The 72,089-nt window shown below is 34.3% G+C and overlaps 2 protein-coding genes and 1 long non-coding RNA gene across 3 annotated transcripts; 2 read left to right on the top strand and 1 right to left on the bottom strand.

Annotated features, from left to right (window-relative positions):
* Positions 1-18,072: 18,072 nt before the first annotated feature.
* On the top strand, positions 18,073-22,829 carry LOC128546592 (uncharacterized). The gene is made up of 2 exons (XR_008366052.1): positions 18,073-18,609; positions 20,582-22,829. It is a non-coding gene; the product is annotated as an uncharacterized LOC128546592 (long non-coding RNA).
* A 9,274-nt stretch (positions 22,830-32,103) lies between these two features.
* LOC123560196 (uncharacterized) lies at positions 32,104-41,500 on the top strand. Its single transcript, XM_053517484.1, has 6 exons — positions 32,104-32,251; positions 36,827-36,994; positions 37,702-37,831; positions 39,533-39,592; positions 39,736-39,795; positions 40,172-41,500. The coding sequence occupies exons 1-6, from the start codon at positions 32,182-32,184 to the stop codon at positions 40,281-40,283; spliced, it is 600 nt and encodes a 199-aa protein (XP_053373459.1). The 5' UTR covers positions 32,104-32,181; the 3' UTR covers positions 40,284-41,500.
* Positions 41,501-43,510: 2,010 nt separating this feature from the next.
* LOC123538272 (putative nuclease HARBI1) lies at positions 43,511-47,846 on the bottom strand. The gene is made up of 4 exons (XM_053517485.1): positions 47,312-47,846; positions 46,548-46,777; positions 45,563-45,670; positions 43,511-43,771 (listed from the first exon to the last, which is right to left on the bottom strand). The coding sequence occupies exons 1-4, from the start codon at positions 47,801-47,803 to the stop codon at positions 43,606-43,608; spliced, it is 996 nt and encodes a 331-aa protein (XP_053373460.1). The 5' UTR covers positions 47,804-47,846; the 3' UTR covers positions 43,511-43,605.
* Positions 47,847-72,089: the final 24,243 nt, after the last annotated feature.

Raw genomic sequence — 72,089 nt, forward strand, 5'->3', positions numbered from 1 at the left:
ATGTAAGTGCAACAGATATTAAATGTCTTGCCATCATGAATTAAAGTGATCACATCTGGATATTATCAAATATGGCCACTTTGATTCTGGATGGACCTAATTGAACTTAATACTGTCGCACGTTCTCTTATACCTAAAACAAATGTATTTAAGAAAACGCTTTATGTAGGTATCTTTTCAAATCCTTCGTCTACTGTGTCTAATAAATCTGAAATAAAAGCATTCGTCTACGATTTCTGATAAGGGTTTCCCAGTTTATAAAAAACGGGATTCCATTGAAGCGAGCACCTGTCAGTGAGAAAAAATACAGTACCTAACCTTCATAAGACTTTTCCAGATTGAAAATCTTCAAAGTTTAAGATCAAGGAAAAACTTGTAACTACAATGTACGTCTTTTTGATACAAAACTAGTTCAAATCATTGCAAGACTTCTGACATACCTGATTTACGAAAACATGGTCAGAATGTTTGTCTCTATGATATCTAGACCAGCTTAGATACCATGTTATCTTGGGTTAGAATTAGGTCAGGTTAGCGATATATTGCCACATAACGCTCAAGTTACAAAAGTGCCTTATTACCAGTAGTATCCATTAGCAACACAATTATTGCGCCTTTTTTTCACGGGGCTGACAAAGTCTAATGAGTAAGTTCAATTATTTTTAATATATTCTGGAGTTTGCAATTTGTGGGTGATTATTTCAATTAATCCTGTCAATAGATAGTCTTGACTCTTGCATACTAAACAGCAATGCTTTAAATAATTTAATCAGTTCTTAGATTGTTTCTGTCGTAGCATTTTGCTCGATCTATTCAGCTGTCATAATTACGCGCCTTTTTCAGAAAAATCGTCCTTTATATATCTAAAAGCTGGACAGCCATTCTTTGATGTCCTGTATATTGATGTCTTGTATTTTTCAGTATGAATCCATTGATATGTTAATATATCAAGCAAGACATGTTTATTAAAAAAACATCAAAGACGTTCCATTCTTTAAAATAGGATATCAAAATTCATGGACTCTTAAACCTATCAGTTTAAAACACTCAGTTTTCTCATTATTGAATAAAAATGTGACATAAGAAGTCACATCAATTCCATGTTTACAGCAATCAGAGTGAATTTCAAATGTTTGAACGAAAAAAGGATTTAAAAATGTATTGGAACCCGCAATCACCATTTCAAAACAAATACGATTTGATTATGCTATAACAATGAATACGGAATATTGCATGCCATCTGTTGAAGAATTCTATGATATTTAAAAGCACTAGGGACAAATGTTCTTTCGTTTTTAATCGTACATTTGTTTTCATTTTGGCATTCTAACTTCCAAGACAACAAGGGTTATCTACTGACCTCAAGCAATCATGCTTGAAATTTGACTATAGACCAAAAGCCTTTTTTACTAGGATTCTTTCACTTTGATCCTTGGTCTACTCTACTGAACCCTTTCAACAAAGTAAAAACAACTGTTCTCATCTAATGAACAAGGAAATTATGCTTTTAGGTTTAGCATTCTCTAATTATTAATTGGAAACGAAATGTTGTACCGACCGGCTGACCAGCAGTCACACCGACCCCGAGCAAATTTTAAAGACACTTCTGCGACAAGGTATACCAAAACCTTTTATGTTAAGGACATGATGCCGGGTCCTTTGTTGTGTTAAGGTTTGCTCCGTATATACAATTAACGAGCATTCTACATATCGTGCATTTTGTTATCATTGCATGTGCTGGAGAATCATCTGACAGGAATAGGTTGTTATCATTGCGTGTGCTGGGGAATCATCTGACAGGAATAGGTTGTTATCATTGCGTGTGCTGGGGAATCATCTGACGGGAATAGGTTGTTATCACTGCGTGTGCTGGAGAATTATCTGACGGGAATAGGGTTATCATTGCGTGTGCTGGAGAATCATCTGACAGGAATAGGTTGTTATTATTGCGTGTGCTGGAGAATCATCTGACAGGAATAGGTTGTTATCATTGCGTGTGCTGGGGAATCATCTGACAGGAATAGGTTGTTACCATTGCGTGTGCTGGGAAATCATCTGACAGGAATAGGTTGTTACCATTGCGTGTGCTGGGGAATCATCTGACTAGAATAGGCTGTTATCATTGCGTGTGCTGGAGAATCATCTGACAGGAATAGGTTGTTATTATTGCGTGTGCTGGGGAATCATCTGACAGGAATAGGTTGTTATCATTGCGTGTGCTGGGGAATTATCTGACAGGAACAGGTTGTTATCATTGCGTGTGCTTGGGAATCATCTGACAGGAATAGGTTACAATCTCTTGTGATTTTGGAATATGTTGGGGATCAAAGGTTAGGCAAAATAAATGCAATATATCAATAATGTATATCGATTTTTTGCGATAATATTTTGATTTCTCGCGAAAATATATCGATACTTGCGTTTCCCAACACGACATTGCGAGGCCCATACGTTTCCGTATTTCTGCCCTGAGATAGTTTGATAACCTTGCGCGATAATTCGATTTTTTCTTGATAAAATAATCTTTTTCGTGATAATTCTAAATCTTTTCGCGAAAAATCCTTCATTTAAGATCGTAGTAATTATCATGATAGTGCCTAAAACTGCCGTCCTATATTGTGATGTTGTTTTTTTTTTTTTAATTAAAAATAACCTTCCCCGCGAAAGCTAACTTTACGCTTGCGCATAAATCATATTCATACAAAATGTAAACTGCCCTAGTTAGTTCTAAACAAAAGTGAAAATTGAATTGGGAATTTTAATTGAGAATGAATTCAAAATATTCAGCAAACAAATGTTGTACATGTATATAAATAAGAACAAACCTATCCCGATCGTAAAAATCTATCTCGCACTGAATATTTTTGCAATTGTTTTGTGGAAACATGGGTCAAGTACGAGAAGAAACGTACTATTTATCGCTACAATATATATCATGCTTGCTTTTGCCCAGTTTTCAAAAAAGATAATAGTAACTTATTGTGCTAGTAACTCCAGCTACCTACGGAAAGAAATACGCCACCATATCAGTATTTAAAAGTAATGTCGTTCACTATTACTTTAGTGATTTCGATTTTGTTATATATTATTCATTTAGTATCGACAAAGGCGGTAAGAAAATGCAAATAAAGTTGGAAAATGTCTTATTTATCTTGCAATTTTTATTACTTTTGTCATACATTACTTGCGTTTTGTCAGCGGTGTACTCTGTTTACGTCCATGCGTGCATTCTCTTTGAGTTACGTCACTAGCTAATTTGCATTTCTTTGGATGTGAAATCAAACTGTAGTAACGCAACAATAGTTTCAATTTCAGATAATAACTTGTTTCTGAACCAATTTTTACCGGTGTCCAATTTTGAACACGATAAAAACAAAATCTGAACGACTGTTCAAATCTCTGCTTTCTCTCTATAGTATATAAATTGTTTTTATCTATAGACATTAACTTCAAGGTATATTTTATTTGGTTCATAAATGAGCTTAGGTCAGACATTCATTACAATATCTAGTACTGTAAAAGTAAATGTAAATCATTAGCTGAATGTGGCGGAAAAGGACTCTGTGCTCGCTGGTTAATTAAGCATATGCTCTCTATCCTCTGAGAAATAATTATGCCATAAGAGACATCAGCGGATCGACAGATTTTTCTGAATCGTTTAAGCTAAACCTATTAATATATCTGATGTTCTCATTGAGAAGATTAGAAATTAACGCTTGACCTTATATCGGGAGAAAAAATATTAAAAAAACACCAAATCATAGAAAGAAATGTTTGTTTCACCTGAAAATTGAACATCATATAAGACATGTATATTACTCTACAAAACAATTCTACGCTTTTAAAAACCTCACCATATTTAATGAACTGTCACATATCTTCGTTTTGATGCACTTGCAATAACGTGCCAGTGCTGAAATTTCACATACATGCTAGGTGGAACATGGTTTTCAGCAATTGTTTATTTTTATTTTTTCACAAATAATATTCATGTTTAAAGGGGGACAACCTTTTCAGAATATTTTATGTATCCATCGTACTATAGTCCAGTAGAATAACAGAGAAAAGGGACTGAACCTTGCAGTAGGGTATATAAAAGGTTTTATTGCAGTTTCCTGTCATTTAGGATATATTGATCAAGAAACTGCCGGATGACAACTTGTCATCATTGGGAAATGTTTTCTCAGTAAATCTAGAACCCCGTGTAAAAGTGCTAATTTTCGTTAAAGAAAGAACAAAACGAATACCTTCTTTATCTTATATATGTTCTAAACAAACATGTAACATAACTATGAAATTTCGAACATTTAGCTGACAGTAAAAGTATAAGGAATGTATGGTTATATTTCTTTAGAACTCTTTATTTGATGATAAATTACCTTTAATAATAAGGTACCTGTAGAATTTACATCACGATAGTTTCAAAATAATTTTCCTTGCAATACTTTAATTATAAAGACGTTCCATCTGACACATAATGTTTCAATCATAATCTGATCTAAACATATAAATGTTTCTAAGTTTAAAACTCTTTCTACTACATTTAGTTGTGTTCCATTTATGTGAAAACCTTGAAAATACGTTATAAACACAATCTTTTGAAAATTTAAATTACATTTCAAGATAATATATCATGATGTAAAATGATAAAAATGTGAGCACTATGTGATATTTTCTAAATTTCATGAAAGTATGCGTTTTACTGTTTTAATTAGATTGAAAATGTCAAAGTTTTTCGTAATAATTGGCCATGTGACATACATAATACGATTTGTTACCCTTTCTCTTCCTTTTAAAATAACTTTGGCAAGAGGCAAGTTACAGAACGTTTTTTTTTTTTGTTTTTTTTTTTGTTCTTTTTTTAATTAAAACGTGATGACAGTTATACATGTTAACAAAACGTTTAGTTAAACTATTGAAATGATATAAAGATCATTACTTTGTTTTGAAAATGACCCCAAAACCTTACCAATTATGTATTTGTTACATGTTAGTTGAGTGTGTCCGCTTTTAATAGGTATGATTTCTCTTATATATATTTATAAGAGACTTTTCTTTTTCAGAAAAGCGTTTCTTTAAGTCAATATCATCGAGTTTCATGTCCTTTAAAAATGTTTCATACGTAACGGTAACGTAATATTTTTTACCAGAATTGTACTATGACATACCCTTTACATGTATGGTTTCTTATAACTTGCACACTATTAAGTCTGAAAACATGAATATATTGTGCATTAAAACAACTTTAAAGACTAATTTTAGTAATGTGAAATAAGCATGAATAATATTACATGACAGAAACTGGTAGAGTACTTCAAGGATATAATTTCTATAACAGTTTAAATGTACGATGCTGAGTTGAAATTAATAGTCGTTGCTACGGTGTCGTCTTCTGTTAACTTGTGAATAACAGCTGATGTCAGCATGTTGCTCCTTTAGGGCAGGGGAATGTATGGAATTGAATAGTCAATCTTTGATTAAATTGATTAAAATGAGGAGATATGAGTATAGGTCAAAGGTAACTTATATTACCATCATACACAATGTACACACAATTAACTTCCAGTACGTTTGTACATCAAATGATCATATGCAAACGATACAAAGGTGAATTAATAACTGTTTTACTTCAAGATGATAACCTCAAAGATGAACTTGAAATAAGATAGCTTACCCCGGTAACTTGAGATATACACCTTTATGCTTAAAATGCAAGGACTCCATTTTAGTCTGAATTCAACAATTATGGTCCATAACATGATACAGAGCTATTTGTTGTTTTCCACTTACAAATTTAATGTTTGGCAGCAAAATATTTACCAACCCCAGACCCATGCAATACTATATGATGTAAAAATGTCTTACAAATTACTTAAAATATTTTCTGCATTTCAGTAAATATATGTAATCTAGTAAACTTTATGTTTTGCTCCTTCCATGATCTAATTTCCTTTGTTCTAAATTTACGTAATAGAATTTAAACAAAGTAATGTAGTTTTGGGAGTTTTAAAGAAATTTACAAAATATAAATATTTCTTATTGTGTATCTTACCGAAAATAACTGTGTAACTTTCAATTAAGGTCACAGCATTATTTATTTTTGCGGTAGTTTCTTTCCATCGAACTAGCATTTTTCAAAATTAACTGAGAGTAGAAGTGACTTGATCGGCGTAAATTGAAAATAACAATATCTTATGTTTACAATATGCTTTTAGTTTTGTCATCATTGTCCACATATCATTGATAATACTATGTTTATCTTATATGCACAAACGGTATCTAATGTATATGATAGTACGGTCCAGTTGATGTTACCCATGGATGCCACAAACGAAAAATAAAGTGAATATAGCAAAAAGTCAACCTGCTTTTCATAATTCAGTGTTAGTTTTCATAGAAATGTTTCTTGAAACATAAATCTATGACATAACTCTTTCAAACATCAATCACATGTGGTACTCGGAAATAATCGTAACTGATGACATTATGAAAGCGCAAGTATTATGGCAGTTAACAGAAGCCATTTTGAATTCTATAAATAGAAAATTGCCAAAGGATCTCGCGAAAGTCATGAGATACTATGTGCGCTCCATTTAATGAACAACATAAAGCATTATAACCTTAAATAAACCCCGCTACAAAAGTTTCTCATTATTTTTTTTCAAGAAGAACAACATTGAAATTCGACGATGGCGGCCATTTTGAATTTTCTTCAATAAAAAATGTTCCCCAAAGATGACAAGATGTCATCCGGTGGATTCTCATTTACTGGAGTCTAAAGAACAGGAAACTCTAAAAATACCTTGTATATACCCCGATTGCAAGGTTCAGTCCAAGTTCTACTGGACTACTAGATGGAACATGGTTTTCACCTACTAGGTGGAACATGGTTTTCAGCAATTGTTTGTTTTTTATTTCTTTACAAATGACATTCATTTTTAGAAGGGGACAACCTTTTCAGAATATTCTAAGTATCCATGGTACGGGACAGTGCGGCAGAGCATGTAATGGGACACTTTTCTTCACACCATTTTTCGTCTGGTCACATGCTTTAAAAATATACATACTTTTTAAGGCCAGTCATTTGCAAATAATACGGTACAGGTCGCGCAAGGTGTGCATTTTGGGCCAATTTCGCCTCAAAATTTAGTATCCTGAAACCGGATTTTTACTCGTTTTTATCATAGAAACAACGGAATCGGCAGGCTGAAAATGTCACATAATGAAGTGCTAAGTATGTACAATATATCCGTTCAACAATGCCCTGGAATTTCTCAAAATCGGATTTTTTATGATTTATTTCGCACTAGTATCAGCAGATTGGTAGAATTTTCAAATACTGTCCCTTGCCACCTATGGTATTATGTGGCATATAAGGATGCGGCAGTTTTATGCCAAGTTTACCTAAGTTTAATTGCTTATTGTATTGAGAAAAGATCTTGACCACTTTCATCGTGAATTTGCAGGTTTTAGTTTTATTCATTGAGAAAATGAATAATACAGATTTAATTGTTTATATGAAATAAAGAAGGAACTGAAAAAGTATAAAATAACCTAAATACAGAACATTTTTCGTCACATCCTGTATTCAATTTTCACTGAAATCATGTAGAAATTGGAAACATATTGAACGTTACTTTAACATTTCGTACAAAATTTGTGATGTCTTCATCAGAAAATAAAGTAGCCATGTCGACAGACTGCAAAACATAATTATAAACATGGTCCGAGAGCTCACGGACGTTTATTGCAACAATTGAGGCCAAAAGAAGTTTATACATTTTTGGAAACAATATTTCATATCCTCAATGAAAACCCATTTCTTAAGTGTCAAAGCCGTCCCTATCTATATCTTGTTCACTTATGTTTGTGATAGGGGAGGTAAAACTCACTTGTAAAAATATTAGGTGGTAGGGTAAAGTTTACGTCTACCAGTTTTTTCACTGTTTAATTACAGTAACTGTTTGATTGTCAGTAAATGTATATATGTCAAACAATGACAGAAATAAGAAATTCATCAAAATGGAATGAAGGGCAAACTTGATATTCAAGGTAAAAGGTCAAATTTATGTGAAAATCACAAAAATTGGCATGTTTGAAATTTATTTCTATTCTTAGAAAATAGTTTGTTATCATAAGTCACTCATCTTTATCTATGTAATGTGTATATATCAGCAAAAATCAGAAATACAAATATTATTACAAAAAGTCAAGGTCAGCCCTGATAAAGAAGGTCAAAGTTCATTTTCATGCGAAAATGTGAAAACTGTTTACCTTTACTTTTTCTAATCTGTTTAATATGTCTTCACATTATTAGTCGCTGAAGTTAATTCGTTTTAATGCTTGTATGTCAGGCAAAGTCAGCAGTGCAGATGTAACCCCAAAACCGCCAAGGGTAAAGCTAATATCAAAGGTCAATGGTCAAATTTGTGTGAAAAATTGCATAAATAGCTTCCTGTTTGAAAAATAACAGATAACTTTTTTCATTATAAGTAATTGCTCGGGATTTAGTTAGATGTATATATGTCCCACAATGTCAGTTATAAAATATAGTCCGGAATGAGTCAAGTTCAAATGTAATGTCAAGGGTTAAAGGTCATTTTTAAGTAAAATAATGAAAAAATAGCTCTTTAACTTTTCTCTTTGTTGATAATATCTTGTCGATACTAGTCAATGATTTCAGTCCATTTTCATGTATAAATGTTAGGCAATGTCTGGTATGCACATACAATTGCAAAACATTCGAGGTCAACCATAATATCAAAGGTCAAAGGTAAAAAAAGTGAGTAAAATACTGCAATAGTATCACCTGTTTGTAATAATTATTATTGTTTAAAGGTATTTATTTTGTCATTTTAGCAACTGATCGTTGTTCATTTTACTGTATATATGTCAGGCAATGTCATGGAAGAGAAAATATGTCAAGATCATACCTGGTATTGAAGGTTAGGGGTCATTTTTGTATAAAATGCACAAAATGCAGCATTTTTTTGCCCAAAAATAGCTTGTTGTTATTATTCATTGTTACCAATTTACTTTAATGTATACATGTCAAGCAAGGTCAGCAATGTAGGTCTTATCCCAATAAGTCAGGGGCAAACCTATTATTAAAGGTCAAAGGTCAAATCTGTGTAAAAAATTCGCAAACAGCAGCATTTTGTCATAGTAAAACTGATCATTATTCATTTTAAAATATCTATAACAGACAATATCACTGTTGAAATAATAATGAAAAATTAGTCAAAGTGAAACCTGACATTAAAGGTCAAAGGTTGTTTTCATGTAAAAAATTCAAAATACAGCAGATTTATTGTTATATCAAAGGTAAAAGGTCAAATTTGTGTGAAAGATCGCAAAAATAGCATTTTTGCAATAATTTTCATTGTTTAAAGGTATTTTGTCATTAATATATATATTAATATATATATATATGGGTCAATGCCAACAATGAAGATATCATCAGACATGCGTCTATAGACATTGATAGATCAGCCCTGATGTTAAAGGCTAAAATTCATGATCGGGTAAAAATTCAAAAGTTAAGACTTTTATTTCTTTGTTAAAAAATATCTTGTCGTTATAACTTTATTTATTTTAATGTTAACCTTTACTTACTTACTTACTTACTTACTTACTGCGTTTCATCTTCTTATGGCCGTTTTATATTTTAAGATCAGATGTGGCAATTAAATGCACCGTATTCTGCAGGTCGCTGGCATTTCCCCACAGCTTGGTCTCAAATGAAATATCTGTGGGCCAAACTTTCTGGCGTGCTTCTTCCAGATAGGAACAGCTCTGCAGCATGTGGAATGGTGTTTGTTCCTCTAATCCGCACTGACATTTGGCTGTCTCTGCAACACCCAGCTTCTTCATATGTTTTCTCAGGCCACAGTGTCCAGTGCGCTGACGGAGGATAGTTGTTTGGCTGTGCTTGATTAGCTTGTGTAGACTGTCATGACTGGGCAGGTAGACTCCATTTATGTTCTTTCGGACTGACACAAATCTGTTCTTCAGTAAAGTCTGAGCTTCTCTGTATGAAGTTGGAGGTAAGGGCTGTATTTGCTTGGTTGCTTCCTTTGCAAGTTTGTCTGAAGCTTTATGCCCGGCTATACCCACATGTGCAGGAATCCATTGAAATGCTACATTGTTGCTCTCAGACAGGAGATTGATGTTTTAAGCAGCTGTCTCGTTAAGATGTCTGATGGACCTGCTGAGAAAGTCTGAAGAGTTGACTTGGAATCTGTTAAGAAAACAATATTCTGTCCCTTTTCTCCTCGCTCATACAGTTGGAGTGTGGCCGATGTGAGGGCTTGCATCTCGGCGTTGAAGTTTGAGCATCTCTTGCCGACTGGATAAGAGAGTGTGAGAGTGGAGCTGTCTGGAAATTTGATGTAGGCATCACTCCCAGCATTCTTGGGATCCAAGAGTGTGCTGAATAGCGGTCATTGATCATTTCTAGCGTTCGAGATTGTTGGTGAGCCTGATGCTGTTTTCCCTTTTCTTCTACTCCTGGCACCTCCAGTCTTATCTTCGAAGCACAATGTCTAGGAACCCATTGATCGGGTACAAGCTGCTCTGCCTCTGCGTCCAGTGTTGTTGCTTTCCTTTTTTGCAGTTCTTTGACGATATGGTTGAGACTCTGTCGTTTCAATCCATTCTTGGTTCTGCTCTCGAGTTTTGAGTGGAGTGGATGTGATGGTAGTCTCTTTGCCTTCTCTGCCTGCACAAGGGCTTTTGTACTGTCGTCTTGTCTCTAATGGATCAAGGTTGGCTGTCTTTTCCATTTCTTTTATTGGAGTTGTTTTCGTTGCTCAGAGAATTATCCTCAGGCCTGAATTTTGAACCTGTTTATCTTTACTGGTTTAGGACGCGGTTCCCCATGAGGTGGATGCGTACTCTGCTATTGGCCGAACAGTGTCTGTGTAGGCTTGCCGTAGGCTCTTTCCATTGGCTCCCCAACTTGTTCCAGCCAGTTTTTTCATACTGGCGAGTTTCTTGAAGACCCTCACCTTTGACCTTTAATGTCAGGTTTGACCTTGACTAATTTTTCATTATCAAGAGAGAATGATATCATTTGTTATATATACTTTAAAATGAATAATGATCAGTTACTGGTTTTGACAAAAATACCCTAAAACAATAAAGAAAAATCGTAGCAGAAATGCTGTTTTTGCTTATTTTCACACACATTTGACCCTTGACCTTTGATAATCGGTTTGGCTTTGACTTAAGACCTATATTGCTGACCTTGCTTGACAAGTATACATTAAAATAAATTGCTAACAGTGAATTATAACAAGCTATTTTTGAACATAGTAATGAGTAAGTATACTACATTTTGATCTTTTATGAAAAAAATGACCCTGACCTTTAATACCAGGTTTGACCTTGACTTATTTTCTCTTCCATGACATTGCCTGACATATATACAGTAAAATGAACAACGATCAGTTGCTAACATGACAAAACAAATACTTTTAAACAATAATAATTATTACAAACAGGTGACATTATTGCAACATTTTACTCACTCTTTTGACCTTTGACCTTTGATATTATGGTTGACCTTGAATGTTTTGAAATTGTATGTGCATACCGGACATTGCCTAACATTTATACATAAAAATGAACTGATATCATTGACTAATATCGACAAGGTATTATCAACAAAAAGAAAAATTAAAGAGCTATTTTTTTTTCATTCCTTTACTTGAAAATGACCTTTGACCCTTAACATCACATTTGAACTTGACTCATTCCAGACTATATTTTAATACTGACATTGTGGGACATATATACATTAAAGTAAATCACGAGTAGTTACTAATAATGAAAAAAAGGCATCTGTTATTTTTCAAACAGGAAGCTATTTATGCAGTTTTTCACACAAATTTGACCTTTGACCTTTGATATTAGCTTTACCCTTGGCGGTTTTGGGGTTACATTAAAACAATTAACTTCAGCGACTAATAATGTGAAGACATATTAAACAGATTAGAAAAAGTAAAGGTAACAGTTCCCACATTTTCGCATGAAAATGAACTTTGACCTTCAATTATCGGGGCTGACCTTGACTTTTTGCAATAATATTTGTATTTCTGATTTTTGCTGATACATTACATAGGTAAAGATGAATGACTTATGATGACAAACTATTTTCTAAGAATAAAAATAAGTTTCAAATATGCCATTTTTTGTGATTTTCACATAAATTTGACCTTTTACCTTGAATATCGAGTTTGACCTTCATTCCATTTGGACGAATTTCTTATTTCTGTCATTGTTTGACATATATACATTTGCTGACAATCAAATAGTTACTGTAATTAAACAGTGAAAAACTGGTAGACGTAAACTTTACCCTACCACCTAATATTTTTACAAGTGAGTTTTACCTCCCCTATCACAAACATAAGTGAATAAAATATAGATAGGCACGGCTTTGACACTTAAGAAATGGGTTTTCATGGAGGATATGAAATATGTTTTCCAAAAATGTATAAACTTCTTTAACCTCAATTGTTGCAATAAACGTCCGTGAGCTCTCGGACCAACACATTCGAAAGTCGCAAAGATGAAATTCTTTCGGCATTTCAAAAACGACACTGGTTCTCAGCTTGCTAAAGCAATCGCAATTAAGTTATAATAGTTCGCACAGAAAGTAAGGTAAAAGCTGCCTCATTGGAATTCGATAGCTTCTGTCTTTCGTAATACCGTCCCGCCGGGACGAGCCGGAATAATGTTATTAGTATATCAATATTTTTGGATGTAATTAACACAGGTCGTTGCTATCACTTTATTCGCAAAATGTTTGAAGTCACAAACTTTTTATGAAACGTTGAACGTTTACAAAAAAAAATTAAATGATAGAAGTGCTCTAGCAATATTACCCTGATTACTTGAACTTGCATTGTGTGTGCTTCGTGCACTTTTTTATTATTTACTATCGTTCAGTAAATTATTCTGGCGACAGAACATTTAGTTTATTGTTGTCTTAGTTACGTATCACAGCACATCAACTCAACCTTACGCAATATGCGAGCATTTTTGTAGACAGGACCAGGTTTTGTAGACAGGATCAGGTTTGTTTCCGTTGTCAGTTGTGTTCTACCCCTATTTCGTGACAAAATGTGTAATGCTATGCAGCTCCTTTATCAATAATTCCTACTTATTTCTATTGAATCCATGATAATATTTAATTCTGCAGCTTGATTTGCCACGACCTTTCGATTATTTACGTTTTTTGTGTTTGTGTGTGTGTTTTTAAGTCATATGACCTTCAGCGTGTGTATTTGTGTGGTAAACAAAACAAGCTTTCGGTCAGTCAACGAACTGACGGCACTGACCCAAAAATATTAAACAATACATAATAAACTATTGGTCTTTGTCGCTATGTGATACCCGCGGATCGTGTATTTTTAAAATAGAATTATCTAAATGCAGTTTAAATCCGATCATCGGTCTTATTTAGCTATCATCTAAAACATATCAGACATTTTAGCGCTGTCTGGTCAAACAATATAAAACGATAGATGTATGCATTTTATCATGAACTTATTATAAATGCGCCACAGTTGACCGCAGAAATGCCGCATGGCCGCAGAAATAGGGATGTCCTCATAAAACGCTTGGTTGAAAACAAACTGTCCATTGGATCGAGGAGTATAAATAAACTTTGATTATGTGGCAGTTGACCTCAATACAATCGACACTGTTTATTTTCCAATACAATTTAAGTAAATCAATAAGGGGGTATAGAGTTATAAATCTAATATTTGCTATAATAACGGGAAAGTCTCGATAGCACAGAGGGCTAGCACGCTTGTTTCCAGTATTTTAGTCTTGTTCGTAGGTTCGAGATTTTTATAAATACTTTTCATGTATATTTTTAATTGCATCTTTTTTCAGCAGTAGTGCCGTGCAATTATTTGGTGACCTTGCATTACGTTTTATGTGCATTACAGATTGTTTTTCTTTGGAAACGTAAGATTCAAAAACCGGTTTCTGTATTGGTATGTAACTTGGTGTATCTTGCAGAAAAAAACGTGCACTTACTATGAGTAAATGTATGAGAATCGATTGCGAACATTAGAATTGTATCATTTGACAGTCGTTGCTTTGACTAAAATATGGCATTAGAAAATAATGCTAAACTATTCTGATGAAGCAAAGTCTATTATACGGAATATAAAATCAGTCAGAAAAAAAGTAAGGTTAATCGAGGTTTCGAACCTACTGTCAGGGTGATGAACGATATATCCTTCCATGTAACCGCCTATAAATGACTATCCATAAATATCTATATTAGAAGATTTAATGTTGCACACCCCTGGACTTATTGGACTCAAATGTCACATTAGCAAAGTTTATTAGTAGCGTTGACCAACCTATAGAGTCCTAATATGTTCTTCCCTGTTTGCATTTTGTTTCCCGGCTTCTCCTATTACACTAATTCTATTAATAGATAATACCTATTCGCGTCCACGAGTCGCCTGATAAATTACTTCTGCATAAAGCTGATGATTAAAATATCGATTGGGAATAAATCAATTATAGCTCATCAACTTGTAACAATTTACATTTGTATTCCCTGCGGCAAAAATACCCAACCTCGATTTAGTAGAGCAATAAACAAAACATGGCATTGCAGAGAAATTAATCATACCGAGGGTTGAACGGAAAACTGTCTTATCTTTTCCTTTAAATTCATTGAGTTACGTTGGTGTTTCGTTCAGCAATCGATACGTACACAATACTAGTAACCTGCACTAAATTATACAGGTATTTTACGGGTATTTTTTCTCTTTTGGACTTAATGTTAGTTAACTCTGTATTGTAATTGCTTTATTTCAAGGTTCAACAATTTTATTTCACTCCTGAACAAATTCATTCATTTTCAAGGATATTTGAAATTTCAATATTTAAGGTGGTTCGGGGATTTCCTAAAATTTCGAAGTATGAGATATAAGACTGATATTAGGTCTGTATGTACTAACATATCCTGTCTTTCATTTGGAGAAAAAAGAAAATCGTTCCGAGTCAACATATCCTTTGAGGAGCGCCACCTGGCGGCACATGTATTTTTCAAGGGAAATCGCCGTTTTCCTGTAATAATCGCATTAAAATTAATGTTCTTACAATTTTTCAAACTCAGGAATATAGCTAAAATAAATGTTATTGTTTACATGTTGCGTTTTGTAAATTATTTCATTTGGAAAATGCTTAAATAAAGAGATATCCGTAGTAGGAGTGGGGAAAAATAACGAAAATATTCAATGTATTTTATGGCCGTTTAGCCGAAATAAAATAAAACGAAACAGTCAAAGTTCTTGATTTTCAAATAATATCTTCTTTAATCATTTCTGAACAAGAAAATAAAATAAAAATAGGGGGTCTTCACGGCAGATTTTTTGTAAATTTACTTTTTATTTGTTTTGGCAATCTAAATATTGTGACGTTGATACGTCATTTATGGTGTTAACGTCACACAAATGTTTTGTTCATTATGTCCTTTAAAGATACATTTTTGTATAAATTATCCAGGATGATGAAAGTGCACAAAAATGAAATATTGAAATGAAAAAATAGGGGGGATCTGTCGTGAAGACCCCCTAATTTTTACTAAATAGATTCACATTATTTACAGTGTTAAGTAATATACAATCTAAGTATATTATCTAGAAAATTTAATATACTTTAATGTCAGTTAAACGATTTCCTTGAAGACGCTAATTATTTTGTTTATATTATTATGTAAAATGTCATTTACTAATGATGACTAGCCACGGACACCCTTGCCGTTTCTGACAGGGTATTAAAATTTCAGGCTGTCTCAAATTCTATTAGACTGTCTGCAAGAACAGAGTCTACATTCACATGGATTCCTGAATACTGGCGTCGTAATTAGCATTGCGTGCAACCAATACGCAACTGCTAAACTGATTTATCCATTTTTGAAACAGTTTTAGGGCTAACTTAATGCATGACGACTTCACTCTAATCAATTCATGGTACATTTTAAGCCGTGCATCTCCAACGCAATGATCTCAGTAACTCATTAAGGAATATATCCAGTCGGTGGTTGCTTGTAGACTTCACTATAATCATTTTAATTATGATACATTTGTGATCCATGATATGCAAAGTTGTGAAAAGAAAATCAACAGAAAAATCTGACAAAGCGCATCAAAAAGCATAAATGTAAAATCCCCAATTGATGCTTCATATCGTAACTTCTGTTCACTTTGCGTTCAATGTCACGGACATTCCTTAAGCGATGTTGCTCGTTGCAGTCTGTCATAGCTGGAGGAGCGGTCTTCTGCGCATGTCCTGAAGTGATTATCAATCGGAGCGCACGGCAAAAATACGCAAATTATTGTACGACAACATGCATTTAGTGTATAAAATGTATAATATACTGACAAAAGGTTAGGGTTAGTATTACAATGGTCACAAAATATATACATTATGTAAATTTATGTTCTCTTATGAAATAAATTGTTTTAATTTTGGTGGGTATCGTCTTGTCTAACATAACGCCTCACTGCTAATCCGCACCTGTATTTGTATTTATAGTCGTATCAGTTCAAATACTAGTCTGACAAGTTTTAATCCCACGGGATTTTCATGGGCAAATTTAGTGCAGTGCTTTATCGGAAATCCGTAGAGGACAGATCGTTTACAAAAATTTAAAGAAGATTACGACGGAAAACTGCAGCGCTACTGTTTTGAGAATTCACAATTGAGATGAGTATACATTATATATTTTCTTTAGATGTCTGCGCTTATAATTTTGATTGCTGAACTTTCTGTTTATACGGCATTTGAATATGTCCTCTGGAAAGTAATGGAGTCACGTGTTCATCGTACAATCAGCAAGATATTGGTTATTTGGTTTTATTCAATCACTGACTGAATCAGTCTAAAGTGAATTTTAGTTAAAAAAATAAAATAAATAAATAAATAAATAAAATTAACAGACATAGTGAGCTGACAAACACTCACAGGTAAAACATGGGTGTGGTCGAGCGTTTTTTTGTTTGCATGTACATGCGCAAAAATGCAGTACGTTAGTTCCTGTACATTATTCTCGGTCATTATTATTTATGGACTTTAATCATATGTACAATATGCATGCACTGGTTTCACCCGAGGCGTATTGAGGTTTATGCATTTCTAACGTTCATTGTTGCGGAAATATTTTGTAACATGATTTAGTATCGCTGGGATTAATCAAAGAATTTTGCTTTGTAGCCTAATATAATTTAAAAAAAAAATTACAAACTATTATGTCATTAAATCAAATAGAAATATACATTTGGTTGTTTCTTACCAATTGTCAAAATTATACTTTATATATCTTGCTTCAAATGATAAAAAGCATGCTGCATAGTCTAGTTACAGCTTAACAGGTCCGATGAGAAAGGAGCGACATACAATTAATTAGTTCCATGCCGTTTTTAACAGTATTTCAGTCAGATGGTTGAAGTGTTCGTAGAGACTGCACATAGGAAAATTGGTATGTAATAAGGTAATGTAAGCTTACGCTTTTACGTGTCCAGGAACGAAATTGGTTATATTAACTTGATTAGCTATACTGGCAAGAGAGCGTTCCAGTTGGGTTCATACTATGGCATGAAACATTAACAGCTGACAAGAAAGATACGTGTATATTGGATGTTTTCATAATGTAACATATTGGTTAGCTGCTGTTTGTTAGATATCGAAAGAAATGTAAGATATATTTTCATTTTATACATCAGCAGGGTAACCTAGATCTCAACTGTTGTAATGTATAACAGTAAATGGTAAGTGATGCTTATGAAAATTAATAACATACTGTCACAATTCTAAGTCGTAGAAATATTTCTTAAAGCACGAAAGCGTCATGTTTAAATCAAATAATTCACGGATTTATATATATATTATTAATTCATTGTAATGAAATTACAAAGCTCTTTCAGAACTGTTAAACAATATAATGCGGACATGTTCGAAGTAAGGTAAGATGTGCTTTTCATACTTAAGTCTGGTAACTGTTTCTGAGAGTATTTTACATAAGAATAAAATCTAGCAAAACAACGAAACTTATGGAGAACGGTGCTATAGAAATAAAAACACAAACATTCTGAGCTAAATGAAATAAGCAGCACTATACTTGGGAGTGCCACGAGTGATTTCCCATGAGCCAAGTTAATCGAACCGAATCTGCTAATACTTTGCATGGTTCCGTTCTGCAAAAGATTATCATATACAAGGACTTATATATTAAATTAATACAGATTATTGTTATATTTTGAACAATATTCAGCTTTAAATGTATTTCTTAATGACTAAAATACGGATTTGGGTTATCAATTTTGTTACACGCTAATGAAATGCATACACATTATTTTTAGACGCAGTTCTAGCCTGTACGCTTTGATGCGGATAATCCATTACGTCAGCAACTGTAACACCAGCATTAACACGGTCAATCTCTGGTATAAGGGGCTGCAGAAAACTAATGTCGTCAACCGGCTATTCTCCTAATGTCTTTAAACAGTTTAGCTATAGGAGCGGCGTGGCATGGTCGGGATCGGCAGCTATTGGGGCACCTTGTGTTGAAAGGTAACTGCTGTACCTGGTTATTTTTATTAGATCCGATTTATCTAGGTCCGTTGCATGCATTACTTAACTGCCTGCATGTAAAAGAATAAGTTATAAAAATGCATTGATATGGAAAACGAAATAATCAAGAAATATCGAAAATAGGTGTAAAACAGAATTGAATCAATTCTGCATTAAAATGTTAATAATAATAATAATAATTATAATAACAATAATGATATGAATAATAATTTCAATAATATGAATGCAAAGAAGACGTCACAGGAAACTGTTCAAGCATATTCTGTTTATGACGTAACAAGTCAGTGGCAGTAAGCCTCTTCTAATTGAAAGTCTTATGGCTATTGGTTTCCTATTCGTCCGCCCGTCCGTCCGTTCGTCTGATGTTCGTTCAAAATAAATAGATAATACATTTTGACTGAAACCTCAGCAAAAGGTTTCATGACGACCCTGGCTTATAGTAATCGAACTATTGGATAATATGTGCATGTACCTGAATGACATTGTAACATTTAAAGATATACAATATGTAAAATATGCAGCGAGTTTCATAGATTTTGATACATCTTAAAAATTAAGGTACATAGCAAAAGGTTATTTCTAGCTCTAGACTTTAACTGTTTGTCAATGACCTGCTGTACCTATTGAGTAAACGTATATTCACTGCATACCTCGTATTGGCGAATTTTATTTTCATAAAATCTTGAGTGGCCCTCAATACACGTAATGTGCATTTCGGTATAGAATATTGTAAATCTTATTAGTACTAAAATCTAAAATGCATTACATTCGTTGAAATCTATAGTTATCATTTTATATCATAGAGATCGGTGTGAGCATCTTTGCCTCGTTTCTCATTAGTGCGAAGTACTAGAACCTACAATTTCCTATTAGGTCTGGTATGTTCTGTGCTTATTTTCATAGTTTTCTGCACCTTCGCGCTGCTATGTTGCTTCCAGGCATTTTAGCTGGAGCTTTGTCTTTCATATTTTCTCATCATTTTCATATATATCATGCTATATATTTACAATATGCCATAATTTTCATTTGAAAATTTACAATAAAGTCACGGCCTTATCCCACATAATTTTGTTTTGTTTTTGCTATATTACTTGTTTACATTCACCTTTGTCTTAGAACCGATGAACTCCCTTATGCAGTCAGACCCGTACTGTAGACAGCCTCCAAAAAATATAACCTGCTTACTATCGTCACACGTCGCCTGTCTTGTGTGTGTGTGTGTGTGTGTGTGTGTGTGTGTGTGTGTGTGTTCGGGTTTAACGTCTTTTTCAACAATTTTTCAGTCATATAAACGACGGTGTCTACTTGTAGCAGTGAGCACAATGCCCAACTTTATAGTGCTACCTCACTGGAATATCACGCCGTAGACACGTGGCATGATACCCCACCCAGTCACATTATACTGACACCGGGCTGACCAGTCCTAGCATTATCCCCTTAATGCTGAGCGCCAAGCGAAGAAGCTGCTAGTACCATTTTTTACGTCTTTGGTATGACGCGGCCGGGGAGTCACCTGTCTTGAGAAAATATATGTTTTCACAAATACCGACATTTTTCAGTCCCCAAGGGAGGTTCTGCAGCCGGGTTTGACTGTATATTTATATATATATATATATATATACCCTAGCACCCACCAATAAATTAAGTAAATTTATGTTCTCTTATGAAATAAATTGTTTTAATTTTGGTGGGTATCGTCTTGTCTAACATAAAGCCTCACTGCTAATCCGCACCTGTATTTGTATTTATAGTCGTATCAGTTCAAATACTAGTCTGACAAGTTTTAATCCCACGGGATTTTCATGGGCAAATTTAGTGCAGTGACAAGTACATTCTTTATCGGAAACCCGTAGAGGACAGATCGTTTACAAAAATTCCCTCCCACCCTTCCCATTACAGTAACTTTGTTGTTTTTTTGCATATTTCTGCCGTCAAGTTTAATCTGTTTCAGGGTCACAATGGTGAATCATACTGCTGAACCCTGCCACAAAATGTACTGCTGCACCAAACATGTCACGCCGCTTCTGTAATATATGGTATATTAGAGAACAAACTCTTTACAGTGTGTGTGTATAAACTAAATTTTGCTAGTATGCTTCTGTTGGTACATTTAATCATCATGGAACAATACGGTTGAATGAAAACCAGCTTGATTTTTAACTGCATGTATTCATTTATAAACATTCCGAATGTTACTATCTTTTTCTTTTTGGTACTTTGTTTGTTGTTTTTTGTTAAATTTGGTTTGAATTTAAGCACGAAGATATCATGAATTAGTGCGGGTTTACTACACAAAGCGATAGCATGCGGGTTCGCCAAATTCTGGCATTGTATTTGCAGAAATATGAGGAGATGGTCTTAATGTCATTTATTCTGTAAAAAAGCAAAACAAACATAATTGAAATATTTTTGTAGGACATCGTTTTGTACATCGATTTATAATTCGATGACAGCTCATGAACATTACCCAGTTTTTCGCGTTGTTTTTGTTCTGTTTGGCACATTTAATTTATCTACTAGAAACATTGATGATAGTAAATACTCGGAAAGCAGGGGTTGGAGAGAGCCTTTTCGCTGGTCAGAGCCTCGGATTCTCCCTACCTCCCCCCTCTTATATAAAAATATCATAAAAAATAGAAAAGAGTTAGGGTTGGGGCAGCCGGCTCGCAGCATACGATTAACCTGTCTTTCTGGGTAGTTTTTAGATGAAATTAAAACAAAAAATAATAATTATAATAATAATAATGCGTAAAGATTAAGATAACATGACAAGTATTTGTCATATTACATATGAATTGTCCATTCTGTATTCTGTCTTACTGCATATGTTCATAAATAGTCCGGTATATTTTATGTTTCTTTCGGCATATAGATTGCTTAAGTACATGCATATTTGGAAAGAATTATGATATTTCTGTCTATATATATTTCGAAGGCGTTCTATTGATGCATTGTGTTATTGGGATATTGATTGTTATATGAACAGTAGTTAACCATCATCTTTGAAACCAGTTTAAGTTGTTTGTTTGGTATTAGTTATAAAGTGAAGGAAAGAAATAAGGCGTGTATGCGTATATAAACTTGATTTTATTAGTAAACATACATTATTTGCATTGATCTGATTTCATCAATTTAGAATTATTTTATTGTCGTGACTTAAATGGTGCTTACAAATTGTAATCTTTATTCGGGGTACAGTAAAGAAAGTCTTCTTTATTAAAATGTTTGACTCAAGTCAATTTTAATTTCATTTTAATTTTTGTCCGTGTTGTGAGCAATATTTAGTGATTCACAAAATATTTTGCCCGCCCGCTTAGCTCAGTAGGTAAGAGCGTTGGTCTACGGATCTCGGGGTCGCGAGTTCGATCCTCGGGCGGGGCTTATGTTCTCCGTGACTATTTGATAAACGACATTGTGTCTGAAATCATTAGTCCTCCACCTCTGATTCATGTGGGGAAGTTGGCAGTTACTTGCGGAGAACAGGTTTGTACTGGTACAGAATCCAGGAATACTGGTTAGGTTAACTGCCCGCCGTTACATGACTGAAATACTGTTGAAAAACGGCGTTAAACCCAAAACAAACAAACAAACAAACACAAAATATTTTATTCTTGTATACTACAGCAGTATCAAAATAAAATCTCACTTGTCTAGGTTGACCTTCTCGTATCTGCAACCTCGCGCTCGGTTGGTCATCTCTTATTATTGGTGTTATTGGGCGGGCGCTCTTTAACCGTTAGAGGGGGCCTTGTACCATGTGGTCGGCCATTCACCTGGTCCATGGATTGACTGTGTCTTATATAAACAGGGTTGTTCAACTTATCGGCCATACGATTATTACTGATCAGCCGAAAGTTGCATTTGTTATATGTACGTGTAGGTTCGTACATATTTTTATAATTTGTGGATCACTTTGCTACAAACCTCTAACACATGGGTTATGTTGAAACAGACATGTAAATCCACCTGTTTTCTTACGTTTCCAGTCTGCTGGTTAGCTCAGTCAATCGCTTGGATGGATTATATTATTATTGTAGCATAGTTTGCTATAACCATTCCCTCGCACCGGTCCGTTTGTTCATATATTACATTGAAACAATTTTTTCAATATTTTAATATTTTTGTGCGTTTGTTTGCTGAAGACTTTCTTGACTTACATCAGATTTTATCTTGATCTTGGTGTTATGTTTCATTTCGCATTTACTTAATCTAGGAAGAATATTTCTGTTTATATATCATCTCATGTCATAGAGATCGGTGTGAGCATCTTTGCCTCGTTTCTCATTAGTGCGAAGTACTAGAACCTACTATTTCCTATTAGGTCTAGTATGTTCTGCGCTTATTTTCATAGTTTTCTGCACCTTCGCGCTGCTATGATGCTTCCAGGCATTTTAGCTGGAGCTTTGTCTTTCATATTTTCTCATCATTTTCATATATACCATGCTATATATTTATTTATTTGCTATATTATTTGGTACATTCACCTTTGTCTTAGAACCGATGAACTCCCTTATGCAGTCAGACCCGTACTGTAGACAGCCTCAAAAAATATAACCTGCTTACTATCGTCACACGTCACCTGTCTTGAGAAAATATATGTTTTCACAAATACCGGCATTTTTCAGTCCCCAAGGGAGGTTCTGCAGCCGGGTTTGACTGTATATATATATAACTACCCTAGCACCCACCAATAAATTAAAGATAATATTCATTCAAATTGCTTGAATCCGGTATGTACCGGAGTCTGTAATTTATACAGGCGTTCCAGGTCTGCAGTGAGTTGCAGTCCTGAAATATCCGAATTTATTCGCACCTGCGTCAGAATGTACTTTTACACTAAATACCAGTAAAATACTTTGTTTTCAGCATTCTGGCGAAAACATTTCAAAGCACAAATGTACGTGGTGGTTTTAATTATTTCTTAGTTTTATCCAGCTTTTAAAATTTTTGAAACACCAAAAGACATGCACGAGATGAAATCATAGTGGTTACTTTTTTTTATATTACATTCAGCACTGGAATACCATACTTCGGTTTTGGAATGGAACCTTCATCAAATAAGAATGATCCCAATTTCCCGCCGAAATTCTATAATCGAAACCTTTTGTAAGTACAACAGTGAACAATGTCGAAAGTGCGTTTCCTTGAAAACATCTGACAGAAACAGCGGGTCTGAACTATGAACGCATGCCTCTAAACTTTTCGAAAGCAGCGTCAGTTAAACCACTCTTCTTCCATCTTTCCATCCTAAAATATCGTTTGCGTCGACTGTATCTGTTTTATATTATTTTCTGAATGTTTTGAAGCGAAATGAGTTGGAGTTTTCTTTTTGTTATGTCGATTCGAAGCAAGTTTTCCCTCAATACGGTTTGCATTGTGCATTCACGTTGACGTTATAAATTTAATGCACTAAGCGGCACCAAAATGAGCTTTATTCAAGAAACCGTTTCAAGTTTCAACTGAAGTACATTTTTACCGTAAGAGGCATTATCTCATTTATCCATCATCTGCTTAAGATTCCATATAGAACATATTTAATAAATAAAACACATTGATTTTTATTTATTGAAAATATTCTATATACGTTTAAAAAGCAATAAATATAATACACAATTAGAATATAATAAAAATCAAAATTTCTAAATAAAGTTATGTATCATAACAAAAAAGAAACATATTTATGTTTTTGCCACCGTTCAAAATGTTCTTTTTCGTTAAAAATGTATTTCATTTTTGTGTGGAAAGCACACATTTCGTATCTTGTAAACAGTAGATTCGTTGTTAGCTAGTCACTTGAAATACTGAAAAGCAATAAGGAATGTCGTTCAGTTTCGCACTTAAACATTTCATACAAAAGGTAAAATGAGCGACCAGCATGGATCCGCGCAGTCTGGTCAGGATCCATGCTGTTGGTCGCAAAGCCACTATGTTGGTTTTCTCATGGCGCGGCTCAAATGTAAATTTGCAAATCACTCCTTTTATTCTATTTTCTTGTCGGGGAATAATTAAAGAAACCTTTTTTTGAAAATAAATAATTTTGACAGCTCCGTTTTATATCATAGCGGCTAAACTGATAAGATTTTTTCTACCCCCCTCCCCCCACCTCTTAACTAGCCCTTGAATACGGAGCCAGATACGCGAGTTATGCAAGATTAAACATTTTCATAAACAATTCAACCACTTATACAATATTCAGTACATGTTTTAGCGCGACATATTCACATTTTGTGCCAAACTTGGTGAACATGTACATGTTGAAAAATTTCACCCAAACTGTGGGCAAGTAGCTTTAACTGACTCTGACATATATAACTAGATAATATACTTTGACTGTAAAATACGCAACAATGTACATCATGTGAATATATTCAAATAAAAACGATTCTAAAGATTTTTTTGTGGACTCTAAAGGTCCTGTTTATATCAATAAAAGACATAATGAACTCAGCGTTTGCGCGACGTTAAAGACGTTATTGGTATATCAACGTCACAATATTTAGATTGCCAAAACAAATAAAAAGTAAATTTACAAAACATCTGCCGTGAAGACCCCCTATTTTTATTATATTTTCTTGTTCAGAAATGATTAAAGAAGAGTATATTTGAAAATCAAGAACTTTGCCCGTTCCGTTTTATTTTATTTCGGCTAAACGGCCATTGAATGTTTTCGCTATTTTTCCCCACCACTACTACGGATATCTCTTTATTTAAGCATTTTCCAAATGAAATAATTTACAAAACGCAACATGTAAACAATAACATTGAATTTAGCTACTAATAAACTTTGATAATGTGGTAGTTGACCTCAATACAGTCGACACTGTTTATTTTCAAATACAGGTAAATCTAATATTTGCTGCACAATAGATCTATGAAGGATTATCTTTGAACACTCCTAGACTTAATGGACTCATCTGCCACATTATCAAAGTTTATTAGTATATTCCTGAGTTTGAAAAATTGTAATAATATTAATTTTAATGCGATTATTACAGAAAAACGGCGATTTCCCTTGAAAAATACATGTGCCTCCAGGTGGCACTCTTCAAAGGAAATTTGGACTCGGAACGATTTTCTTTTTCCTCCAAATGAAAGACAGGAGATGTTAGTACATACAGACCTAATATCAGTCTTATATCTCATGCTTCGAAATTTTCGTAGGAAATCCCCGAACCACCTTAAATGGCATCAAAACGCAAATTATGCTTGAAGTCTCCTTACATTTCCAATTTTATGCGACTGTTTGATTACTTCAAAAATTATGGTATTGATACGAATATAAAAATATAAATCGGTCTTCTTGGCGCTACAATTTGATATAGTTACCCAGCAGACACACACAACGTTGAATCAAAGTTGAAACTTGGTCGTGACGTTGATCAACCTTATTTCAACTGAATTAGAGATGCTCTGTTGCTGTTTGGTCACTATCTGACGTTGAATCAACGTTGAATATTGGTCATGTTTCAACCTTCTTGCCGGTATGACATTAAAATACATGCTGCATGAAATATTGTTTATTGTTGCGCCTGTACATGTGACATGATACATTTTTTTTACATATCTTAATGGTATAATTCTTATTATTTTTTACACTTGATAATAAAATTCGTAATTACAGGCATATATTTCGACTTAATTACGGAAGTTACTCTATATCAGTTTCTTCGATTCTCAAAAAAATTAAGTCTCAGATAGTATCGAATTTCTAAGTTCAAAATAACACCCATAAATAGAAGGTAAATTAGAACTTAAACACAATCCAACCTGAGAAGTTGCGCGAAATAGTCCTAATAAATTGACTTCGATACATACATAAAGGGAAGCCTAGAGAAAAATCTAACATATGTCACACCTCTACCACTTCCCTATAACAGCAGTTACTGTATCTATAGCTAGGCAGTTTAAGTGCACTCCTATTCTCTACCCGACTACATTATGTGAACTGGAACAATTTTGTGACAATAATATGTTCAGTGTACTCCGGATTATCGGCGTATTGGCTTTGCTTCCTAACGGCAATTTTCGTGTAAAGAAAAAAATATAATCTAAATTTGCAAACATTTTAATCGATTAAAACTGTCCAAATTTCTCTCACGTGTTTGAACTTACTAACTAGTAGTCATATAACTTACACCGAATCTTTTACATTTTCCCTTTTAGCAGCAGGCAAACGGCAAAGACAACGAGCTTTGTTCAAATTTAAGCAATCATTTCACATATTTTGAGAGAATTTCAATTGCAAGTAACTACAGTTAGAAATTAAATACATTTCTGCACCGCACAAAGTTAATAGCATTCACTGTCAATCAGTATTATGACTAAGATCGACTGTCATTCATTCATTCCAATGATTCATAGACAGAGTCCGTTGTTTACATTTTTACTCGTAACCGATGCACTTGTAAAACCCACTTTATTTGCAAAAACCAATGTACGCGAAATCTCTTATACGCTCTCTACATAAGGACAGTAACCTAATGTTCTATTTGTCCTAAAACGGAAAAAACAAATGCATAATAAACACATTGCAATATAAACACATTGGACATGCGACAAGTCAGTTACTGTTTATTTCTTTAACTGAAGCTCTTGGTAACTACTTTCATTACATACATCGTATAAGGGATATTTCAGAATAATTTTTAATGAAACCTGCCTTCATCACAAGACAACTTGTCACTGCTATGATCCCAAGTGAAATGTTGAAGAAGTAAATGATATGATATGTGATTTTTTCATCTCTTCAACTAAGTCATATTTTTAGAGACAGCACTGAGCACAGAATGCTTCAAACTAAGTTCTGTTCATGTAACAGCCTGTTTACACAGAAATTATAGGTTTTAGCTTAATTGTCGGTATTTATGTTATTCAGTGCTTTCAAAGAGGAGCATTGGTGTCTTGTTTATTATACCGACTCGACTACACCCCTACCAAATATCTCTAAACGTGCCTCAAGCTCATTCTGGGCTTTAAAGAACGTTTTGATGGAACAGCAGCACAAAAATATTATTGAAGTCATTTTTGTCAAAATTATAAAAGTATTTGAATAGAAGAATGGGTTACCGAAGGTCGTTTTGTATCTAACAGTCTCCGGATTTAGTTTGCAAATCCGGAATTTTCGCAAACTCAGCTACCTTTTGCCTTTGACTTTTCTCTGATTTTTTTACATTTAACGATAGTTCTAATCCCATAGAGTAATAATTGGTCGTTTTCTTCTTTATATGTTAAAGAATGAATTCATGGGAGGTTTTCAAAGTGGGTCCTCTCATGGGAGTATTTTTTCCTCCCATGGGATTTTTGCTAACCCATGGGAGGTCCCACGGGTGGATTTCTCCCACTTTACCAATTACGGGAGAAAAAAACCGTGGGTTTTTTCTAAAATTTTCAAATCAAAATATTTTAACTCAAATTAATAATTTTTACAATAAAAAACTGTTGTGACATGATTTCGCGTTGAAAAACGACTTTTGAAAAAAACTCCCATTTTCTTTATGGGAGGAAACCCCCCACTGGCGACTCGATGAATTTTTGAAATTGCATTTAATGTTTCTCTTTTTGCTAATTAATTATAATTTTATCAATATCAACTCAAATTTAACTTAAAGATGTATTACTGTGCGAAATAAAAAATAATCGTAAACCCCACGGGTGAAAACCTCCCATTGTTTTAAATGGGAGCACAATCCCGTGGGAGGTTAGAAAATAAATAAAAAATAAATATTGTGACATTTTGACAGAACAAAACATCAGTTTTTTATCTTAATACTAATATTCCATCATAAAGTAACAGCTGGGTTTCTACTCAGCGAAAATATTATACATTGTATAATTACAATGCCACCGACACGATTAAACACAGGCCGCTTTGCTGATTATGACCGTAGCATTGCGATCTCAACGATGTCACATAATAAGACGGGGTCATAAAACTTACTGAAGCATAGACGATATATTTGACATGACAAATATGCACCGCGGGACTTTTTTAATCCAAAAATTTAAAAAATGCAGGAGATTAGAGGAAACTCTCCTTTTAAATCGAAGTTCACAAAGAGAAACATATCCAAATCTAACCCGATCTGCCTCTGTCATAATGCTAGTGTCAAAGACTTAAATCATTATTAAGTACTTCCTTTCTTATTTGAAATGCCTAATATATCTCCATCAAATGTACTAGTATTCTTCATATATATGTTAAAAATACGATGCGAAGAAATCAATAATTTTCAATATAATGACATTATTAACAAAATAAACTCGAATTCAAAACATAATGACCATCCTCCAACAACCTAAACATACCGCACCTTCTGGAAAAATTCTCCTCCGTAATTTGCCCAGTCAAGAACCATTATAGAAATTAAATCAGCAGAAAGGACGATATAATGATAAGACCTGAAAAATGCCCCACCCAGTTTTGATAAGAATTTGAAAAATTAATACTGTAACTTTAACTGTTAAAAACTTACGAGATCATAACTGTTTTAATATTAGGATTAAAAAACTTAAATCAAGTCAGAATGCAGTTACTAAAATAAACATTTTAAGAGAATGTTTCAGCTTACTTGAAGTAAACAGGATAACGCACTTATCTCTTCTTAAGCAACCGTACATAAAAAGATACATACTGGGTGGGTGGGGGTATAAGAAATTTTAATAGCTACGAGTTTGCTGTAAAGTGAAATTGAAAGTAACATATTGAATGTTTTACCAAAGAATCAACTGCATTTCGGCGTTATTTTCAAGTTGATAGTGTTTAAGCGGCATTTTCAAAGAAAAAAATGTTTGGTTCCTCAAATGTTAAAAAGGCATGAAAGACACCTCTGAGCAACGCAACTACTAAAAATTAATAATTTGTTTATGTAAGAATTAGTTTCTGCTTTGACGCGATCGGTACGCTCGGCAGCTCAGTGGTATTTGAGGTCAAAATCTTAAAGGCATTATTCTGTCAATTACGAACAATCATACTACTTTGATGATTAAAAACACTAGACTTTCGTACCATATTTTGTATTTTAATATCGAGTTTAAATATTCCGAACCATTTATCTATGCTATTTTCTTTCATTTACTATATGTCCGTTACATGTTATAAAATGTGTTTTGTACTAATGATGCAGAAAGCCTACAATCTGTATGTACTTAACGTACCATTCGATAAGTGCTTTTTCATTAATTGTAGAATAAATGCCATGTTTTACTAGACCGTTTAAAATATTTTCTCAGTATGAAGTTTCATAAATAAGCGGTCTGAGATTGAACCCACGACCTCACATATAAGAAGTGGGTGCGGTTTAGGCTGTCTGCTCTGTTAGTGAATACTTTTTTGAAATAAACATTCATCAATCCGAAAATGGAGGTGATGAAATTTAGAGGTGTTATGCCGTTTTTCGTTTCCTAAAATAACAGTACTAATCTTAAATATCGGGGAATATAATGATTGTTACGGTGGCACAGAGGTCACATAATATAAATATCATATGACAGCGTACGTGTTTGACATTGATATTGTCAACCCGAGGGCAGAATGTTACCCGAGGAGAAATAAAGATTATTGTATTTCATACAAATACGTGAGCAGATAATAATTATTTCGGGCGGACATATTAGATCTTAAACGCGCACATACTTGTATTGAAATAGCTGCGCACATATCAATATAAAATATATATGAGCCGCGCCATGAAAATACCAACATAGTGGCTTTGCGACCAGTATGGATCCAGACCAGCTTGCGCATCCATACAGTCTGTGCCAGATTCTATGCTGTTCGGTTTCAAACCCTATAGCAATAAGAGAAACCGTAAGCGAACAACATGGATCTTGACCAGACTGTGAGTATGCGCAGCTGGTCTGGATCCATGCTGTTCGCAAAGCCACTAAGTTGGCTTTCTCATGACGCGGCTCATATATCCTCGCACATGTAAAAATGTATCACTCGCCATGTTGGAAAGTACCGGTGTTATGACTTACTATTGTGTAAGCACTTACCAGCTATTACCTGCGAACATATTGCTTAATACGTGCGCAGATGCTATCTTTATATCAATACGCGCAGGTATTAGATGGCATGTGAGCACGAAACAAATAAAAACATAAACAGGTAATAAAACATCTATGCCACATCTGTGCTACCGTAGGTAGTACTAGCCTCGCAGTGTATATGTGGTTCCTTCAATGTGTATTATGTATACGTCATGAGCATAAACAACACATAGGTTTTGTTTTATGCAACCTTTTAAGTTAATCCTCCAGCAAAGAACCTTAAAAAATATTAACTTAATTGTTGTTTACTGTAGCTGTACCTTCTCAATCTGTGCAGAATGTTTAACTTGACTTTTGAGTATGGAAAAGTGGATTCTAGTCAAGTGCAAAGCGGTCGTCTGCTTTTCATTATGAAACCTTGGCCTTTATTTATCATACAAACAATTTATCAATTCCGTCCCGCTGAATGTAATATTCAGTATCATTTTTAGACAAGCTCATAGGCTATGATATCTTTTTGCATTTTTTTGACAATGTAGTGAATATCCTATGTTCAATATCCTCTGTAAAATCTCTCAAACAGACTGGCTTTTGTCTTTATGGAATTAAATTCGAAAAAAGGGGAATGTAGAAATATATCTATCATCAGTCTAGTGGCTAGTCTATATCATTTTAAGAACATAAAGTGATCTATGAAAATATCATTACTTTGGTATATCCCAGGCGGCCTTATAAAACGTATTACCATCTGAAGGCTATTTAACGCTTCCATAGAATCAACAGGGGCCGTATTCACGAAGCATCTTAGAAATTTTCTTAGATTTCACTAAGAAATTTCTTAACTTTAATATTTTTACTTAGTAAAGAAATTTCCTTAAATCTGTATTCACGAAACGTCTAAGAAAATTTCTTAGCGAAGAAAAATCTTAATATTTTTTCCGCTAAGTTTTTTACTTAACTTCGTTGCTAGGGGAACCGGAAGTAATCTTTGCTGCGTGCGCATACAACAGACTAAACAAAGATGGCTGCCGCTGAAATGTCCGTGTCAGTACCTCGCCGATAAATTGTTAGTTTTCTGTAGGTTATCATAATATATAGCACATATTGTGGTAGTAATTACTTTCTTACAAGATTAAACAAATTATACCGGAATGACTGGTGATATTTTCAACCCAGTGAAGCTGCGGAACCATAATTTCCTATCACCATGCTGGACTGGAGTCGGGGAAAGGAGAAATATCTGAAAAGAATTTGACGATGATTGAGGTTCGACACCTCTGGTATGGATTGAAACAGTACTAGTTTATCAGTGCTTCTGTTTCATTGTTATACCATATTTGTCGGCCTCTTGCACATCAGTATCTGTTTATACTTGACAATTACACGGGCGGATCCAGTTCCTCGGCATGGGATTTGGAGTGATGCCAATTTATCAACTGGAAAACCGGAACAGGAAGTGTGCAGCAGAAGTAAACAAACATGGAAGTAAACAAGGAATCGAAATCTTCCAGGCCCAGGAGGCCGAATTTCAGTCAGCAAGACTGTATACTTCTTGCTAATATTATGGGGGAGCCCCATGAGACTCTTGCCCCTTTGACCTACCACCAGGTAGATAAACACCGGTTTACTAGTGGTAAGTAAGGTTTCTTATGAAGAGTTGGGAGCCATAGTAAAGGTAGAGGTAAGCTTTTTGTAAAGTTGCACTTATTCAACCTTTATATAATAGAGCAGCATCTACCTCTTGCTGAACTAAGTTACACACGAGTACTGACCTGTGCTGATTTTTAGAAACAGTCCCTATCAGGCCTGGGTCCAGAAGGAAGACGCGAGGCGCATTTGGAGTGGTATGTACAGGAAGGGTTAGTAATGTCACGGAGTTAAATTTTTGGAATACAGGTATTAAATGGTCTCCTCTGGAGCATTTACTCGGTACTTTAACTTACCTCAATCATTTTAGATGGATCTGGAGGCTCTCCCCTTGAAAGTTTACAGGTATACAGCATTACACTTACAGCCAATACAGGTATGAAATGGTAACTCCCTTTTAGAAAGGGGGATATGGGGCTCTCCCCCTGGAAAATTTTGAATTGTATAGGTATGTTATGGTGGTCTTTGGTGTATTCCTGGGTCTAAAGATTGATAGAATATTAGTCCTTTGCCAAAATATTTGGGTAATTTAGTATAGATAACTTCTCATTCAACTGAGAAGGGAGGTCACAACAAGCCCCCCACCCCCCTACACACCTGCCCTATGATGGTAATACAAGAAATTAGTTTAAAAAGTAAAACTAAAAGTTTGTGTGGATGACATTTATCCGTCCTTTTAAGTAGGAAGCATTTTAGCGGTCATATGAAACTTAGGCTGATGCATGACAAATCGATGTTTATGGTTTGTTTAAGGTTCAATCATCAAAACAGTCGAGTGTGCTTCAACTCTTAGCCTGATATGTCTTGATAAAAAAAATCCGAACAAACTTAAATTTTAACCAAGAGAGACTGTGCAAACGTACATGTACAGGATAACAGTTGTACATCAGTGTAGATTATAACAACACTTTCTGATGATTCGGTATTTTTTAAAACAGTTCCTGTCAGAAATGGCAATATACTGACGATTCAACAAAATTTAATTTCAGTATGTGAATTTAGAGGATGACACACCTTTTGAACAATCATTTGTTCAATTGCAATGGCACTTTAAACACGCACAGAATACACAAATTATTGGATTTTTACATAAAGTAACGAAGATTAATGTCACTTGAAAACTGAAAATGATTTCGGATAGTTGATATGAAGTCTGTTGTAATACCGTGTCATAATTGCCAGAATTAACTTGGTAAGTTTTATTATTTTGATCAACCCATATGACTTTGAATATATGATAATGAGCCTCAATACTTTCAGTCTGCAAAGAAATATCATTTATAATTTACTATTGTAACAGACTAAAAATACTTCAGGCCTGACGAGGAATCAAACCTGGTACCCTACTACATACATCCCTCCAGGAGTTTGAACCTCTGTGGGATGTTCCAAGGTATTCATTAATATCTACCCACTAGCGGATCTGGGGGGTGCGCATCCGGCACACGTCCCCGTAAAATAGCGGGAGCATAGGTAATTTGTGTTATGTTCTGGGTAAAATAAGTGCAAAATATACATTTTTCTCGCTCACTGCGCGCACGCATACATAATTTGTCTTTTGTTTTGATTGAGGAATATAAAATAAACATTTTTTTCTCACTCGCTATGCTCGCATTGCTAATTGTCTCCCACCACATAGTGGTGTGGGAGACATTGATTTACTCCAGTCTGTCTGTGTGTGTGTGTGTCTGTCTGTGTGTGTGTCTGTCTGTCACAAAGCTTGTCTGCACTCTAACTTGAACATTTCTCATCTGATTTTCACCAAACTTAAACAAAATGTGTTTGACCATAAGACCTCGGCCAAGTTCGATAACTAGCCAAATCGGTCCAGGTGTATTGGAGTTATGGCCCTTGAATTACCAAAAATCAGCCTTTTTAATCTTGTCCGCATTCTAAGTCGAACATTTCTCATCCGATCTTCACCAAACTTGAACAAAATGTGTTTGACCAAGAGACCTCGGCCAAATTTGATAACTAGCTAAATCGGTCTAGGCATTTTGGAGTTACGGCCCTTGAATTATCAAAAAATCGGCCTTTTTACTCGTCTGCTCTCTCAGTCGAACATTTCTCATCCAATCTTCACCAAACTTGAATAAAATGTATTTGGCCATAAGACTTTGGCCAAGTTCGATAACTAGCCAAATCCGCCCATGCACTTTTGATTTATGGCCCTTGAATTACTGATTGGATCCACTCGTCCAGACCACCTAATTGGATCTACTCGTCTAAACCATCAAGAGAAACTAGACATTTTTGATAGGGGCAGTTGTGGGAGACATGCGCTTTTCTCAAAAGCATCTCTAGTTTATCTTTTGTTCTGGGTGAAAAATATGTATTTTTAGTCGCTCGCAACGCTCGAATTCCTTATTTTATCTTCTGATATGGGTGAAAAATATAAACTATGCATCTTTTCTCTATCGCAAGTGTAATTTTTCTATTGTTTTTTGGTGAAAAAATATGCTTTTTTCTTGCTCGCACATTTAAAATCTGACAAAGTTTGCATGTGCTCCATTAAAGTTCTTTACAATTTTTATGTTAAATAACCCTCCCCATAAAAATGCTCAGAAATTGAGCTAAGAAATTCCAAGATAGGCTACTTACGCAAGAATAAGACTGACAATGCATGAAACGTGACTACAATTAGCATGTTATTTGGGTTTATTTTGTCACAAAACCTGTCCTTTGTCAGTACCAAATAAAGTACCTCAGAACGCCCAGAATGCACCAAATGGATCCATTGTTTTCAAAATTTTCAGGTGGGGGGGGGGGGGTGCATGACCCGGACCCCCCTACTTCCTCTACTTTACAAATATTTTACGCCCCTCTAACACAAAATCCTGTATCCGCCTGTGCTACCCGTAAGTTATTCATGTTGGATGCCAATGTAACAGGCTAAAAATACTTCAGCTTTGACCAGTAATTGAACCCGAGACCTCTCACAACTATGGCAGACACTGTCACATCACTATAAAAGCTATCTCAATAGCAAAGAAATGTACCCGTAAACAATACTACACAATATGAATTAAAGCAGTTCCATTTACACCTAAACTGTTGAAATAATATACCGGTACTCAAATAATACCCATGCTAGAGTAAATAAATATGGTAAATTTCCACTACTTTTGATTATATTCTGACTTTCAAAACAAACCCAAATTATACAGATGAACTTGTGCGAAACTCTTTATTTTGTCCAAGAATTGTGAGAGTTCTTCTAATCGTCCATAGTGATATGTCACGATTGTTGACGCCATCAAATATGGGTTAAAAAAATATGCACAAGTTCATATCTTAATAACACTGCCACATACTGGGCTTCATACTAACAATAAAGTAGATCTATTGAATTTCTTGCATATGTTACCACTTGCAATTGCGTAAGCAATAGAAGGAACAAGCCCAATTTGTTTATAACATCCTTTTATTCACATTTGATTATTCTAAAATTTATAATTTTATGTAACAATGTTATAACATAAATCTAGTGGTTTCCCCTTCAACTGTCAGGGGTGTAACTGTTTCAAGTAATCACATTTTATAACCCGTCTGAGTTATTGCTTATACTTTTATAACTCTTGTTTCAGTTATCATAAATTATTACAAAGCCCTCCTGTGCCAATTCCTAATTTTGAATGAGAGTAATGCAATTATTTTCTGATTTCATGAACTCTTTACCTTTCCAGGTATGCAGTAAAAAATTTTAAGCAAGGCTTATAACAGTTTACGCAAATGTTTTAAAGCTATAAAACTCTTAACATCCCATTTATTATGCTTTTCAGGTCATGATCAGACTAAAAGAGAATTTGATTAACCACAGTTTGCTACTAATTTCAGGTTAACGGTCACTTTGTTAGAACAGCAAAAAGACTTTTTTTTAATAACTTACCTGAGTTAACTATATTTTATAACTAATACAGGTTATAAAATGCTTGATAAAGTAACTGAAATAGATTACATAACTTAAAACAGTTACACCCCTGACTGTTCAATATGTACTTATAATAAATTATTAACAGTAACACTGTTTTTTTCATACCACTTTCAAATATAAACATTATTTAAAGTGACATTAACATACAATATATATTTATACCATAATCATTATTATTAATGAGTTACAATAACTATAATAAATGGATCAATAAATTTATTGTTGTAATTGATTATGTTGTCATCTGGTAAATAGAGGATATTACATGAGTGTCTTTTCATATTGAATTTATTAAATGAGTTGAATAAAATGATAAAATGCGAGGCTCTGCTGAGCATTTTATCAATTTTATTCAACAAGTTTAATACATTCAATGCGGAAAGTAACAAATAAAATATTCTTTTTATCACATGTTAGCCTTTTCTGTTGAAACATAAAAAATTCTACCTTCTTTTACTATATAAACAAGTTGACTTGACCAACCTCAATGTTTTATTACACTAGTGTACAATCATTTTTATTTAATGGTTTTATTACATTCCGGAGACCCTAAACATTTGATAAATTACTTTTCTGAACATTGTCATTACATCCACCTTGCCAGTGAATTATTCTTGCAAATTACAGGAATTACAAGTTCAGTAAAGAAAGACTCATGGAGGACGATTACTGAGAAGTATAATGCGTCTGCTACTATGTCCCGAGACACTGTCACTCTACAGAAGAAGTGGGACAATTTAATTGCCAAGCATCGTTCTATCTGGAGTGACTACAAAAGGGAGCTCACATTGACAGGTTATTTAAACAAACTGATGTATCAAACAGTTTTCTTATAAACCAGGGTTGGCAAAATGCCAGCATTTAAGATTATTTGATTATTATGTGGTATGTACTGGTAATTACTGGAATTTAATAAGTTAAATATACAGAGGGCCTAAAACTGTTCCTTACCCCATTACCAATATTAGATAAAATTGTATTTTAATATTAATGGTGTCAGTGGATATATCAACATGTCAATGAGTATATTTAATAGTTTGTTATTTTGAAATAAGCCACTCTTTGATCATCAATACATATTTGGTTAAATTGCTTTAGGCCACAGTTTCACTATTGTGCAAACACCATGTTGAGATAGTACCTAATTATTTTCAAATAATAGGTATGAGTAGAAAAGATTTGAAAGAATCCATTGTACATTCAACAGTACTCTGGGATTACTACAAAATGATCCATTACACTCTCCATTAAAAATTGGGCATTCTGATAACGTGCATAGGCTTGCTGTAACAGAATGAGAGTTTTTTAAAGTCTTGACTGGGACTCGAACATAGAACCTCTCACATCTAATGCAGGCACTTTACCACTGTGCTAGAACATTAGTTGCTAAAGGTAGGCAGTGTATGTGCACCCCTGTTCTTACCTGACTACATTACATGAACTGGAAAAATTTGTGAGACTAACATCATATTCAGTTTAATCTATTGTTATTTATTATATAGGAGGTGGTCAATGTGCAGCCAAATATGACTTAGTTACAGAGTCAGTAATGGATGTAATTGGGACAGACACTGCCGCAGTAGTTGGCATTGGAGAAGCTGGTCTGGATACTACTTTTAATTTATTGAAAAGGTAACATAATCTGTTATTTTGGCTTCTTAGAACTTTTTCCAAATATTAAAGATACTGGTAATCAATTTCTGTGCTTCATTTATGCATAGATACAAGAAAGAAGAAAATTTTTAAATAATAATGAGAGCTATTCTATCAAATATTATGTGAGTCGTGCCATGAGAAAACCAACATAGTTGGTTTGCGATAAGCAATGATCTAGACCAGCCTGCGCATCCGCGCAGTCTGGTCAGGATCCACGCTGTTTGCTTTCAAGGCCTACTGCCATTAGAGAAACTGTTAGCAAACAGCATGGATCCTGACCAGACTGCGCGGATGGTTTTCTCATGGCACGGCTCATGTTGTTCTGGCAGACTGTTTTATTAATAATGTCTAGCATGTAAGGTTATTTCAAGGTACTGAACTGAAACTTAACACATGGCTCCTTTGTAATAAAGAATGCTAAAATAACTAAGTTAGATAACTTTTGGTTCAATGTTATACAATTTATGTTCTTCTTCTCAATCTTTCTCTCAAGAACAATTCTTTATAACGGATGTACAATTCATGCAATGTGCTCCTTTCATCAGGCATACAGCCGTAACAAAAAGGTTAAAAAATTTGCAAGCATTCAAATGAAGCTATGAAGTTAGAAATTACAAAAATGTTTGCCTAAAATTTTGTTGAAAGTTTACATGAAACTTACTGTATCTTAATAAAACTTCACATAATGCATCTTTATAATCAGGTTCACTGAGATAAAAACATATTAATTGCATATAACTTTTGCCTTCATTAACATTATAGGCATAAAAAATTTAAGTGATTTTTTTATCAATTCACACCTCAGTAACAGCTTAATACAGGCCTAATTATAGTAAAGGAACCACCATGGGAGCCATCTGGACTAGTCGAATAATGGCTGCCAGGAATCTGAACACTAATTTTTCACCTGGCATGGCCAGGGAGGTCTAAATTAAAGCTTGTTTCTGTTTAAATTTCATTTTGGGTCTATTTTTGACATTTTGGTAGAAAAAAATTGGAGAGGAGGTTGCATTTTGATGAAGTGAAACTCATTTTAGTATGAGTGGTATTTTCAGGTCACAGCAGTGTGATATTGTTGTGATTTTACAGTAATCAAATGTGACAAGAGAAATATCTCCTAGAAAATTCATAACCCCTACTTTTGTCATTAATTGATGTCAGTTTTATCATAACTCTGTAAAATGAAGTAAGCATTTGTTATATAAAATGGGTCTAGCTATGTTTGGTACTCATTAAAATTCCCTATTTATGCTATTGTGACCTATTATAATGGATTAAAGCTTCAAACTTTTCTGCTAAATCATTAAACATACTGAAAGAACAAAATTATGTATTTTTTGTGTTTAGTTTTAATATTTGTATGTCTGAACTGATAGACAGATCTAAATGTTACAGTGATGTCTTAAACTAAACTTTCAGTGTATGGTTAATTTGGTCAACATGGAATGCATGCACTTTGCACTTGGTGTAAATATCACAGTATTTATCGGTATTATGTTAAACTACCTGTTTATTCTTTGTATTTTTAGCTCGACTATTCGAAGAATAAGTAGAGCTATCCTACTTGCCACTGCGTCCGTGTCGGCGTCACATCTCGGTTAAGTTTTTCATCCGACATCTCTTGTTTATTATATTTGGAAAAATAGCACTATGTTCACTGCCTGTCTATGTTTTCAGTCAGACAGTACAGGCCACTCAACCATTGCCCATTACATGCACAGACAAGTCAAACAACAGGTACATGTTATCTTATTTACTGAGGGACTTTCATTAAAAAAATTGAAGTCTTAACAATGATCTATTCAGCAACAAATCACTAAATGAGATACATTATTTCTTAAATATATGTATAATTTTAACTTTGTGTAATTTTTTTCCAGTCCCACATTCTTCAGTGAAATGGATACAGCTCAATCTATGACAGACAAAGAATATGCTGGGTATAGTAAAATTTAAATATTTGGTCTGTGAAACACAACTGGCATAAAAGAGGACATTTCTTGTACACTATGGATAGAGAAGTGAATGTTTGAAAAATCTATAATGAAGCACAACAGCAGTGTAAAATAAATTTGTAAATATATATGGATTCTTAATGTAGTCACTGCTGGCTGCTCAGGTACTCGATGGTGGCAATTAAAGCTAATTACATTTGTGTTGCTTCATTGTTTAGATTTATCAATTGATTTTAAAAGAAGAATTGCTTTCATTAAGAATGTGTTATGAATTAAGTCATGATGAAAATAACGAATATACAACAAGTCACAGTTAATTCACAGCATTATAGATTAATTGCTTTCCATACATGCCTTTCAGGAAGAGGTGCACCTGCACCTGTCATTCTGAAATTCAGAGACTGAAAATAAAAAAACTGAAGCTACAGATAAAACTAATGGAGGTTCAGCTTAAACAGCATGAAGAGGAATAAGAAATATGCCTGCATCCTCTTGGACATTTATCAATTGTACCCCCCGACAACAAAGTTGTAAGGGGGGTATACTGGTTTCAGGTTGTCTGTCTGTCTGTCTGTCTGTCCGTCTGTCTGTCTGTCTGTCCGTAGACGCAATCTTGTGCGCACCATCTCTCCTTATCCCCTTGACACAATTTAATGAAACTTCACACAAGTGATCAGTACCAACAGTAGTTGTGCATGGGGCATGTTAGGTTCTTTTAGAAAAAAAATTTGCAGAGTTATGGGACTTTGTTTTTTTGTTACTGTACTATATACATAGACACAATCTTGTGCACACCATCTCTCCTCATCCCCTTGACACAGTTTAATGAAACTTCACACAAGTGATCAGTACCAACAGTAGTTGTGCATGGGGCATGTTAGGTTATTTTATAAAGAAAAATTGCGGAGTTATGGGACTTTGTTTCTTGTTAACATACTATGTACATACAGTCTGCATATGCAATCTTGTGTGTGCCTAATCTACCAAACCCTTGCACACAATTTAATGAAACTTCACACAAGTGATCAGTACCAACCCTAGTTGGGCATGGTGCATGTTACATTCTTTTAGATAAATATTCTGCATAGTTATGGGACTTTGTTTTTTGTTACTATACTGTATACATACAGTCTATATACATACAGTCCACATAATTATGCAATCTTGTGTGCGTCAAATTGCAATGTACTGTGTCAGTGCATGCGGGGGGTATATTCATCACCTTTAGTGATAGCTCTAGTTAAATTTGCTTATGGTCAACGTCAAATCTTTATTACTTAAGAAATAATATATCACATCCAGTGATTTGTCGTTGAATAAATCATTGTTTGGAGTTCAGATGCGAAGGAATTATATCACGACGGCGCAGCCCGAGTGATACAATAATACGCATCTGAACGACAAACAATGATTTACTTATCAAATAATCAAGGCCTTCGAGTGGTTTATCATCTGATTTACAACGGTTCAGAGTTCAGATGCGTAGGAATTGAACCACGAGGGCGTTAGCCCGAGTGGTTAAATACTGAAGCAACTGAACAATGAACCGTGGTAAATTAGACGATAAATAGCAAGAAGGCCTTGATTGTTTTCATTCTGACATGCTCATTGACATGTATCTTCTATTGTAATAAATATTATGCTGGATTACATTTTTCCAATGAGTAATGTATCAGACGTCATGTGTCAATTTGACGTCATAATGCTCTCTTACCGGTCCGCGCGTCAACCGTTGTTTATCGCAGAATATACAGAGCTTGATTTCCTTCTTTGTTTAACTGGAAATCAAACCGAGTCATGTAATCAAGATTCTAACATGGCTCGAATTGATTTCCAGTTAAATAAAGAAGAAAATCAAACGCAATATATCCTGCGATATAAACAACGGTTGACGCACGGACCAGTAAGAGAGCATCATGACGTAAATTTTGACGTCATGTAGCCGCCTGACATCCGATACATTACTCCTCGCGTAAATGAATTCCAGCATAATATTTATTGAAATATATTAACGTGCATGTCAGAATGAAAACAATCAAGACCTTCTTGCGATTTATCGTCTAATTTACCACGGTTCATCGTTCAGATGCTTCAGTATTTAACCACTCGGGCTTACGCCCTCGTGGTTCAATTCCTATGCATCTGAACTCTGAACCGTGGTAAATTAGACATAAACAACACGAAGGCCTTGATTATTTGTTACGCAAATCACTAAATGAGATATATTATTTCGATTCTAACACATTACCAAGGATTTTAAGTATATCCTTGACGACATTCATTAAATATTTGCCCGTTTTCAATCAGTTTCTTTTCCAGCGCGCCGCTAGGCTGTTTGATGCCATGACGTAATAATTGTGACGTCAGAAGAGTGATTTGTTGTATAATAATTCACTGTTTTCTGCCTTCTTTGTTTAATATGAAAATGAATCGGATCGTGTTAGAATTTAGTATATTATCATTTTTATGTAATGGCTTTATTACACTCATGACATCAAACATGTGATAAAATTACTAAGCATAAATTTTCTCTATAATGAGTTGATGTGTAATAGGCAGGACACAAACCCCTGGCTCCAAGGTCAATGTAATCTTCAATGATAGAACACCCATGTTGTCTGATTTGTTCATTTTTATACATTGGTATATTTTCAAATAACTTTGCATAAATATTCACCTTTTCAAGACATTGTATCATGTGCAGAGGTCAAGGTCACAGGCATCAAAGTTAACATTCTCTGTATGCCCATTTTATATGAATGAATAAAATACATGTTTCTTTATATCAGTTTTCAACTATTTTAAAAACAAAATTATGTTTAAAGTAAGAAGATTGGTATAGATAATTGTAAAAAGCTATTAACAAACGAGAATGCAAACCCAGGCATAAGTTCTAAGTAAATAGCATATATTTATAGGTAAATGCAAAATTACTATGGTTGCAACACATTAAGTTGATATGTACCGCAGCACTGCAACAGCAGTAGAAATAACTTTGTATGGTGTGTAATTGAAAACAAGTCATTTAAGTACCATACCAGTGTCATGCATTTTGTTTGTTAATTAATTAGCTCCCTTTAATATGACAAAACATTTAGATATATTTTCATTTATTTTTCCCTATCAAATTAAAACTAAAATTGCCGTATCTTTTACTATTCGAAAGCGTTCACCAATTATATATTTCCAGACATTTTCAAATTCGTATTGTCTTTACGAATCATAAGATATATAGTTATGACCTAGTATACTTTGTTATTATGTAGCATTTTTACTTAAAATATGTAGTACTGTCATGCAATATGTTGGGTTTTATTTTGGAATATTTCCCTATGTGGGGACATTGGTAACTCTTTTTACAAATTCTTATATTAAGTAACATTTCCATAATATTACTCTTATCATTGTGTTCACAAAAAAGAAAAAAGTCATTACTTGATAATTAAGCATAAAACAGGAAGTGCTGGACAATATAAATTCATGTTTGCACTGTTTGCAACATTTGTAGGAAGTATTATGTTTAATATACTACTATATACATACACTATTGTATAAAATATAAACTATTTATTTAGTGCAAGATAAATTGAGATTGAATATTTTCAAACAATTTTAACTAATAGAAACATTTAAATAACATCACAACTAATGTCTGACAACCAGTTTGAAACTGACGATTTCATTTAAACATACAAGAATATGACAACACTTACAAATTTCGTGGTGAAAACACTTGTTACCTTTTCCCATAATATCTCATATTTCACAGGCATACAAAAACAAGTTTATGATTAATCAAAAATATGTATTTGCTATGTAATCCCGGTATCTAAGTCCTTCCTGTGGTCCGTTGTAACCATTTTGGTTGATATTGACCTGATTTCCATCTGGTACTATATCCAGCAAAGGAATATTCCTGGCTTTGCAGATGTTATGCAGTACCCCACAAGAAATTATCACCCTGAAATGGTAAAAGGTAACACATGTTTATAAAGAGGCAAATCACATTTGAGCAACATTTTATGGCATTTAACAGTTTTCATATATGTTTGTAATTTTGTAATTACCTCCCTTTAACATAAACTGATTTAAACTGTGGACTATCTATTTAAATTCATTAAAATATGATTTTAACAGTTGAATTAGTAATAGTTAGTTATTGGATTTTCCAACTACCATATGCATTTTTTTATAAAAAGTGTGAACTGCTTTCAAGCTATTCTGGTTCCTCAACATAGATGGATAAAGGGAGGTTATAGTAATTGTATTATCATAAATTTCAAATAAATTTTGGTAAAAATACATACTTGTCAGTGGAAGTTTTTGACAAACTTAATACAACATTGTTTACATTCATTGGGCAAAATATATTTTTAAAATTTATACTTCTACCTATATAATACTATCTTTACTGGAAAACCAAATGTTAGAAAAACTTCCAGTGAAAAAGTAAAAACTGTATCTATGAAACTTTGTACACTTGTTTATTACCATTAGATTCATATGCAGGTCAGCTACCATAAGTGTCTCGTGCATTTTTTTAGAACAATGTCAGAATTTTTTTTTTTTTAACTATGGCTACCATTAAAACAAACACTGTTTTGAAAGTTATTGTTTCATTTTCTGTGTCAATTGCTGTCTTCACTTGGTAAAATGTCATGACTCTTGATATGTATTTTTGAAAAAGTCAAATATCACTGTTACTATCTAAGATCTTGACTTGAAAATTAACATGGTTATAAACTGTAAAAGTTTACACACAGAAAAACAATTCCCATAATTCTACTTTGAATTCTGAAAGAGTTATGCCCCTTTTTAACTATATATTTTTTTATTAAAGTTTTTGATAAAGTCAAAATCTAAGTTACTATCAAAGTATGCACTGGGAGAAACAATTCCAATAACTCTGGTTTGAATTCTGACATGTTAGGCTTTTTTACTTTGAATTTTTTAGATTGATTTAAAAAGTTTTTACTGGCACAGCTCTATTTCAGAGTCAAGCACTTATGAAAGGTGAGCGAGCTGTCTTGTGGGCATCTCTTGCTAGCTCGACTATTCGAGTAATAGGGGAACTATCCTACTTGCCCCGGCGTTAGCGTTAGCGTCAGACAAATGTTAAAGTTTGCGTACCACCCCAAATATTTTCAAAGTCCATTGAGATATTGCTTTTTTGCATAATTGTTAACCATCATGACCTCAGTATGTAAAAAGGAGGAGGCAACTCTATCAAGCATTTTGACTGAATTATGGCCCTTTTTTGACCCAGAATAATGGTAAAATTTGCGTACCACCACAAATATTTTCAAAGTCCATTGAGATATTGCTTTGATATTTTGCATACTTGTTTACCATCATGATCCCAGTCTGTAAAAAGGAGGAGACAACTCTTTTGACTGAATTATGGCCCATTTTCGACTTAAAATATGATTATTGTAATGTTAAAGTTTTACTCATAGCTTATATTATACTACCAAGCACTGAGAATAGTTGAGTGCGCTGTCCACTGACAGCTCTTGTTTTTATAATATGAACTATATCTTTGATGCATGATACATTTTTATGTCATCAATTAATAAGAGTAAAATGGACAAAAGCCATAACTCTATTTTAACATTTGGCTAGCACTTGCAGAAAACCAATGTCAAACACAGCCTAAGCTATTGTTATAAACTGACACTGAAAATAAGCAGATGTCACATATTGCAAAAGCTCTAACCAAATGCATTTGTTCCTATTTAACTTTATGACTCACTTGCATGCTTTAACAGGCTCTAGTGTAATTTCGCCATGTAACACTCCCCATCGCCTCTTCAGCTGACCTATGCCTCGTTCTACTACAGTCCTTGTTTGCTTGTGAGCTCTAAAATTTATTAATGTAAAATTCTTGTTATTATAAAACTATTTATCCATTGCAATGTTCCGCCAATATATAAGCTTTTGTTTCATTAACCACTCTTGAATTTGGTTTGAAAAATCACACACCTGTTAGCTACACTATTATAAGAATATGGAGGGCTATATTGCTCACCCCGTTGTCAGCTTCGATTAAAGTTTATATGAAATGTTAATATCTCTTATACCATTACAGATATTTATTTCAAACTTGGAATGCTTGTTAATTATAGCAGTATCTACATATAGGCAGGAGTACAGAACTCTGTCAAGTATTTTGGCTGAATTAAGGCTTTGTTTGGACTGAATACCTTGGTAATTGGTACTAATTTTGTACAAATGATCCGTGTTTATAGAAACTATTTGACAAGGAAGGGGCTTTAGTACTTTGAACACTGTTTATTACTACAGGAGCCTCCATGGCCAAGTGGCCTAATGTTGCTGACTTCAAATCACTTGCTCCTCACCGGTGTGGGTTCGAACCTCACTGAGGGCATTAAAGTCATCATGTGAGGAAGCCACCCAGCTGGCTTACGGAAGTTTGGTGGTTCTACCAAAGTGCCCATGGACATTGGTTCAGATGTTGTGCAAGTCCATGTTTCCTTGTCGAAAAATGGTATTTTCAGCACATTTTTTTTCTCTCCAAATTTTCTGTTCTGTATAGAAATGAACATTTTTCAACTTAATAGATTAAGTAAAATTCATTTTCAATTCAAGGTATTATGTACTTGTGAAACTATTTGTATATTATTCAAAATAATATAATGTAGAACGTTATATATTACGACTTTACTCCATGAGAAGATAATGTATTACTGATTTCACTATTAAGCAATATAACTTACTTATTGTAATCAGTCTGTGACCCTGCCTGTGGGTGCAAGTAGGGTGTTAACAGCCACCGCTTGCAAGGGTAGCCGCTGTCCCCTATTAGATAGTTATGTCCAGCAACTGGTAGATGTCCTCCTTCCATGAGGACCCACAGGCCACTCTCCCTCAATATCCGGCTATCGTGCGTAGCTCCAGGCCATCTGGCCGCAATGTCTAAAATGCGGTACTCCGCATCAAAGACAACCTATATAGCAAATTAGAAAATATCTTAATAAAAAGAAATATAATTATTACATGTTTGAATTTGCTTTTTACAAAACTTTGACATTGACATTGTTTCAACTTACTTAGTTGTTCTTAATGTTGACTTAGTATAAATTGGTTGTTGAATAGAAAGAATAAAATGTTAAAACGGTGTTTGATTATAAATAATACAACATGGCAAAATATTAAAAATGAATGCCATTTTAGATATGTTTTATCTTTCTTTACATGTACAGAGTTTCCATTCAATATCGTGGGGAATACATTTTATGATTTTGCTAAGAATAGCTACTTATACGGTATGACTTTGTGAATTACATAATTTTAACATAAATTTATGTGAACTCTACCTGTTGGTTCAGGTTAGGCTTTTAATTACAAAATTACAAAAAAGAGTGATTCATGAATATTAAAGATTTCACAGTATAGGTAGCTGTCTCTTAGTTTTATCTGTGACATTGTCATTATACTACTAGAGGAATAAGTGATACACTTTTCTGAAACGATTACAAACCTGTGTGTTGATAGAATGATACCCCATCCTATTAACAAAAGATGGCTCCTCATTTCTTGGGGCCTTTATTTGGACATGTGTCCCATCAATAACTCCCAGTATGTTCGGAAAGTTGGCGATTCCGTAAAACTCTTCTTTGGTCCTTTTGATCTTGTCTGGTGTTGAAGGGAACTTGATATATTGTTGACTAAATTCAGGAGTACTCATAGCATCAGTGACCTGTGCAATCACTCTTGATACCGTAGGCTGGGAAACATCATGCAAGTCACCATAATTTAACTGAGTGGATCCAGTGGCCAGGTACCGCAGCGTTATAAGTATCTTGTACAAAGATGAAAGACTCCTGCTGCGATCTGTTCTTGGACTAAGCACATTACTCAGTCTATTGTCCAAAAACTGTAAACCACCTCTGTCCAGCCTGTATCTCTCCATCAGCTCCATATTAGTTAATTCATCTAAGAAGTCTCTCCTCACTGCCATTCTGTGAAACATAAAAGTTCACATGTGGGTATCATAATATATCAACTGCAGTGTAAATCAAACGGCATATGGCTTTTTGAAGCCAAGACCAGTGTTAAAGATATAATATATCTCGTACAGTGATTTGTCATTTAAACAAGAGGGTCATGATGGCCCTATATTGCTCACCTGAGTATACTTCTTTGCTTAAAACAGATTTCTTAGCTAAAGCTTTAAAAACAAGGAAATTAGGAGAGTGGGTCAAGGTAAAGATTTAAGATTACTTTTGAAACCTGTAAAAAATATTAAAGGTGTTCCAAATATGCTGTAGCTTTGAAAACAAGAAAATAGGTTAGTAGTTCACATTGACCATCACTGAAAGTCTGTTTAAATATCGGCATGCTAAAATATAAATGTCATCTAAACTTCAAAGCTGTATCTTAAAAACAAGAAAGTAGGTCTGTAGGTCACATTCAAGGTTGCTGAAAACCAGTTTTAAAATCGGTGGGCAAAACTGTACATGTCATCCAAATTTCAAGACTTTATCTTAACAAGAGACAGCCAATGATAAACTATTTGAATTATTGTCTCAGAAGCAGAAATGTTATTCTAAATGTTAAGATATCTAGAGAGTTACAATCCTGTATATGCATTAGTTTTGGAGATAGTAACTTGTGAGCAAAACTTCAAATAATACATAATTTGACTACAATGCATGTCAGAATTATGGGACTTGATGCAATCAGCTAAGTTTATAACGCCGAAAGCACATGTGAAGTCTCAATTTAATATCTGCATTTGTTCTGCACATAGTAACTTACATGCAAAATTTTAACCAGAATTTTTATGTATAAAAAAGGGCATAATATGGCTAAAATACATGTCAGATTTATGGGACTTGACCTAGAACAAGGCAGTTTGAAAGACAGTAATCCACGCCACTGTTATGAATAGTGAAAGGGTAAACGTTTGAGCTTGACCTTGAACTGACATGGCTGACTCATGATTTCTCGCATTGTTTCAATGAGGTGATCATTTGACCCAAGTGTCATGAAAAACCCTCAAGGAGTTTAGGAGATACAGAGCTCAAACCTTTGACATTGAGTTGTGACCTTGACATGGCTGACTCATGAGTTCTGATCATTTGACCCAAATTTGACGAAATCCTTCAGGGGGTTAAGGATATATACAGTGAACTCGAAATGAAAGGCACAAACCTTTGACCCTAAGTTGTGACCTTGACCTTCAGCCGGCATGGCTGACTCATGGATTCTGCACATCATCTTGATAAAATTCCTTCAGAGTGTTTAGGAGATACAGAGCGGACACAAAATGGAAGGCTCCAACCTTTGACCTTGAGTTGTGACCTTGACCTTGAGCAGACAAGGCTGACTCATGAGTTCTGCACATCGTCTTGATGAGGTGATTATTTAACCCAAATGTTACAGACAGACGGAAGGACTGATGGAGGCCATATTTGACCATAGGGAAATATTTTGAACGACTGCCCTGGTAAAGGACCACTGAACGATACTACATACCAAATATAGAAGTGATTTTAGACAAGAATATTTTTAAAGTTTTTCCTTTCGATTGCCATGGCAACAAGCATTCTATATGGAATTGAATTCTTTGAACAATCTTTAAAGAAGACCTTCCAAGAAACATCCATGTGAAGTTTCATCAAAACTGGCCTTTTAGTTTAGTCGATGTTGTTTAATTTAAAGGAAGGTATGGACGTCGGACGGTGAGCGATCACAAGAGCTCACCCTGAGCCTTTGGCACAGGTGAGCTAAAAACATCATTGCATTGAGTTCAGATGCACAAGGTGAATAACCAAGTTACACGTGCCTGTTGTTCTTATTCAATTTTTACAATTTACATATAACTACTTTGAACAAATCTTAATTTATCATGTCTATCTGTAAACAGAATGCGTAGACTTACAACAACATTTTCTAAAAACTGAATGTGTTAATGTATCCTTCTTTTTAGGACAATTATGTATAGGTTAATAAGGCCTCAACAGATGGTAGGTTCTAGTTGTACAACACTAATTATCTCAAAGATGTACAATTTTGAAATTGTACATCTTTCACATTCAGACAGTATTCCACTCCCATATAAATTACAGAGATTTACCAAGTAAACATAGTGCATCAGGTACTGAAAAGAATGTAACCATTGATAATAAAAATATTTATGTATAAAATATATTTATGTCCCATGAATTTGATTACGCATGACACAAATGAGCCACGCCATGAGAAAACCAACATAGTGGCTTTGAGACTAGCATGGATCCAGACCAGCCTGTGCATCTGCGCAGTCTGGTCAGGATCAGTGATGTTTGCTTTCAAAGCCTACAGCAATCAGAGAAACTGTTAGCGAACAGCATGGACCAGACTGTGTGGATGCTGGTCGGAAACGCTCTATGTTGGTTTTCTCATGGCGCGGCTGAAATCATTAAATTTTCAGTGTCATCCTTTTTCCATTATGCAATGGAAGCCATTTATTTTATATTCAGATTTGTGTTTATTTTTTTTTAGCAATTGTTTCTGGAATTTCATTCACTTGACTCAACTAATTATTTACCAATTTGTTGCTTGTCAACGTGGGTGGTACGTAAGGCAAAACTTATGAAATAGAACATGTCCTAATCTGTAAATAAACGAAATAAAGGAATAGCATCATACACACGATAATGTTTGGCTGTACATCTTAAATTTAATTGGTGTTGTACAACAAAAACATAATTAACGTCTGTTGAGGGCTTAAATGGGAGAGCGGTGCCTTTGAGTGATAATAGCCCTGGCAAGGTGATAATAACCCGAGAGTTTTTATCTTCTTCCAGGGCTGTTAAAAAGTGTTATCAGTCAAAGGCATCATTCTCCCATGTATTAACCTGTTACTTGCATGTTTACCTATAATATAGAAAGAACAGTTTAGTGAGTCATTTTCATGGGTACTAGCAACTACTAATATAACAACTGTCAGCTTTTTAGTGTCTATATCATTTGTATAAAAATCTTTATACTGTATAAAATAAAATGCCTTGATAGTTGCACTATGTTACTTATAGTATAATTTAGGGTTAAAAACAAATATTTAACGAAAAATACACAACGTTACACTTGAGAGAATAAAACTAAACAAGTATATTCCAAGCTTTACCTCCGTGAAATGCCATGATGTCATTCCTGTTTACAGAGGTTAACTTCTGCAATAAAGTTAAGGCTATTATTGATAACGGCCCAACAGCTAATTAAAATAATGACTTAACGCTTGAGGCAATTCAATAAGGAGCATTATCAGCACAAATTTGTTACTATTTATACTATAGGTAATCATATAATAATAAATATTATACGAGCCGTACCATGAGAAAACAAACATAGTCTGGTCAGGATCCAGCTGTTCGCTTTCAAAGACTGTTGTAATTAGAAAAAACGTTAGAAAACAGCATGGATCCTGACTAGACGGCGCGGATATGCAGGTGGGTCTGGATCCATGCTGGTCGCAAACCCACTATGTTGGTTTTCTCATGGCGCGGATAAATTATACCCTTCTGAAATAATGCTCATTTGATTTGTAGAAAAAGGTGCATGCGCAGGTCCGCATAAAACCATATTGACCTGCAAAAGTGATAATGACTCAAGACATTATGATGTCACTTTTTTTCTTATATGTATGAAATATGGGCCAGTCAAATGAGTGCATTTGAGAATGGCATATAATATAACACTATAGACTTATGTTTTGGTCAATATGTGTTACGGGCCTTTAAAATTAATATTGACCTCGGACTGTGTCCTTGGTCAATATCATTTTTACACATATTGACCAAAACATAAATCAATAACTGTATAATACTGTCTCAGCATATTTGATTCATATATACAGCATTAACATATACATGTATAGGACAAATTGCCTAAAATAAAACACATTCAATAAAACTTACATTATAAAACAATAACAAAAAAGTACTACAGTCAAGTTTACCTGTTCATTGCGAAAATGGGCGACCACTTTCCACTCGTTAAAATCGACGATTTTTATTGACAGCAAATTACTCTCATCTCATTCCATAATTTATTATAATTTAGCCAATTTGCCTAATGCCTCATCCTTTGTGTAATAAAACAACTGGCTTTCACATTATGTAAACAATCTATGAACCAATTTCATATTTCCTCGTATATGAAAAGACGCTAGAATATCAATAAGAAATAACTGAAATTTTTGACAAAATACATAGACCATCATATATGATTACTGACTTTGTCACTTTAACATGTGAATACGTAAATTTTAAATTTGATGTTCCACTCAAGACTTATTGAACATGCGCTAATGCTTTTCTAGCATAAAATGAAAAAAAATAAATAAATGAATACATTAACCTGCAACGTCACTAAATGTCCTTGAAATTTGACATTATAATCAATATGACGTCATTTCCATTTGAATTATCCGTCTTTGGTTACATATATCCGTCTTTGGTTAGATATATACACTTTGCCACCAAAGGCTATTACATTCTATATATACAGCGTTTTAACAGCACGTGTGAGCAAGAATCACTCTGTTAACACACATTTTCTCTCTCTTTCTTTGTTTTACATTGTGTTTTAGATTAAATTAACGGGCAACTTATAATTGAAATAACTTATAGCATAACCGTGTTTTAACACTACACGTATTATACACTTGAGTGTACAAAATAACACTAAATACGTTGTTCAAATAAATTCACTATGGGGGCGTCCTCCGGAAATATTTACGCCCAAAATAGAAATAACCGCCCCATCATGCATAAATAGTGGTGAAGCACAGATTTCACCCCATATAGAGCAAATCTCGATAAACTTGGAACTTCATCGGTAAATTAATTGTCACCATATGACCATGCTTCTTTTGATGGCAAGAAACGATTACTTTGTGACTTAAGACTATTTCACATTAAACTTATGTTGTTTTAGAAGCTAATATGTATTTTAAATGTAGTTTCAAACGTACAAATTGTAACTCCATGCTCTCCGATATTTGTTATTACTAAGATAATGCCGATTCACGCTCTGACACGAGATCATGCAAGATTACAGCCAGTTGCCATTCTGTGTATTTCATACTTTTTTGGATAGTTTTTTCATGAACAGACCACTTCCAACAGCTTGAGAAATGTCGCTAAGAACGTCCAAGTACAGTTCACAAAAAATGGGTTTTAAACACCAGCAGGGACCTTAGTGGCTAGAATGCACTTCACTGGTATGCATTTCCTGCTAGGATTTTAAAATGTAGGGTGTGCTCTCTACAAACATTTAAATAAATTGTAACAATAATCTATTCATTAAAGAAAAAAGAAAAACGAGGTTGTGGGGGCAGTAGCCCCCATAAGAATAAATGGGGAGTATTTATTGAATGTGCGTACCGGTAAAGTTCAGGTGTACCACCTTGGTTTTTCCTCTATCAGGGTTTACTTTAATCAATTTATCATTTTATGTCTCAAAGTGTTGGACACAAGAGGTCCAGCCCCCAGTCGAGACCTTGCTATTTCCCCTCAGAGACAGAGGTTCGTTTAGTAGCTAAGTTATAATTTCCAAACATAAAATAAAATAGGAAAAATTCGGCTGACCTTACATTTTGTTCCCGATTCTGTATAGATCTACTGCTAAACAATATTTGCTACCAAGTGTACTTTTATCCGAAGTTCAGCTGATAGCCGGAAACCCATTCTCAACAAGCAAACGTCAGACCTGGGTTAAATATATCAACAGGCCATAACGCCACTTGAAAGTAAAATAGGTACCCGTTTCATCGACGATCTGATTCCATAACATTCCTTTCCATATAAAATAATCCATGAAGTACAGTGCAAAAGCTAGAAAACAAACGCTCTCACAACTAGATTGGGATGACTCAGCTGGCGATTCCGTTATAAAAACTTACTGTGGTAATTGCTATTATAATACCGTGAAGAATACATACCTTCAAATAAGTAACGCAACTAAGATTTGGTAAATAAAAATCGCTTATGCTCTAAAGTCTGTTTTAAGACGCCATCTTTTTCCTGATTTAAGAAATTTCTTAAAAGTTAAGATAACCCTCGAGTTATCTTAAAATTTAAGTGAAAAATGCCTGTTTTAAGAAATTTCTTAGCAAACTTAAGTTTAAAATGTTTCGTGAATAGGACTTAAGATATTTTCTTAAAACTAAGATGAAAATTGTAAAAACTAAGAAAAATCTTAGAATATAAGGAAAAACTTAATATTTAAGAAATATTTTTTATCTTAGTTGCTTCGTGAATACGGCCCCTGCAGGAAATTTCCCTTAATATAAGTTCCAAGTGCATGTATATTAATTCTTACTGATTTTAAAGTACTAGATATCGCGTGAAATGTTTATTTTTTATTTAAAAAGATCAGCTCCGCCACGTGATATATGAGCCGTGCCATGAGAAAATCAACATAGTGGCTTTGCGAGCAGCATGGATCCGGACCAGCCTGCACATCCGCGCAGTCTGGTAAGGATCCACCCTGTTCGATTTTAAAGCCTATTGCAATGAGAGAAACCATTAGTTAACAGCATGGATCCTGACCAGACTGCGCGAATGCTCCATGCTGGTCGAAAAGCCACTGTGTTGGTTTTCTCATGGTGCGGGTCATTTATTTAGGATATTTCTGAAATATGTAGGTATGCAGCGCTCAAAATATAAAGTATCTAACATCAGAGGTATATGCTAACACTTTTAGACAATATCAGAAAAGATCTTTGGAATGATTTGATGAAGTTTTGTGTTATTTCCGAGTGCAAACATTTTTTTCGGAGATGAAAAAGCTGCATGTCATACAACAGCCCAGGGTATTTTCCAAATCGTTTCGAGAAAATGAACATTGACCCCATACTTAGCAAATAAAAAAGAAGTCCACGCAGATACTTTGACGGCGTAGTAGCCCCTGCGTTAAGACAAATGCGGAGTTTCTTTTCCGATTTAAACCTAGACTTTCATTTTCACTGCATCCGCGAAAAGCTGAAGGTTCGTCTGACGTCATTTCTTGCGCGTCAAAGACGTATGCATACCTGGCGAGATTGTTTTAAAATAAAAATTGTCGGTCGTCCTAGGGAATAAAAGCCGTGAATATTGGAGGAGGTTGTTATTGTAACATTATACTGTTTTAAAACTTGTTTACAACAATACCCCCAAAAGGTCAAATAATTAAAAATCTCAATACCACAGAAATGGCCCTTTTTAGAGCACCAAACTTAGTAAAAACAGTTATCTGATTTTATCAACAATATGCAACCGCTGAAATTTGAATAAAACAAAATGGGAGAAATCAAATTGTTCACGTTATATAAATAGTCAGAATCTTTGCAAGAAATACCAATAAATGAAATTGCACTTGTTTCATATAGATTCTGCTACTTCCAGATCCAGTTTTTTGTTATTTTATTTTTTATTTAACGTTGCACCGACATATCATAGGGTCAGACGCGACTTTCATATCAATTTGATACAGTTTCTAGAAAGACCTATTTCAACAAAATAATCGATCAAACATATGCTATACAAGAAAAACGAAAAAAAAGGGTAGTGATAATACGCATGAAGAAGTCAGATATCTTCATGTTCCGCTGTCCGCAGAATAAAAAACCTTTTTTGTTTTCAAACAAACAACCGGAACGCATGGCAAAGTTCTATTTTATTTAAAAAACGTTGAATTTCCACGTGTGAAATAATACCCATTTGGCTCCGCGGTTTACGCACCAATGCGCTGAAAATGGGAACAAATAGGATCCAACTGACGAAAGTACTTGATCTTCCTAAACGAAGTTCAGAATCGACCTATTACATGCCGTCCTTCTGTATATTTTGGATTTCCATTAATGCTATTTTATGTTATCCATTCAACGACTTGTTTCGATTGTCAAAGGATTAAGAAAAATATGCGGTTTATCCAGGAACTCGAACCCGGACTCCGTGCTTACAAAGCAAGTGGCCTACCGATTGAGCTAACTCGGCTATCTCTACATTACGACATAAGAATTGTAAATATCAAAAGTCATTGCTACTTGTAGATTTGCAAGATGTTGTACAGCTAGGCTCTGATTGCTAGCGAAAGAGGAGCCGTCAGAACGAGGCAATGAATAGGTCGTTTCAGATCCTATGCGTACGATAATATAGGAGATGTACTTTAGTCAGATTGAATAGGATCTATATTATCAAAGGGTCTACTTCGAATCTACACCACGGAAGTATATTTGACTGAATTTACTTCTTTAGAACCTGCAGAAATATGGAGCATTAAGTGTTCATGCTAGTCTGGCTACAGGCTAGATAACCCATCTTTTTAGAAAAGATTATGTTGAATATGCTGACTTCATCAGACTTGTCTCTGATATCTAGCGTTTTTAGAATAAAGGGACATGATTTATAAAAATTTTGACTAACTCAGGAGTTATCTCCTGTGAAACAAAACACAGGTCCTTGAAACAAACTGTAGTTTCATACAAGCATTTCCGTGGAAAAAACTGAACGCGCGCGCCTTTCTTGTCAGTCCATTTCATAATAATTTAAACAAACGTGCATGTGTATTTAATAATTCATATTATGTTAAAGAAACGGTTTCGAGTTTTAGTCCACCAGATGTACACGAAATCACTATCGAGTCATCGAACAGCTGCGTGCACCTAATTGCTCTCAGTACCGTCCTGAGTATATCTGCGTAACAAAGGAAATACCATAACCCTCCGTTTTATACAATATGTTTTTGTTTTCTTCTGTTTTTTTTCCTTTTTTTAAGCATGTCCGACAGAATGGCAATAATAAGCTTAGATTTTGGCCACCGACCTAATCGCTATCAAATAAGGCATGCAATGTTCTACGACACTTAATTGACCAACTGGACGGTGAGGTACGCGTCCTAAAATGGGGGTGGAATGGACCTGTCGTGAAGTATTAAAAATTACTTTCAAAACTCCAAATTCATGATAAGCATAAATATTGTCTCCAGGAAAATTCTGAAAAAAAATTCATCCTCAGAAATGTTCCTGTTATGTCAGGTACTTGCACGAAAAGAGCTTAATGCTGTTAAGGTATCCAAGACTCTGTCCGAGGTAGCGAAAATTGCAATTATCAAATAAAACACAGATATGTATAACTTCATTATATTAGATTCATCTATTATATCACAAATGTAAAATAATATTCTTGACAACTATTTTAAAATATCAAGTACACATTGTATGTACATGTGATCCTCTTGACAAATTTGCACAAAACATACAGAATTTTACATTATGGTGGTATTGGGTAGGGTTGGATGTTTGTTGTTTGCTCGAATTGAGAAAATCTTTAAGTTTTCAACCCGCGAAAGATATTTTAAAGAAAATAAGGGCAAACGAAAAGAGAATCCATATGCCGAGTCCAGTTTTTGTGTTATAATTTCCGGTTAAATGACGTCATGCCTTACTTCCGGTTGGTCAGACGTGTAGAATTTCTATGTCAAATAACTCTAGTGAAACAATTTTTTATAAATCTTGATATCATTGTACTAATGTATTATGCTGCGTACTGAAATTCGGATAACAGCAAAATCCAAATTCGAGTAATCGTCGATCAACAGATTTATCAATATTTTGTCCAAAAAATGGCAATGTATCAAGTACGAGTCCGCAGAATACAGTTATAAATCGATAAATATATGAAATAAATTAAATGGCAATAGCGATCCGTATTACAGAGATGTAAATGCTGACTGAGAGTTCTTGTTTCGGGTCCGTCTGTTCAGTTTTCTCGAGCGCTTCCGTTTCTGTCTAAGTTAAATATCCATTAAATGATAGATGTATTTTCATCAACAAAGGGGAGAATTTCCAAGTCCCAAATACTAACAACAATTGTTAGATTGGGGTTCCTTTGGCTTTAAACTGTGTTGTCTTTTGAATAACCACTATATGAAAGCAAAATGCCGTGCTGTATTCGTTTAACCGCAAGGAGACGTAGATTTCTCTTCGACCTGAAATTATAAATATTTATTACCGAACCCGTATACAAATAAGAAATCATCTAGCAAAACATCTCTAATTAAAACTACACAAACACACAACACATTTTGTAGTTGTGCGCCACACGCACTGTCGCACACACATGCAACGCACATACTATAAATGAATATTTTGTATTAAATACAATTATTATTCATCAGGTGATTTTATATGACACAGACATGTACCATTTTTTGTGTTCCAATAGTATTACAACAAGTAGGATTAATATTAAAATATGATATTTTGATAGCAAACTAATACAATGTTAATTTGTAACAGTGCATCTTTAAAACATCTGAAACATGATGAAGACTCATGAAGTTCTCATTCTACAAGCAGGTTTTTGTTTGTTTTTGTTTTTTGGGTTTTACGGCCTATTTTTCAACTGTATTTCAGTCATGTAACGTCGGCAGTTAACCTAACCAGTGTTCCTGGATTTTTGTACCAGTTACAAACTTGTTCTTCCGCACGTAAACTGCAATTTCCCCACATGAAATCAGAGGTGGAGGAATAATGATTTCAGACACAATGTCGTTTATCAAATAGTCACTGGAGAACAGAATAACGGCCTAGCCAGAGATCGAACTCGCGACAAACTCGCGATCCGTAGACCGACCTCTACCTACTGAGCTGGTGGGCGGGTCTTTACAAGCAGGTATTCTAAACTACCTACCCTTTTAAACCGAATAATGTTTAAAAGGGTGATTAATACAGGAAAGACGTGTATAAAGCAGTGTCGATAAAGGATTTGGGTTAGAGGGGGACGTAAATAAATCCGTAGTGTAGGAGCAACTAGGGGGTCTTGGGTCATGCTCCCCCTGAAAATTTTTGAAAATAATTGCGCCCATCTGGGCATTCAGTGGGTGTTTTCTTATGGTACTTTATCTGTATTCACAAATCCAGGTTTGTGACAAAATCAATACAATGTACATATAATTAAAGTAATGATTTTATGAATTATCAGACTAATTCTTCGCAAGTATATAGAATTTCTTAGCCAGATTTCTGAGGATTTTTATGGGAGGGTTTACCTAGGCCTAATTCTTTTTAAATGTGCAAGTCAGAGCAGCGAGAAAACAATGCATTTTTTTCACCCAGAACAAAAAAATTACCTATGCGACAGAGAAAAAAATACATATGAGCCGCACCATGAGAAAACCAACCTATGCGGTTGCGACCTGCCATGATCAAGACCAGCCTTGCGCATTCATCCCCTAACATCTGGTAAGGATCCAGCGGTTTCGCTTTCAAGCCTACTGGGAATAACAGAAACTGTTAGCGAACACATGGATCCTGACCAGACTGCAGATGCACAGGCTGGTGCTGGGATCCATGGATGGTCGAAAGCACTATGTTGGATTTCTTCATGCGCGGCTCATATTTTAATATTTCGAACACAGAACGAAGAACAAATTACGTATCGAGTGTAGCGAGTCAAGAAAAATGCATATTTTCACCCATGCGAGCAAAGCGAGCGTGAAAAAAAACTTTTTTTTTAATTTTCAGTCAGAACAAAAGACAAATAATGTACGTGAGCGTAGCGAGCGAGAAACGTGTATATTTTTATGCAGTAATTGTACCCAAACCAAAGACAAATTACTATCTCCCGGCAATTTTAGAGGGGTGCGCGCCGGGTGCGCCCCCCTCTGGATCCGCTAGTGTAAAGCCTGGATGAAAACAACCTTATGAATTAAACGTAATCGATGAGTAAATTTAATTATAAGAGCAACGTTTTCTATGTTTCTTACACGTTATGTTCATTCCCGAAAAATGTTTAAAATCGGCAGTATGAAATTTGCGCGTCTCCAATCGTGGACAAAAGGATCGTGTGAACTAGGTCCACAACCATCCGAAAATCTTCGGAAAGCGAAAGTTGAAGATGGATCGAAACTTACTGTGTTTTACGAAGATGACGAAACGTGTCCACGTGACCCAAATTTTTTCTTATTTTTTAAAAAAAAAAAAAAAGATAAAATATTATTACAAAAATATAATATATATTCATTCATATAAAGTAATATGTATCACACATCTACGAATAAAAAAAAATCTGTACAGTATCGAAAATACCTGTCACGGACTTGCTCCACGTCCCACACGCGAAAAAAAGTTAAGCATACCAATAAAAATTAAGACTTACCCTAATTTTTAAGATTTTTGACACTTGTGGCCGAAATTAAACCATCTTCTTTACATCGTGAAGTCGGGTTTTCACCAGCTTGAAAGTAGATGTGCAAGTTTTGTCAAGCGTATGAAAGCAGACATACCTGAACAATCACAAATTCATTTATTTATCAATACTAAATCGCTTATAAGTTTCGATTCATTAATCGTAAGATTCCTTTATAAAATTTAAGCAAAACTGATCTAACAATGATGAAATTGTCTCACAAACAAACTGTTAATCGTTTCATCATTCAAAATCTACACTTCTGGAAACATTATCCCAAGCTAATTACAGAAACTGAAAACGTGGCAACATTAGGAAAGAGAAATTGTTAACTAATGTAACACAGATGAAATAAATGCCATAGCTTTGTACAGAAACTTTTAGAGCAGGCCCTTTGTCGAGAAACCGAACTTTGCGGTAACGCACATGGGTGATGGATTTTGAAAATATCCGCCGGAAGCTAACAGGCAAACCTATCGGGCGAGAACTTTTTTTTCTCTGCACAGTCGGAAGAGAGGACGATCATTCTATTGCACTAAATTATCACTCAAGCTTCTAAATGATCATATCTTCCGATGATAAACTTTTAGAAATATCCTGGAAATACTGGCATAATATACCAAAAGTCATATAACGTGGCGAATAGGAAATAAAATAACTTCACCCCGGACATCGGTTCGTTGGAAATTTACAAATTAATTTTTTTTTTTCTGGGACAGTTGTCTGAAACACGCAATGCCACAAGTTTTGCATTGATACCAGTGCAAAAAACGTCATTAAGGAGAATACTAGGGAGTCTAGAGCGGAAGTATGCATATAATTAGTACGTCCTCTGACGACATTTTAAGAAAACGTGCATTTATGTACGACGATGAAATTGTCGGTTAAGGTTCTGCTTCGATTACATTTTTTTAAAAATGGCAACTATAAACTAAGTTCTAACTCAGAAAAAATAAAGTCTATCGGTTAATGCTTAAAATCGATGCCTGTAGCATTTCCCAACCTGATCAGTGTCAAACCACAGAACAAATGTAATTTAAAAGCCAACTAACCCTTCATTCCTTTACCGTCCGTGTTATCACTTAGGTACTAGTTGGGCTGGTTGGACATTTTAAACAAGTCGGCTGATCTAAGAGATCCGCATTCACATAGAGATCTGAAAGTAAATGAAGATAATTAAAAAAAATGTATCGTTTTTGTTAATTTGGCTAAATATGGGTTTTCTGTAGCATTTTTATATAAAAATGTACCATGTATTATAGTACTTCATCATCTTACTGATTGTTCAAGTAGAGCTCTAGCAGCCATAGTTTCTGTTTTGAAATTGACTCAAATTTTGAGCCGCTAAATAAGGTCCAATTTGAATTTTTTCAGAAGTTTTACTAATAGCGAGCTCAAAGAATCCGAGCTTTACGTAACGCAAGTATAAATCTTTGTACAGAGGAGCTATTGCCCTAGCAACGGGAGCAATTTCATTCCACGCATGCGCAATCTATGTAGGGCAAAAAGACTTGACCGCACAATAAAAATTGCGTTAGAGTTACATTTATTTCAATCTATTCCATCAGTCATGAATTTATTTTATTAGTAAATATCCACCACAAGATAAAGAAAAAATATCTTTGCAAACCACACCTGTATACTTTAAATGCGTATTACCATGATGAATTTGGCTTAATAAACTATTTTTTGCAGTAAATTTTGATATCGACAAATTAGGTTAAGAAAAAAGAAAAAAAAAATGGATATTTTCATGAAATTTATAAAAGTAATTCTGAGTTTTTATGTTCATTCCTAACATGGATCCACAGAACTAACCACCTATGTAATAAAGCTTACATGATAATGCAATATAATTTAAAGATGAAGTAAAATGAAATGTTCAATTAACAAAGTCCAGTTTTTTATTTGTTTACCCAATTATACTCAAATCGAGATCAATTCATGTCCGTATTCAAAAAATATTAATCATCTTATAATTGTTAATTTTTTTTATTTCCCTACGGCTTCTTGTGCATTCGAAAGTTTTAGTTTGACAATATCAAAGTAGTTCGGATGTGAATGCAACGGGAGATTAATAGAGAGGGGGCGGGTACGGAGGGGTTTTCTACACTTAACATTCTTTTATCTTTTGTTAACCCCATGGCACTGCTAAATTTCTATAACGATCTTCTCCACTTTCAATTTGGACAGTACCATTAACTATTAAAAGTGGCTGCTTACCAAAAAGATACTGGACTGAATGGCGATTAGTGCCGAACATGATCAGACTGCACGAATATAAATTAAATTATCCATAGTTTCCAAAGTACACAAAGTACCATGTAATATAATTCTGCTAGAATTAAAATACTAGATATCGCGTGAAATTGTTATATTACAGCTCCGCCCACGTGATTATGTAAGCCGTACAATGAAAAAAACAACATAGTTGCTTTCCGACCAGCAGGGCTTTCAACACGCTGATGCGCAGACCGTCTGGATGTTGGTTTCCCAGCGCGGTTCAATATTATTAATCCGAGTGCGTTTTTATGACATTGTCACATCAAATAATCTTAATGCTTCAGTAAATTTTATGATCCGCTCTAATTAGGGGACATTCTCGAAATAAAGTTAGGGTCTTGATTAGCGAAGTGACCTATGCGTTATCAGTCAATTGCATAAATGTTACTAATGATTTCCGGTATAATTAAGTAAAACAGTAACTTTAGTGACAGAGTCCGCAACCCATGTATGTAGAGTCAGGCAAGTCGGAGTAAAAATATATACAACACCGTATTTGAAGTTGTTGATAAAATAGATAAAATGAAAGAAAATATTGAATACGGGTAAACGAATCGCGAATTCTTTTAGTGGAATATTTCTTGTGTTTACATATAAATGACATGTATATTATTTTTTAGCTACATCTGATTTCTTTCAGCTCGCTTTGTGACTTCGTCTTATTTCAATTATTCACGCTAGACCACCGTACCACACGTTATGGTACTTACCATAATATAAAGATTTTGACCCTTGCAAGACGGCATCTGTGTCCGGAAATTACGTTTACCATCTGTCTACACCACCAATATCTTGTATACGTGCCTTCACCGTCCCGACATCAGGCGTCTTTATGAACCACATACCTGAAATCATCACATTTTTATCATGAACTTAAATCATATTACTCCACTGTTCGAAATGCAATAAATTGATACATTTTGTCAAAAAGAAAGACAAAAAAAAAAAAGAACATAAAAAAAATTAAAACAAACACAACACACCCACAGTCTAGTAATCGTAAAGTAGAATGGGCGCATGTCCAACAGAAGCAAAACGTAAGAAATTACGATAGACCAAAATGAGTTTGTTTATTTATTTTTGTGGATTCTCTAATTGATAACCGCCGAAATAAATTAATAAATGACCTCAGAAAACGCCACAAGAACATTGGTGCGTTACAAAGCCGCCACAGAGCGCAGCAACGTTTATTATGTTTATCAACCAAACAAAATTAAGCAGAATTTATAGATTTCATCTTGAAATCAGTGATTTGAGCAACTGACTATTTTTAATTCATAGCTAACTTTAAACAGTTTAAACGGCAAATACTTCATTTAACTTATAAAGAAAATGACATTGAAGCCATCGAAATACCCCATTACCATAATTATATAAAAAGTAGGTGTTTTAAAAGTAAAAGAAAAATGTTACAATGGAAACACCTACCACGCTACATGTAATAGAAAATTACAATTCGCAGACTTCGGAGTTCAAAACATAAGACTGATGGTAATGTGTTACGCCTGTGATTTGCGTTAAATTCTAATATTTTCTCTTCTTTCATAAGAAATACCTTAGAGGGTTATGTACTTCAAACCTGGAGGAAAGATTTTACTTGAAGAGCCAAAAAAAAAAAGAAGAAAAAAAAACGTGCGATTTAACATATAAAACATTTAATTACACAAGTACAATGAATTGCTATGATTCAAGTATGATGAATCTACTACCATTTTGACAAGATATCATTTATCTTTAAAAATACATGTGATACAGATAAATATGTTCAATGTATATTCATGTGGTATTTATAATTAATTCTTTCAAAGCAAAGAACGAATCAACAAACATGTGCGGCGCAGGAAAAATCGAAGCTTTAAAAAGTATCAGAAAGCAACCCCCTAACCTTCTGGTGAATGTGTTTTTTCAACATGTTCATTTCTAACACAGGCACGTGTCCAGGTGGGGGGCCAGGGGGGCCGCCCCCCACCTTCAATTTACAAATTTATACACCATCGCAACTGGCTTGATTTGACAGCAATACACAGGCTAAAGAGCCAGAAAACCGTGTTCCGGTAGTGGAAATTAGCCCCAGATGTCACAGATAAAAGTGTTTATCTTCTTTGACGCTTGATCGGTACTTGATTGGGTAGTGGAGAAACTATTATGGTTTTACTCTTGAAAGTGTTATAAAATGATCATTACAATGTTGCTTTTGTTAAGTAAATCATAAAATGAATCTAAAATTGGAAACATGATGATGGTTTTATTTTTTGTTTTTGCACATTCCCCAATTTATAAATTTATAGATATTTACCAATCTTTTATTTACAATACAACAAATTATGAATTTGAAACTATGTATCAATTTTTTACTCTTTTTTGGTCCAATAACCTTTCTTAAAAACTCTCATAGTTTTTAAAAGTAGTTTCTTCAGTAAATCTTACAAAACGCATCGAAAACTCGTTACTTAATGAGGGCTTTCATACATAAAAAAAAAAATATCATTTTGAATATGTGCTGTGATGTTATGGTTTTGTACAATCCATAAGTATAACAGACACATCTATTTATTTTTATAGCTTTGGAGTACAGTTAAGATTCATTGTCATTGGTTAATCTGTGAGGTAAAATATAATTGTCATAATACTTCGTTTGTTTTGTTGAAATCTAAAAACATTTGGCAATTTGGCCAAATAGTGATACCCTTAATAATTAGACTAGCACTAGACTGATAATTACGATATTTCTATGATTTTTTTCGTTTTTATTTCATAGAGACAAAAGCCCCAGTATATTCCAAGAGATTTCTAAGAGGACCTGATGTCTAAATTTGTAATATGGGACTAGTATATAAGACTGGCTCAGTTCACTACATGAAATCATAAAAATGTGGGAAAAATCATCATAGTAATTGGAGCTAGTCTACTTAAGTAATCATCTTAATACTTCAACATTTTTTTCAACTGGGTATCATACAGAAAAATAAGTCCTTACCACTGTGACTGTACTATCATACATACATTGAAAAGGCTTGATGAAATTATTAAAAGTAGACCCTTTTCCTTATATATATAATTCATTTTATGCATCCTTAAAGTGTTTACAGGTAGCCAGGAAAATGCTTCTATTCATGTGCCATATGAAAAAAAAATCATAATCAGGAGGGGATAGCCCTCTCAAACCCCACCAAGCTTGCCCCCCCCCCCCACCCCCCCCAGCAAACAAATCCTGCACACGGGCCTGCTAACTTTTGTGTAAATAATATATATTTATTTGGTAAAATGTCTGCATCATTTTCAAGAGCTGCATCGGTTTAAGAGCAGCATACCTGCTTCACATTAGATTTTGGTTATGTGTAAGTAATGGCATATTCAGAGTCTGCTCACTTTTATTGTGACTGTTATAGAGACAAATTATTTTCGACATAAAATTGTCGGTAGTACGTTATGCTACAAGCACTCTTGTTTATGTACTACATTTTAAACAAAGAGATTACATCATGACTCCTATGCATAACATTCGTCGGTGCATATTATGGGTTATTGACCGGTCTATAGTTCAACATTAAAATTTGAATCTTTCTTTCTGATCTAATGGGGGTCGGGCAATAGTTTTTGAACTCTTACCTTGGTTTAAAACATATTTTATTCTCAAAAACAAGCTATATTCAGATTCAGTTTTTTCCGATCGTTAAAATGATTAGTACGAAACCACATTTTATCGTGAAGCCCGTGGAATTTCAATTTGTAAATTTTAAAAAAACATAAATCAATATTAAAAGCTAAAATTGAAATTAAAAATTTCTCCGCTAATGGGCTCGAAACCACAAATTTCCCGCATATTAGCCACTGAGCCACAAATACGTACGACGAGTATGGTTTTCAACTTGAATACTTATTATGATATTTAGACATTTAACTAAAATTTATTTCCGTAAAACCATACGACAAAGCACCGAATTGGGCCGAAAATTAAGAGTATCGAACGCATCACATTTGACGGGGTTAAAAATAGCACTACAACGATGACTTAAAATGTTAAAGTTGAATAAATACAATGTCTGTTTTGTACTGGTTCTCCGTTCTAGCTTCTCAAATACATGTATAATAAATATGCAACAAACGGTTTAAAAACTACAAACCTGAAAAAGTTCCTTTAATCAAGCCTGTATGTTCTCTCGCACTAATCCAAATTTATGGTCTCTACGGCGTGACAGCGGGGATTTTATACCTGATGCGCTTAATGGACGGGATCCATTGCAATTCGGACTGTGATAGAATGAGGCTATAAAAAAATATGAACATTTTAATTACATTGCTATGTCACATGATAGATTAGGTTTGTAAAGTTCTCATTAGACTCTTATCTAAATTATGTGTTACGGTATAAGAATTTTGTTGGTGATTCTTAATCATTTAAATGGAATTATTTCTCCATAGTGATTGACATCAGATGCAATATTTTCGCTAACAACCTTGTAAACTATGAAAAGAAGTAAAAACATGTTTGAAATTCGATCGTACTCTAATTTTCTTTTCATGTTTTAAATGGTTTTTTTTTTTTTTTTTTTTTTTTTTTTTTGTGTTGTTGTTTTTTTTTTTTGTATTTATTTTATTTGATTTACACAGCGTATACGCATTTATTTATACATTTATTTTTGGTCAATTGTAAAGCAAGTTTCTACAACTTACCTTAATCACTCGCGAACACGTCATCCTGAATTGAATCCACCGCCAAGAGGGATATGTTAAGATGAAGCCAGTTTCCCTTTAATGCTGAGGCCAAGCAAGGAACAATGTTAACTGGTGCCATTTCACGTCTTTGTATGACGTGGCCGGATCGGATCCCTCTACAGAAACATACGATATATAACGAATGAGATATACTAGCCGAAGGAATTAAGAAAATGTTTTTTTTCCACACGTGCACAGAGCGTCCTGACTTCGATTTTTGGGAAGAATACGCCTTTTCCTTGTGAGTAAGAAGCGGCCACATAACTTTCCGAACGCGCAAATGTCTTGCACCATCAGTACAAACATGGGCAGTATTTTTTTTATTACAAAATCTACCTTAAGTCCCGATTGAGCATGTGCTTGAGTCCTATTATTTTTTTTAATATTTTCTTTATTAGAATACCATGGAGCGATATTCAAATTCTATTTGCTTTTGCAACTTTACTGATTAATATTTTTTCGGAAATTCCACTTTTTTTTTTTAATTCATACTCTTCAGAATTCAAGTTTGGTCCTGTGGCAGTAAAGACCGAAAATCATTCTGGTTAGAACAGTGACGGTATATGCCGAATATTAAAGCACCCGTTGATATTCATAAATTACTAATAAAAATATTACAAAATGTAGTAATAAATTTATTTCACTAATCTTGACAACCGATCAGACACTCTCTTACAGCTCTTGTTCTTTTATTATCATTTATGTTCTGTATATTTTCTTTTTGCCTCATATTATAGCATATATTTTGGAAGAATGATAAATAATTGAGTAGTTTCAGAAGTTATCTCACTCATACGAACGAAATCCTGGGACAAGCTTCTAGAGAGTGGAATAAAACTTGCATATAAATCGCGAGTTTGGGTACGTTGGTCTTGTAGGAATTGAGACTGAGAATACTAATAATAATAATAATAAAAAGCACACCCAAAGCACGTTAGAGCAATATATTAACGTCCCTCTTATGCAAAGTAATTCTCGAAACAAGTTTAGTCAATGTATATTTGGTGGTCTTTTGTAAAAGAACGGGAAAATTTTATATATTTTTACAACGTATCAGATTTACATCTTGAAAGTTCGTTATAACTGCCATTTAATTTTTTGTTTCTTTTTTAAAATTTCAGGAACGAATGAAGAACGACAACCGAAAACCCCAGATAAATTTACTTTTGCGGAATTAAATAACGACACCGCCTTCTTAAGTATGTTCGCAATAAGCAACATCTATAACAGACGGACCTTTAGAAAAATAAGCGAATGGAGAACCAAACAATTTTTTAAAAGCAATAAAATTCCGACACACCTTGTATATATCTTTAAATAATCTGACCGCAGTGTATTTGTGTAAACGAATAACTGTTTCTTTCTTTCCTTTTTTTTTCTTAAGGAAAGCTGGATATAAACCAACATAAACAGAGCCACAAAATATTACTCCGGTACTTTGATATAAAAAATTAATTTTATTAATATTTTCGCCAAATGTGCATACTGATCCATTCTAATATAACAATTGCGTCTTGGACTACCAAAACATATTTTCGCTCAAATTTTTCAAAAATTCTCCTGGATAATATTACATAATATATGATGTTTATTGCTTATATTGTTTAATTGCCGGCATTTATATATATATTTACGTACGACAACATAACCTGACAATAAAAAACTCATTTCGAAAAAGTTTCTGTCAAAAAGAATATCCTTTATTGTATTGAAACAACGCACCAGTAAAAGAGGGTCTATTATTTACATATTACGTCATGCCTGTAGGTGTGACTTTATCTTTCACCCTGTATCTGATTGGCTGAAATAGAGGACCCCTTTTAACTTTGTGCAAATGAATGGGAGTGGTATAATAGAACGGATCAAGCTGTTGTGATATTGGCGTGGAACCAATATAGTTTTAACTATGTTTTTCTACAATCTAAATTTGAATGAACTAGCTGTGTACACATAAATATTACATTTTAAGGGATTCTGGGAATTATTTACGGCGTCAAACGCTTGGAGATGTTATATCTTTTAGTAAATAGTAAAATAGTAATGTACGCCGTTTTTATGATTTATTTACGACATGGTAACATGAAATTATTGAAAAATACATTTCCATATTCAAGGAAACAGTTTGCAGAAGAAACACATATGTCCACAAAATACATCAAAACATACTGACCGTAAAAAAGTCATATTCAGTTTTGTAAATGGTGAATGCATGAAACTGCCAAAGCAAACATTCGGTAGGCATTGTTTTCAGGTAACTCGATGTAACTGACTGTTTTCTTCTCTGCCTACCCTCGACCCTCTACTTCTCCCGTCCCAATGTACTCCGTGAACTTATTTTTTCATAAAAGAGTAACATATTCAAAAGGAGGTCAACTCAATTTTAAGAGCCTCTAAAAAATGTTAAAATACTGTTTTACCCTACTAGCCTAAATTGCTATAATAAACTTGTCCCAATTCAATTAGACGGTACTATTCACTGTTACCAGGGAACGCTGACTGTACTGCGAACAGTGCAGATCTTGAGCAAACTGCATCTGGTGTGCAGGCTGATCGTGATCTACACTGGACACAAAGGGCAAATCAAGCCGGTCCAGCATATATTGTTAAGATATATGATATATAGTTTTTCTTGTTTTCGTATAATGAATTTAAAAACTTTAGTGATGGGTATGTTTTAAAAAATTCTGAATACGTTGAAAACATAAACGTAAGGTTGTGTAAATAGACAGATTTAAAAGCGAAATATTCTATTGCCGTTATGTTTTGATATTTTTAATAATTACGTCGTATATTTGGTCGTGTGCCACACAGTCGGCCTGGTGTCGTATGATCACTAGTAAGGAACACTCATTACGTAATATCCCACAGTCACTGCGCAAGTGAAAGAATAAATTATCTAAAGAGAAATAAAGATTTTTGACGAATTTAAATTTCCGGCTCATAGTATTCCTTTCAGAAAACTAGTTACGACTGTGATTGAAAAGAAATAAATTATGTTGAAATGAAAACCAGATATATTAAATCAATAGTAAATAATTATCTGCTCACTGATACCCGGTCCCATTTTAACTTGATAAATAATACTATGTAAATGAAATAAATAAATAAATAGTTTTCGCGCGTTGACTTGTTCTCGTTTTTTTTTTGTGCTGCACAAATATTCTGTTTTGTTGAATGCGAAGCAGTAACATAGAACATGGACTAAGATATTTTTCAATTCTTCTCTCCAACAAAACAGGATTTCTTCTTTCTACGCTAACAAACATTATTTCCACAGTTCAAGGTACATATCAAAAATATAGTATAAATAAAAACATAATATTCGATAGCATTTTGGGGCCGGATTAATCCAAATACATACAATACGGATTTATCAGAATCACATCAATATATCATAAATCTGTTGTTTTTTTTTTTTTCTTACATATTTAAAAAAATAAGGACACAACAAAGAGCCGCACACATGCCATTGTGTGTTTGTGATAAAAACAACAGCTTTCGAACACACAATACTTTAGCCGCAAACAAACGGCATTAACACGTTAAATGTACGGAATTCCGTTATGGCCATCGCCTTTGAATGTGTTTCATCTGAAACGCGATACTCGATGGTACGAAGGTGAAAACCGCGAAATCACCAAACTACGATAACGAAAACACGACAACATACGGATACGAAAACACGATCATGCGATAGTACATCGTACAGTCGCGTTGTCTACACCAGCGAATATCGTATGATCGCGTTTTCCGTTACCGTAGTATCGTGATTTCGCAATTTCAGTACCGTACTATCAACGTTATCACTCCATCGTACTTTTCGCGTTACGCACTAACATATTGTCGCGGTTATCATCGATCGTACGATCGCATTATCACCATCTGAATGTCACGAGCTATCACCATCGCAATGTTGCGTTATCATCATCGTATTTGTCGCGTCATCATCCATCGACTGTCGCGTTATCACAATTCGTCAACTATTCGTACTGTCGCGTTATCATCATGGACTACTATCGCGTTATCGCCATCATACTGTCGCGCTATTACCAGCGCACTGTCTCGTTTCATCATCGTACTGTCGCATCATCATCATCGTACTGTCGCGTTACTTACCATCGTACTATCACGCCTCATCATCAGATCGCCTTCCATGGCACTATGTGCCAGTAGAGAATTCCCCGAGCAGAGTCTGGGGAATATTTTTCATGCTAATTAAGTACTGTTAAAATTCGAATGATTTCTGTTGCTTGTTCACGGTTGTATAACGGTTTTCAGGTAAAACCAAATATGTTATTTGCAAACACTCCTGCAGGTCAATTCGCTATGGAGTTTTTCTATGATGTACAAGATTAATAACACAAAAGAGAATGTCATATTGTTAACATGATCAAACAGTTTTTTTGTTGTGTCTAACTGAATAATTTCACAAATATGTCGAATGATTGTTTTCGGCACAAATATGATGGCTTTTTTATTTCTCACTGAAGAATAAAAAACGCGGATGCATGTTTAGTAAACTCAGTTATCGATGTTGATTCTATAAGACGCATACCTCGCTGAAATCGGAACATCGCAAATATTCGAAGAATTTTTTTTTTGCAGTTGCATGGCACATAGTTCTTGGTGAAGCATCAACGTCTGGGGATTTTGCTCTGACTACATAGCATTTCATTTTCAGGTTTCACAGGTCAAAAGAAAAAGTAAAGCTGTTAACAACCGAAAGGGAAGATTAATATGCCTTTAATCAGAAATTTTATTCATGATTTTACAGGAATGAGAAGCCGTCAAATTATTTTTTAAAGCATTTTTGGAAGGTTGGCGGGCGGGGGAGGGGTCTCCTAAATTCAGTCTCTGTAAAATTTCTAATTTATTGCCAATACAAAATGAATAGTTAGTTATGTTAGCTTTGGCTAACTGCACCCGTTCTATGTAGATCATCAAAAAAAATCATGATTTTCATACATGAGGACCCGGTTCGAATCAGCATATCGCCCGCTATCTGAGGGCGGGAACTGTAGTTTTCTAAAAGCATAACTTCTAATCTTGTAATTTTGAAGCATGCACATGCGCACCGGTATAGGCGATGATGCCATAAGT

Source organism: Mercenaria mercenaria, chromosome 11, assembly GCF_021730395.1.
Source record: "Mercenaria mercenaria strain notata chromosome 11, MADL_Memer_1, whole genome shotgun sequence".
Lineage (NCBI taxonomy): Eukaryota > Metazoa > Mollusca > Bivalvia > Venerida > Veneridae > Mercenaria > Mercenaria mercenaria.

What these genes read in the sequence shown, in the direction of transcription:
- LOC123538272 (XM_053517485.1), bottom strand. Translation starts at nt 47,803, where the DNA reads ATGTTTCACAGAATGGCAGTGAGGAGAGACTTCTTAGATGAATTAACT. An exon ending in ATCATTCTATCAACACACAG is followed by an intron (nt 46,778 to 47,311) that starts GTTTGTAATCGT and finishes TTTGCTATATAG; the next exon opens with GTTGTCTTTGATGCGGAGTA. An exon ending in GAGCCTGTTAAAGCATGCAA is followed by an intron (nt 43,772 to 45,562) that starts GTGAGTCATAAA and finishes TTACCATTTCAG; the next exon opens with GGTGATAATTTCTTGTGGGG.
- LOC123560196 (XM_053517484.1), top strand. Translation starts at nt 32,182, where the DNA reads ATGGGGGAGCCCCATGAGACTCTTGCCCCTTTGACCTACCACCAGGTA. An exon ending in ACAGACAAGTCAAACAACAG is followed by an intron (nt 39,593 to 39,735) that starts GTACATGTTATC and finishes ATTTTTTTCCAG; the next exon opens with TCCCACATTCTTCAGTGAAA. An exon ending in ACAGACAAAGAATATGCTGG is followed by an intron (nt 39,796 to 40,171) that starts GTATAGTAAAAT and finishes CATGCCTTTCAG; the next exon opens with GAAGAGGTGCACCTGCACCT.